Source organism: Xenopus tropicalis, chromosome 9 (assembly GCF_000004195.4).
Source record: "Xenopus tropicalis strain Nigerian chromosome 9, UCB_Xtro_10.0, whole genome shotgun sequence".
NCBI lineage: Eukaryota > Metazoa > Chordata > Amphibia > Anura > Pipidae > Xenopus > Xenopus tropicalis.
Genome location: NC_030685.2, coordinates 400698 through 463867, shown reverse-complemented (window position 1 = coordinate 463867; position 63170 = coordinate 400698). Strand labels below are relative to the sequence as shown.

Here is a 63170-nt window from a genome sequence, read left to right as displayed (position 1 = left end):
CCCCTCTCCTGTATTGCCCTGCCCTATGGGCACTTGTGTATCAGAGCCCGGGGCCCCTCTCCTGTATTGCCCTGCCCTATGGGCACTTGTGTATCAGAGCCCGGGGCCCCTCTCCTGTATTGCCCTGCCCTATGGGCACTTGTGTATCAGAGCCCGGGGCCCCTCTCCTGTATTGCCCTGCCCTATGGGCACTTGTGTATCAGAGCCCGGGGCCCCTCTCCTGTATTGCCCTGCCCTATGGGCACTTGTGTATCAGAGCCCGGGGCCCCTCTCCTGTATTGCCCTGCCCTATGGGCACTTGTGTATCAGAGCCCGGGGCCCCTCTCCTGTATTGCCCTGCCCTATGGGCACTTGTGTATCAGAGCCCGGGGCCCCTCTCCTGTATTGCCCTGCCCTATGGGCACTTGTGTATCAGAGCCCGGGGCCCCTCTCCTGTATTGCCCTGCCCTATGGGCACTTGTGTATCAGAGCCCGGGGCCCCTCTCCTGTATTGCCCTGCCCTATGGGCACTTGTGTATCAGAGCCCGGGGCCCCTCTCCTGTATTGCCCTGCCCTATGGGCACTTGTGTATCAGAGCCCGGGGTCTCTCCTGTATTGCCCTGCCCTATGGGCACTTGTGTATCAGAGCCCGGGGCCCCTCTCCTGTATTGCCCTGCCCTATGGGCACCCTGCGCATCTCCCAGGGCAATATATCAGAGCCTGGGGCAGATATAAAGCTAATGGGCCCTTTGCTTATTAGAGTGCAGGGAAACAGAAGCCCCCACAGGTGAGGGGGGGGGGAGAGAGGGCAGATCTTGGGGGGGGTCACTCAGTGGAAGGGATAGGAACCCTGATACTGTGTGTGTGTGATATTAAAGGGGAAATATCCCTCCCCTGTGGGACATGGGCTCAGTCAGCTGATTCCTCACATTGATAGGATATTTCCCCGCCCCCTTGGGCTCACATGGTCAGGCAGCCCCGCCCAGTAGCGGCCCAATATGGCGCCCAGCGACGCCGCGGGTGTAGAAAGAAACACACTATTTGTAGGTAAGTACTTTTAATCTCGTTAAATAAAACATTTTGTATTCAAAGAAAGAAACCGGTGACTTTCCCTCCATTTTTTTTTTTTACTTTATTGTTTTTTATCTAAAACCAAATCCGACAAATTTTTACAATAAATAATTTAAAGATATATTTTAGGCAAATAGATTTTAAGGTAAATATGGTTTTACAAAGAGAGGAAATAAAGGAGGGGCCTACACTCGATAGGCCAGCTAGAAAAATAAATAATAAACAAAAGGTGAGTGGAGAAATCTCTGTAGTGTCTGCCTGGGGCGGGGCCTGCACACCGATTGGTTCATATACATCCATATTTATATATGTGCGGCCCATGTATATACTAACAATAGAATGCCGGGCAGGTAAGTGCCCCCGATAATGCCATCCTGGCACTACAAGGTCCATGCTCTGCGCAGTACGGTAGCCTCTGCTTTATGGGCTGCCCTGGGGGCAACTGGGCGTGTCTAATGGGGCGGGGCACATTTACGGGGCAGTTACAGACTGAGAATGGTTACAGGGCAGGGACCGGGGCAGTTACAGACTGAGAATGGTTACAGGGCAGGGACCGGGGCAGTTACAGACTGAGAATGGTTACAGGGCAGGGACCGGGGCAGTTACACACTGAGAATGGTTACAGGGCAGGGACCGGGGCAGTTACAGACTGAGAATGGTTACAGGGCAGGGACCGGGGCAGTTACTGACTGAGAATCGTTACAGGGCAGGGACCGGGGCAGTTACAGACTGAGAATGGTTACAGGGCAGGGACCGGGGCAGTTACAGACTGAGAATGGTTACAGGGCAGGGACCGGGGCAGTTACAGACTGAGAATGGTTACAGGGCAGGGACCGGGGCAGTTACAGACTGAGAATGGTTACAGGGCAGGGACCGGGGCAGTTACAGACTGAGAATGGTTACAGGGCAGGGACCGGGGCAGTTACACACTGAGAATGGTTACAGGGCAGGGACCGGGGCAGTTACAGACTGAGAATGGTTACAGGGCAGGGACCGGGGCAGTTACTTGACTGAGAATGGTTACAGTGCAGGGACCGGGGCAGTTACAGACTGAGAATGGTTACAGTGCAGGGACCGGGGCAGTTACACACTGAGAATGGTTACAGGGCAGGGTCCGGGGCAGTTACAGACTGAGAATGGTTACAGGGCAGGGACCGGGGCAGTTACACACTGAGAATGGTTACAGGGCAGGGACCGGGGCAGTTACAGACTGAGAATGGTTACAGGGCAGGGACCGGGGCAGTTACACACTGAGAATGGTTACAGGGCAGGGACCGGGGCAGTTACACACTGAGAATGGTTACAGGGCAGGGACCGGGGCAGTTACAGACTGAGAATGGTTACAGTGCAGGGACCGGGGCAGTTACAGACTGAGAATGGTTACAGTGCAGGGACCGGGGCAGTTACACACTGAGAATGGTTACAGGGCAGGGACCGGGGCAGTTACAGACTGAGAATGGTTACAGGGCAGGGACCGGGGCAGTTACACACTGAGAATGGTTACAGGGCAGGGACCGGGGCAGTTACACACTGAGAATGGTTACAGGGCAGGGACCGGGGCAGTTACACACTGAGAATGGTTACAGGGCAGGGACCGGGGCAGTTACAGACTGAGAATGGTTACAGGGCAGGGACCGGGGCAGTTACTGACTGAGAATGGTTACAGGCAGGGACCGGGGCAGTTACAGACTGAGAATGGTTACAGGGCAGGGACCGGGGCAGTTACAGACTGAGAATGGTTACAGGGCAGGGACCGGGGCAGTTACAGACTGAGAATGGTTACAGGGCAGGGACCGGGGCAGTTACAGACTGAGAATGGTTACAGGGCAGGGACCGGGGCAGTTACAGACTGAGAATGGTTACAGGGCAGGGACCGGGGCAGTTACACACTGAGAATGGTTACAGGGCAGGGACCGGGGCAGTTACAGACTGAGAATGGTTACAGGGCAGGGACCGGGGCAGTTACTGACTGAGAATGGTTACAGTGCAGGGACCGGGGCAGTTACAGACTGAGAATGGTTACAGTTCAGGGACCGGGGCAGTTACACACTGAGAATGGTTACAGGGCAGGGTCCGGGGCAGTTACAGACTGAGATGGTTACAGGGCAGGGACCGGGGCAGTTACACACTGAGAATGGTTACAGGGCAGGGACCGGGGCAGTTACAGACTGAGAATGGTTACAGGGCAGGGACCGGGGCAGTTACACACTGAGAATGGTTACAGGGCAGGGACCGGGGCAGTTACACACTGAGAATGGTTACAGGGCAGGGACCGGGGCAGTTACAGACTGAGAATGGTTACAGTGCAGGGACCGGGGCAGTTACAGACTGAGAATGGTTACAGTGCAGGGACCGGGGCAGTTACACACTGAGAATGGTTACAGGGCAGGGACCGGGGCAGTTACAGACTGAGAATGGTTACAGGGCAGGGACCGGGGCAGTTACACACTGAGAATGGTTACAGGGCAGGGACCGGGGCAGTTACTGACTGAGAATGGTTACAGTGCAGGGACCGGGGCAGTTACAGACTGGGAATGGTTACAGGGCAGGGACCGGGGCAGTTACAGACTGAGAATGGTTACAGGGCAGGGACCGGGGCAGTTACAGACTGTAATGCTTACAGGGCAGGGACCGGGGCAGTTACAGACTGAGAATGGTTACAGGGCAGGGACCGGGGCAGTTACTGACTGAGAATGGTTACAGGGCAGGGACCGGGGCAGTTACAGACTGAGAATGGTTACAGGGCAGGGACCGGGGCAGTACAGACTGAGAATGGTTACAGGCAGGGACCGGGGCAGTTACACACTGAGAATGGTTACAGGGCAGGGACCAGGGCAGTTACAGACTGAGAATGGTTACAGGGCAGGGACCGGGGCAGTTACACACTGAGAATGGTTACAAGGCAGGGACCGGGGCAGTTACACACTGAGAATGGTTACAGGGCAGGGACCGGGGCAGTTACAGACTGAGAATGGTTACAGGGCAGGGACCGGGGCAGTTACAGACTGAGAATGGTTACAGGGCAGGGACCGGGGCAGTTACTGACTGAGAATGGTTACAAGGCAGGGACCGGGGCAGTTACTGACTGAGAATGGTTACAAGGCAGGGACCGGGGCAGTTACAGACTGAGAATGGTTACAGGGCAGGGACCGGGGCAGTTACAGACTGGGAACCCCCTATTAGAATGGGTAACAGCAACTAAAATGTCATATTTAAGGGACCTTTCCTTAGTGGCAGCTGTATCTGCGCAGATTCATTTATTGGGAAATCAGTCAGAGCTCAGGGCCGCGTGTCCCAAGCACCGAACATTAACCAAAAGCCCATAGGGATTCCCCTGTACTAAGCACAATTCAGCAGGAACAGCCCCCTAAGTTTGCCCATAGCCTGTACAGAGAGATACCATAAAACTATGGCACATAGGGATTCCCCTGTACTAAGCACAATTCAGCAGGAACAGCCCCCTAAGTTTGCCCATAGCCTGTACAGAGAGATACCATAAAACTATGGCACATAGGGATTCCCCTGTACTAAGCACAATTCAGCAGGAACAGCCCCCTAAGTTTGCTCATAGCCTGTACAGAGAGATACCATAAAACTATGGCACATAGGGATTCCCCTGTACTAAGCACAATTCAGCAGGAACAGCCCCCTAAGTTTGCTCATAGTCTGTACAGAGAGATACCATAAAGCCATGGCACATAGGGATTCCCCTGTACTAAGCACAATTCAGCAGGAACAGCCCCCTAAGTTTGCTCATAGTCTGTACAGAGAGATACCATAAAACTATGGCACATAGGGATTCCCCTGTACTAAGCACAATTCAGCAGGAACAGCCCCCTAAGTTTGCTCATAGCCTGTACAGAGAGATACCATAAAACTATGGCACATAGGGATTCCCCTGTACTAAGCACAATTCAGCAGGAACAGCCCCCTAAGTTTGCTCATAGTCTGTACAGAGATCCCATAAAGCCATGGCGGTACTGTGAGGCAGGCTTACAGTGTCGTATCATTAATAAAGGCAGGATTACACGGCGGAAAGTGCATATATAGAGGCACAGAGATGTATATGAGCAATGGACCAGCACAGACAGGCAGTTAAGGCGGAGTCAGTGGGACCAAATGAGTTGCTCAACACCAATCAGGATGCAGGTCATAAAGGAATAATAAATCAAGCCAATGAAAAGCTCCTTCTCATACAGTCAGGCAGCCCCGGGTCACTATTGGGATATTTGGATACGTTGGTTCCATTTAATGGGATTCTTTGTGCGAATGGGTAGAAATCTGTTCCAAAGCAGCTTCAACCCCAATTATATTTCATATTTATTGAAAAATACTAGAGGGGCCTCCCCCTCGCCGTACCTCCCCCTGCCGGGGGGCCTCCCCCTCGCCGTGCCTCCCCCTGCCGGGGGGCCTCCCCCTCGCCGTGCCTCCCCCTGCCGGGGGGCCTCCCCCTCGCCGTGCCTCCCCCTGCCGGGGGGCCTCCCCCTCGCCGTGCCTCCCCCTGCCGGGGGGCCTCCCCCTCGCCTCCCCCTGCCGGGGGGCCTCCCCCTCGCCGTGCCTCCCCCTCGCCGTGCCTCCCCCCCTGCCGGGGGCCTCCCCCTCGCCGTGCCTCCCCCTGCCGGGGGGCCTCCCCCTCGCCGTACCTCCCCCTGCCGGGGGGCCTCCCCCTCGCCGTGCCTCCCCCTGCCGGGGGGCCTCCCCTCGCCTCCCCCTCGCCGGGCCTCCCCCTGCTAGAGGTCTGTACCGTACCGTCACACTCAGTACCTTTAATGGAAATGTTCCTAATCCAAGGACATACTCACACGCGTGTGAATCACATGAGCTCTGGGCCTGGAGCCCAAGTGGTACCATGGGGATCTCTCACTCACACGCGTGTGAATCACATGAGCTCTGGGCCTGGAGCCCAAGTGGTACCATGGGGATCTCTCACTCACACGCGTGTGAATCACTTGCTCCGGGCCTGGAGCCCACGTGGTACCATGGGGATCTCTCACTCACACGCGTGTGAATCACATGAGCTCTGGGCCTGGAGCCCAAGTGGTACCATGGGGATCTCTCACTCACACGCGTGTGAATCACGAGCTCCGGGCCTGGAGCCCAAGTGGTACCATGGGGATCTCTCACTCACACGCGTGTGAATCACATGAGCTCCGGGCCTGGAGCCCACGTGGTACCATGGGGATCTCTCACTCACACGCGTGTGAATCACATGAGCTCCGGGCCTGGAGCCCACGTGGTACCATGGGGATCTCTCACTCACACGCGTGTGAATCACATGAGCTCCGGGCCTGGAGCCCACGTGGTACCATGGGGATCTCTCACTCACACGCGTGTGAATCACATGAGCTCTGGGCCTGTGGCCTAGTCAGTAACACGTGATACCACCCATGAGATTTACCCCGATGGGGGCAAACACTCACACAGAGACATGTCAATCAGATGAGTCAGCAGTTCGGATCCCAATCACCTAATCATAAACAAGCTCCGCCCATTGCATGCCCCAAACCAATCCCCTGGGCCCAGAGATACATTAATACTGGGTCCAATCCTGCTCCCCACCCGTGCCCAGTCCAGTTTCCCATTCACCTATAGTGCCAGTGTGGTTGGGTGCCATTCTCGATCTACTCAGAACCTAGCGGGGGCGCAGAGGGCAAAAGCTTGGCACGTGATTGGCTATACTCATGCAGAGGGGGAACATGTGCTGCCATGCTGTACAATGGGGCAAACACTGCACAAGGGGGCAAAGCCAGGGACACATAGGGATCAGCAAGGAAACACTGATGCCAGTACCAATGCCCACAGTGGGTAATGACTACCCCCCTGAGGATGTAGTGTATTATATGCATGGGGGGGGGGGTAAGAGTATAAGTGCCCTCCCCAGAGAGACAGAAAGTTACAGCCCCTGCCCCGGTCACATGACTGGCCAAGAGCTGGGAGAGAGAACCTGATCCACAGTAGTATGTAGTGTATCTGTGTGACCCCGCCGGGCCTTGCCCATGTTAGTGTGTCTATAGGCGGGCACACAGTCGGGCAGCACAGCACCCAATATGTGCAATTGCCCCCCCACCCCCCTGCGCTCACACCCGATATCAGAGGGTTCCGCCGGGCCTTGCCCATGTTAGTGTGTCTATAGGCGGGCACACAGTCGGACAGCACGGGCACCCAATATGTGCAATTGCCCCCCACCCCCCTGCGCTCACACCCGATATCAGAGGGTTCCGCCGGGCCTTTGCCATGTTAGTGTGTCTACAGGCGGGCACACAGTCGGACAGCACGGGCACCCAATATGTGCAATTGCCCCCCACCCCCGTGCGCTCACACCCGATATCAGAGGGTTCCGCCGGGCCTTGCCCATGTTAGTGTGTCTATAGGCGGGCACACAGTCGGGCAGCGCGGGCACCCAATATGCGCAATTGCCCCCCACCCCCCTGCGCTCACACCCAATATCAGAGGGTTCCGCCGGGCCTTGCCCATGTTAGTGTGTCTATAGCGGGGGACACAGTCGGGGCAGTGCGGGCACCCAATTTGCACAAGTGCCCCCAACCCCTGAGCTCACACCCAATATCAGAGGGTTCCGCCGGGCCTTGGCCATGTTAGTGTGTCTATAGGCGGCACACAGTCGGGCAGTGTCGGGCACCCAATTTGCACAAGTGCCCCCCCAACCCCCTGAGCTCACACCCAATATCAGAGGGTTCCGCCGGGCCTTGGCCATGTTAGTGTGTCTATAGGCGGGCACACAGTCGGACAGCACGGGCACCCAATATGCGCAATTGCCCCCCACCCCCCTGCGCTCACACCCAATATCAGAGGGTTCCGCCGGGCCTTGCCCATGTTAGTGTGTCTATAGGCGGGGACACAGTCGGGCAGTGCGGGCACCCAATTTGCACAAGTGCCCCCCCAACCCCCTGAGCTCACACCCAATATCAGAGGGTTCCGCCGGGCCTTGGCCATGTTAGTGTGTCTATAGGCGGGCACAGTCGGGCAGCGCGGGCACCCCACCCCCCTGCGCTCACACCCAATATCAGAGGGTTCCGCCGGGCCTTGGCCATGTTAGTGTCTATAGGCGGGCACACAGTCGGGCAGCGCGGGCACCCCACCCCCCTGCGCTCACACCCAATATCAGAGGGTTCCGCCGGGCCTTGGCCATGTTAGTGTGTCTATAGGCGGGCACACAGTCGGGCAGGCGCGGGGCACCCCACCCCTCTGCGCTCACACCCAATATCAGAGGGTTCCGCCGGGCCTCGGCCATGTTAGTGTGTCTATAGGCGGGCACACAGTCGGGCAGCGCGGGCCACCCCACCCCTCTGCGCTCACACCCAATATCAGAGGGTTCCGCCGGGCCTTGGCCATGTTAGTGTGTCTATAGGCGGGCACACAGTCGGGCAGCGCGGGCACCCCACCCCTCTGCACTCACACCCAATATCAGAGGGTTCCGCCGGGCCTTGGCCATGTTAGTGTGTCTATAGGCGGGCACACAGTCGGGCAGCGCGGGCACCCCACCCCTCTGCGCTCACACCCAATATCAGAGGGTTCCGCCGGGCCTTGGCCATGTTAGTGTGTCTATAGGCACATAGTGGGGCAGCGCGGGCACCCAATATGCGCAAGTGCCCCCCACCCCCCTGCGCTCACACAAAGGAATACTGGTTATTGACTGCTCGTGCCCGGGAGGCGGCACTGCCCGAATCACTCGTGTCCTCTGAGCTCCCCCCTCCTGGGTGCAACTGCTGAAGGTGAACGGCAGCCTCTTCTTGTTCCTCCATAGGGGGCGCTCTCTCCTCCTCGTGCTGAGCAGCGGGCAGTTCAGGAGTGGGGCGGATGCCAAGAGCTTCGTCCGGTGGCGAGGAACTGAGTGGGTACCACGGCGGCTGCACTGCCCCATCAGCACCCCGATGTAGAGACAAAGGGTGAGGAGGGAGCGGGGGTGGGTTACGGCTGCTGCTGCTGGGCACCTCTGCAAAACAAACACAACATCAAATAGTGGCCCCCAACTAGGGCAAATCCGGGCCCCCCGACAAGTGCCCCCCACACATGCCCCGGGCTCTTCCAAAGGCACCAGTGATTTACATCAGAAAGGGATACTGTAAGCAGTCTCACCTCTATTGAGTGCCCCCTGGGGGTGGGTCAGTGGTATTGTAAGGAATCAGTGCCCCCTGGGGGTGGGTCTGTGATACTGTAAGGAGTCAGTGCCCCCTGGGGGTGGGTCAGTGGTATTGTAAGGAATCAGTGCCCCCTGGGGGTGGGTCTGTGATACTGTAAGGAGTCAGTGCCCCCTGGGGGTGGGTCAGTGGTATTGTAAGGAGTCAGTGCCCCCTGGGGGTGGGTCAGTGGTATTGTAAGGAGTCAGTGCCCCCTGGGGGTGGGTCAGTGATACTGTAAGGAGTCAGTGCCCCCTGGGGGTGGGTCAGTGGTATTGTAAGGAGTCAGTGCCCCCTGGGGGTGGGTCAGTGGTACTGTAAGGAGTCAGTGCCCCCTGGGGGTGGGTCAGTGATACTGTAAGGAGTCAGTGCCCCCTGGGGGTGGGTCAGTGATACTGTAAGGAGTCAGTGCCCCCTGGGGGTGGGTCAGTGGTATTGTAAGGAATCAGTGCCCCCTGGGGGTGGATCAGTGATACTGTAAGGAGTCAGTGCCCCCTGGGGGTGGGTCAGTGGTATTGTAAGGAATCAGTGCCCCCTGGGGGTGGATCAGTGATACTGTAAGGAGTCAGTGCCCCCTGGGGGTGGGTCAGTGATACTGTAAGGAGTCAGTGCCCCCTGGGGGTGATGATTGATACTGTAAGGAGTCAGTGCCCCCTGGGGGTGGGTCAGTGATACTATAAGGAGTCAGTGCCCCCTGGGGGTGGGTCAGTGATACTGTAAGGAGTCCGTGCCCCCTGGGGGTGGATGATTGATACTGTAAGGAGTCAGTGCCCCCTGGGGGTGGATGATTGATACTGTAAGGAGTCAGTGCCCCCTGGGGGTGGATGATTGATACTGTAAGGAGTCAGTGCCCCCTGGGGGTGGATGATTGATACTGTAAGGAGTCAGTGCCCCCTGGGGGTGGATGATTGATACTGTAAGGAGTCAGTGCCCCCTGGGGTGGATCAGTGATACTGTAAGGAGTCAGTGCCCCCTGGGGGTGGATGATTGATACTGTAAGGAGTCAGTGCCCCCTGGGGTGGATGATTGATACTGTAAGGAGTCAGTGGTTGCCCCTGGGGTGGGGTCAGTGATACTGTAAAGGAGTCAGTTGCCGCCCCCCCTGGGGGTGGATGATTGATACTGCAAGGAGTCAGTGCCCCCTGGGGTGGATGATTGATACTGTAAGGAGTCAGTGCCCCTGGGGGGTGGATGATTGATACTGGCAAGGAGTCAGTGCCCCCTGGGGGTGGATGATTGATACTGCAAGGAGTCAGTGGCCCCCTGGGGGTGGATGATTGATACTGCAAGGAGTCAGTGCCCCCTGGGGGTGGATGATTGATACTGCAAGGAGTCAGTGCCCCCTGGGGTGGATGATTGATACTGTAAGGAGTCAGTGCCCCCTGTGGGTGGGTCAGTGATACTGTAAGGAGTCAGTGCCCCTGGGGGTTGGGTCAGTGATACTGTAAGGAGTCAGTGCCCCCCTGGGGGTGGATGATGTGATACTGCAAGGAGTCAGTGCCCCCTGGGGGGTGGATGATTGATACTGTAAGGAGTCAGTGCCCCTGGGGGTGGGTCAGTGATACTGTAAGGAGTCAGTCCCCTGGGGGTGGATGATTGATACTGTAAGGAGTCAGTGGCCCCCTGGGGGTGGGATGATGAATACTGTAAGGAGTCAGTGCCCCCTGGGGGGGGATGATTGATACTGTAAGGAGTCAGTGCCCCCGGGGGGGATGATTGATACTGTAAAGGAGTCAGTGCCCCTGGGGGTGGATGATTGATACTGTAAGGAGTCAGTGGCCCCCTGGGGGTGGATGATTGATACTGTAAGGAGTCAGTGCCCCCTGGGGGTGGATGATTGATACTGCAAGGAGTCAGTGCCCCCTGGGGGTGGATGATTGATACTGTAAGGAGTCAGTGCCCCTGGGGGTGGATGATTGATACTGCAAGGAGTCAGTGCCCCCTGGGGGTGGATGATTGATACTGCAAGGAGTCAGTGCCCCTGGGGGGTGGATGATTGATACTGTAAGGAGTCAGTGCCCCCTGGGGGAGGATGATTGATACTGTAAGGATTCAGTGCCCCCTGGGGGTGGATGATTGATACTGCAAGGAGTCAGTGCCCCCTGTGGGGGTGGATGATTGATACTGTAAGGAGTCAGTGCCCCTGGGGGTGGATGATTGATACTGTAAGGAGTCAGTGCCCCCTGGGGGGGGGGGGGTTGGGAAAAAAAAAAAATTGATACTGCAAGGAGTCAGTGCCCCCTGGGGGTGGATGATTGATACTGTAAGGAGTCAGTGCCCCCTGGGGTGGATGATTGATACTGTAAGGAGTCAGTGCCCTGGGGGTGGATGATTGATACTGTAAGGAGTCAGTGACCCCTGGGGTGGATGATTGATACTGTAAGGAGTCAGTGCCCCCTGGGGGTGGATCAGTGATACTGTAAGGAGTCAGTGCCCCCTGGGGGTGGATGATTGATACTGTAAGGAGTCAGTGACCCCTGGGGGTGGATCAGTGATACTGTAAGGAGTCAGTGCCCCCTGGGGGTGGATCAGTGATACTGTAAGGAGTCAGTGCCCCCTGGGGGTGGATCAGTGATACTGTAAGGAGTCAGTGCCCCCTGGGGGTGGATGATTGATACTGTAAGGAGTCAGTGACCCCTGGGGGTGGATGATTGATACTGTAAGGAGTCAGTGCCCCTGGGGGTGGATCAGTGATACTGTAAGGAGTCAGTGCCCCCTGGGGGTGGATCAGTGATACTGTAAGGAGTCAGTGCCCCCTGGGGGTGGATCAGTGATACTGTAAGGAGTCAGTGCCCCCTGGGGGTGGATGATTGATACTGTAAGGAGTCAGTGCCCCCTGGGGGTGGATCAGTGATACTGTAAGGAGTCAGTGCCCCCTGGGGGTGGATGATTGATACTGTAAGGAGTCAGTGCCCCCTGGGGGTGGATGATTGATACTGTAAGGAGTCAGTGCCCCCTGGGGGTGGATCAGTGATACTGTAAGGAGTCAGTGCCCCCTGGGGGTGGATGATTGATACTGTAAGGAGTCAGTGCCCCCTGGGGGTGGATCAGTGATACTGTAAGGAGTCCGTGCCCCCTGGGGGTGGATCAGTGATACTGTAAGGAGTCAGTGCCCCCTGGGGGTGGATGATTGATACTGTAAGGAGCCAGTAACTGTAAGCAGAAGGACAGGCTCTTTCACTGCTCTTCCTGGTATTACAAATTCTAATCTGCCCCCCCGTGTCAGGAGGGGGTGTGGTGTGGGAGGTGCTTATGGGGCATGAGTGGAAAGAGGAGACGGCACTTACATACAGTCATTCGCTCCAATGGAGATGGGATTTGATGGTGAGTCTGGGATGCGGTGGGGAACCTCACACACGGTCGTTCTACTATCAGCCCTGTCCCGGCCTGCAAAGAACAGACGGGCCAATCAGAGAGGAAGATGGGAGGATTAATGCAAGTGATGGGCGTGGCTAGAGGGCTAGGGAAGAAAGCTGCGATGCTACAGGTCCATGCAGTCCCAACTGGATCAAAGCAGTATCCGTAGCGCAAGAAATCCGAAATGTAAAATCCTCACCTGTGTGGGGAACGCTGGGAACACACAGGAACCCCGGAACCCTAAATCCTCTGCCTTGTAGGATACAACATTTGCTCCTGCCTTGTCCCCACAGGAAACGCCACACCCTCGTCCCCACAGGAAACGCCACACCCTCGTCCCCACAGGAAACGCCACACCCTCGTCCCCACAGGAAACGCCACACCCTCGTCCCCACAGGAAACGCCACACCCTCGTCCCCACAGGAAACGCCACACCCTCGTCCCCACAGGAAACGCCACACCCTCGTCCCCACAGGAAACGCCACACCCTCGTCCCCACAGGAAACGCCACACCCTCGTCCCCACAGGAAACGCCACACCCTCGTCCCCACAGGAAACGCCACACCCTCGTCCCACAAGGAACAACACACCCTCGTCCCTACAGGAAACGCCACACCCTCATCCCCACAGGAAACGCCACACCCTCGTCCCCACAGGAAACGCCACACCCTCATCCCCACAGGAAACGCCACACCCTCATCCCCCAGGAAACGCCACACCCTCGTCCCTACAGGAAACGCCACACCCTCATCCCCACAGGAAACGCCACACCCTCGTCCACAGGAAACAACACACCCTCGTCCCACAGGAAACGCCACACCCTCGTCCCCACAGGAAACGCCACAGTCCTCGTCCCCACAGGAAACGCCACACCCTCGTCCCCACAGGAAACGCCACACACTTGTCCCCACAGGAAACGCCACACCCTCATCCCCACATGTAACAACACAACACCTCGTCCACAGGAAACGCCACACCCTCATCCCTACAGGAAACGCCACACCCTCATCCCTACAGGAAACGCCACACCCTCATCCCTACAGGAAACGCCACACCAAACCCATCGAGTCCACAGGAAACGCCACACCCTCATGTCCCACAGGAAACGCCACACCCGCGTCCCTACGGGAAACAACACACACTCTTCCCCGCAGGAAACGGCACACCCTCGTCCCCACAGGAAACGCCACACCCTCATCCCACAGGAAACGCCACACCTCGTCCCCACAGGAAACGCCACACCCTCGTCCCCACAGGAAAACGCCCCACCCTCGTCCCCACAGAAACACGCCACACCCTCGTCCCCAGGAAACGCCACACCCTCGTCCCCACAGGAAACGCCACACCCTCGTCCCCACAGGAAACGCCACACCCTCGTCCCCACAGGAAACGCCACACCCTCATCCCTACATGAAACGCCACACCCTCATCCCTACATGAAACGCCACACCCTCGTCCCCACAGGAAACTCCACACCGCGTCCCTACGGCAAACAACACACACTCTTCCCCGCAGGAAACGTCACACCCTCATCCCCACAGGAAACACCACACCCTTGTTCCTACAGGAAATGCCACACCCTCATCCCCACAGGAAACAACACACCCTCATCCCTACAGGAAACGCCAAACCCTCGTCCCCACAGGAAATGCCACACCCTCGTCCCCACAGGAAATGCCACACCCTCGTCCCTACAGGAAACACCACACCCTCGTCCCCACAGGAAATGCCACACCCTCGTCCCCACAGGAAAAGCCACACCCACATCCCTACACGAAACACCACAACCTCGTCCCCACAGGAAACAACACACCCTCGTCCCTACAGGAAACGCCACAAGAAACAACACACCCTCGTCCCTACAGGAAATGCCACACCCACATCCCTACACGATACGCCACACCCTCATCCCCACAGGACACACCACAAGAAACAACACACCCTCGTCCCTACAGGAAATGCCACACCCACATCCCTACACGATACGCCACAACCTAATCCCCACAGGAAACAACACACCCTTGTCCCTACAGGAAACGCCAAACCCTCGTCCCCACAGGAAACGCCACACCCTTGTTCCTACAGGAAATGCCACACCCTCGTCCCTACAGGAAACAGCAAACCCTCAAACGCCACACCCTCGTCCATACAGGAAATGCTAGACCCTTGTCCCTAGAGGAAACGTCACACCCTCGTTCCCCACAGGACACGCCACACCCTCGTCCCCACAGGAAATGCCACACCCTCGTCCCCACAGGAAATGCCACACCCACATCCCTACACGAAACGCCACAACCTCGTCCCCACAGGAAACAACACACCCTTGTCCCCACAGGAAACACCACTAGAAACAACACACCTTCGTCCCTACAGGAAATGCCACACCCTCATCCCTACACGAAACGCAACAACCTCATCCCCACAGGAAACAACCCACCCTCGTCACTACAGGAAACGCCAAACCCTCGTCCCCACAGGAAACAACACCCTTGTTCCTACAGGAAATTCCACACCTTTGTCCCCACAGGAAATGCCACACCTTTGTCCCCACAGGAAATGCCACACCCTCGTCCCTACAGAAAACAGCAAACCCTCAAACGCCACACCCTCATCCATACAGGAAACGCTACACCCTTGTCCCCACAGGAAACGCCACACCCGCCACATCCTCGACCCATCCTTATGGAGACACTAAATTCACTTTCCTTACAAGAAAGTTGGAAATCCTAACTTTTTCCCTATAGGAAATGAAAAATTCAGTCTGCTTTGGAAGTATTACAGGTTCATGGGTACAGGAAGTGTTACAGGATCATGGGTACAGGAAGTGTTACAGGATCATGGGTACAGGAAGTGTTACAGGATCATGGGTACAGGAAGTGTTACAGGATCATGGGTACAGGAAGTGTTACAGGATCATGGGTACAGGAAGTGTTACAGGATCATGGGTACAGGAAGTGTTACAGGATCATGGGTACAGGAAGTGTTACAGGATCAATGGGTAACTAAAGAAGTGTTACAGGATCATGGGTACAGGAAGTGTTACAGGATCATGGTAACAGGAAGTGTTTACAGGATCATGGGTACAGGAAGTGTTACAGGATCATGGGTACAGGAAGTGTTACGATCATGGGTAGTCAGGAAGTGTTACAGGATCAATGGGTACAGGAAGTGTTACAGGATCATGGGTACAGGAAGTGTTACAGGATCATGGGTACAGGAAGTGTTACAGGATCATGGGTACAGGAAGTGTTACAGGATCATGGGTACAGGAAGTGTTACAGGATCATGGGTACAGGAAGTGTTACTGGATCATGGGTACAGGAAGTGTTACAGGGTCATGGGTACAGGAAGTGTTACTGGATCATGGGTACAGGAAGTGTTACAGGATCATGGGTACAGGAAGTGTTACAGGATCATGGGTACAGGAAGTGTTACAGGATCATGGGTACAGGAAGTGTTACAGGATCATGGTACAGGAAGTGTTACAGGATCAATGGTACAGGAAGTGTTACTGGATCATGGGGTACAGGAAGTGTTACTGGATCATGGGTACAGGAAGTGTTACTGGATCATGGGTACAGGAAGTGTTACAGGATCATGGGTACAGGAAGTGTTACAGGATCATGGGCACAGGAAGTGTTACAGGATCATGGGCACAGGAAGTGTTACTGAGGATCATGGGTACAGGAAGTGTTACAGGATCATGGGTACAGGAATGGTTACAGGATCATGGGTACAGGAAGTGTTACAGGATCATGGGTACAGGAAGTGTTACAGGATCATGGGTACAGGAAGTGTTACAGGATCATGGGTACAGGAAGTGTTACTGGATCATGGGTACAGGAAGTGTTACTGGATCATGGGCACAGGAAGTGTTACAGGATCATGGGTACAGGAAGTGTTACAGGATCATGGGTACAGGAAGTGTTACAGGATCATGGGTACAGGAAGTGTTACAGGATCATGGGTACAGGAAGTGTTACTGGATCATGGGTACAGGAAGTGTTACTGGATCATGCCTAAGAGATTACCCCCACAGAAGTGCAGAGGGGGGGGGGGGAATATAAGGCACACGCGTGTTCCAGCAGACCTCACAGCAGATGTCTCTGATGGCGGCACTATTGGGGAAAGCACTGGGAAGCGCAGGACATTCTCACCGTGCAGCCGCTGAGAAGACACCACATAACTGATGAGCGTGACGTCACTGGAGCCCCCAGACTCTAGCGGGATGGGGTGAACGCGGAAGTGCTCCAGCATGTCAAAGATGGTCTGGAACCAGAGATGCTGGACTCTGCACTGCCCATCTTCATTGAGTGACAGCCGCAGGTGCTGTGGAGAAGACATGGGGGTTAGTGGGTGGCACTAATAACAAAGGGGTGGGGGGGAATGGGTTGGGTGCTATACCCAGATTAAGAACAGACTCACCTTGGCTTTCCCTTGGAAGTTGAACGTCAGCACATACTCCCCCCGGCGCGTTTCACTCTGTCGCACAAGGAATACCCCGTGGCTGCTGGTGCCCCCCGCCAAGACGAGCTGCGCAGCCTTCAGCCGGGATAGGGTGCCATGAAACCACTGATACTCAGAGAGGGGGTGCTCCCCGTCTCCGGGTTCTGCCTCCCCCTGGAAGAGGAATGGCGCTGCACAAAAGATTTGGAAAGATTAATGAGCAAGGATTCCAGTGAGCCAATCACCCCCCTTGCTTCTCCTAAATTAGCCCCTCCCACCCCACACACATCTAAATAAAATAAATAGGGTGCTCACATCTGCCCCGAGGATATGCCCCCTGCCCATACACTGCAGCACACATCTGCCCCGAGGATATGCCCCCTGCCCATACAGTGCAGCACACATCTTGCCCGAGGATATGCCCCCTGCCCATACAGTGCAGCACACATCTGCCCCGAGGATATGCCCCCTGGGCCCATACAGTGCAGCACACATCTGCCCGAGGATATGCCCCCTGCCCATACAGTGCAGCACACATCTGCCCCGAGGATATGCCCCCTGCCCATACACTGCAGCACACATCTGCCCCGAGGATATGCCCCCTGCCCATACAGTGCAGCACACATCTGCCCCGAGGATATGCCCCCTGCCCATACAGTGCAGCACACATCTGCCCCGAGGATATGCCCCCTGCCCATACAGTGGCAGCACACATCTGCCCCGAGGATATGCCCCCTGCCCATACAGTGCAACACACATCTGCCCCGAGGATATGCCCCCTGCCCATACAGTGCAGCACACATCTGCCCCGAGGATATGCCCCCTGCCCATACAGTGCAGCACACATCTGCCCCGAGGATATGCCCCCTGCCCATACAGTGCAGCACACATCTGCCCCGAGGATATGCCCCCTGCCCATACAGTGCAGCACACATCTGCCCCGAGGATATGCCCCCTGCCCATACAGTGCAGCACACATCTGCCCCGAGGATATGCCCCCTGCCCATACAGTGCAGCACACATCTGCCCCGAGGATATGCCCCCTGCCCATACAGTGCAGCACACATCTGCCCCGAGGATATGCCCCCTGCCCATACAGTGCAGCACACATCTGCCCCGAAGATATGCCCCCTGCCCATACAGTGCAGCACACATCTGCCCCTCTAAAGAGAAGAATATGCCCCCTGCCCATACAGTGCAGCACACATCTGCCCCTCTAAAGAGAAGAATATGCCCCCTGCCCATACAGTGCAGCACACATCTGCCCCTCTAAAGAGAAGAATATGCCCCCTGCCCATACAGTGCAGCACACATCTGCCCCAAGGATATGCCCCTGCCCATACAGTGCAGCACACATCTGCCCCTCTAAAGAGAAGAATATGCCCCCTGCCCATACAGTGCAGCACACATCAATATTGCCCCTCTAAAGAGAAGAATATGCCCCCTGCCCATACAGTGCAGCACACATCTGCCCCAAGGATATGCCCCCTGCCCATACAGTGCAGCACACATCTGCCCTCTAAACAGAAGAATATGCCCCCTGCCCATACACTGCAGCACACATCTGCCCCAAGGATATGCCCCCTGCCCATACAGTGCAGCACACATCTGCCCCGAGGATATGCCCCCTGCCCATACAGTGCAGCACACATCTGCCCCGAGGATATGCCCCGCTGCCTCATACAGTGCAGCACACATCTGCCCCGAGGACTTTGCCCCCTACCCATACAGTGCAGCACACATCTGCCCCTCTAAAGAGAAGAATATGGCCCCCTCCCATACACTGCAGCACACATCTGCCCCAAGGATATGCCCCCTGCCCATACAGTGCAGCACACATCTGCCGCGAGGATATGCCCCCTGCCCATACAAATCAGCACACATCTGCCCCTCTAAACAGAAGAATATGCCCCCTGCCCATACACTGCAGCACACATCTGCCCCAAGGATATGCCCCCTGCCCATACACTGCAGCACACATCTGCCCCGAGGATATGCGACCCTGCCCATACAAATCAGCACACATCTGCCCCTCTAAACAGAATATGCCCCGTGCCCATACACTGCAGCACACATCTGCCTGAAGATATGCCCCTGCCCATACACTGCAGCACACATCTGCCCCAAGGATATGCCCCCTGCCCATACAGTGCAGCACAAATCTGCCCCGAGGATATGCCCCCTGCCCATACAGTGCAGCACACATCTGCCCCGAGGATTTGCCCCCTGCCCATACAGTGCAGCACACATCTGCCCCTCTAAAGAGAAGAATATGCCCCCTGCCCATACACTGCAGCACACATCTGCCCCAAGGATATGCCCCCTGCCCATACAGTGCAGCACACATCTGCCCTGAGGATATGCCCCCTGCCCATACAAATCAGCACACATCTGCCCCTCTAAACAGAAGAATATGCCCCCTGCCCATACACTGCAGCACACATCTGCCCCTCTAAACAGAAGAATATGCCCCCTGCCCATACACTGCAGCACACATCTGCCCTGAGGATATGCCCCCTGCCCATACAGTGCAGCACACATCTGCCCCGAGATAATGCCCCCTGCCCATACAGTGCAGCACACATCTGCCCCGAGGATATGCCCCCTGCCCATACAGTGCAGCACACATCTGCCCCGAGGATATGCCCCTGCCCATACAGTGCAGCACACATCTGCCCCGAGGATATGCCCCCTGCCCATCAGTGCAGCACACATCTGCCCCGAGGATTTGCCCCCTGCCCATACAGTGCAGCACACATCTGCCCCTCTAAAGAGAAGAATATGCCCCCTGCCCATACACTGCAGCACACATCTGCCCCAAGGATATGCCCCCTGCCCATACAGTGCAGCACACATCTGCCCGAGGATATGCCCCCTGCCCATACAGTGCAGCACACATCTGCCCCTCTAAAGAGAAGAATATGCCTCCTGCCCATACAGTGCAGCACACATCTGCCCCCTCTAAGGAGGAGGATATGCCCCCTGCCCTATCGACTGCAGCACACATCTGCCCCTCTAAGGAGGAGGATATGCCCCCCTGCCATACACTGCAGCACACATCTGCCCCTCTAAGGAGGAGGATATGCCCCCTGCCCATACAGTGCAGCACACATCTGCCCCTCTAAGGAGGAGGATATGCCCCCTGCCCATACAGTGCAGCACACATCTGCCCCTCTAAGGAGGAGGATATGCCCCCTGCACATACAGTGCAGCACACATCTGCCCCGAGGATATGCCCCCTGCCCATACAGTGCAGCACACATCTGCCCCGAGGATATGCCCCCTGCCCATACAGTGCAGCACACATCTGCCCCGAGGATATGCCCCCTGCCCATACAGTGCAGCACACATCTGCCGAGGATATGCCCTCTGCCCATACAGTGCAGCACACATCTGCCCCTCTAAAGAGAAGAATATGCCTCCTGCCCGTACAGTGCAGCACACATCTGCCCCTCTAAGGAGGAGGATATGCCCTCTGCCCATACACTGCAGCACACATCTGCCCCAGCTCTCCAAATACCCTGAGTACAAAGACCAGTTGTCTCAAAATGCCCCTGCCTCCATCAGTTCAACACTCCCCTTTAACGTGTCTAGGGGTAAGCTCCCCTTCACCACTCAGTACAGCCCAAGACCCTACCTGCATTATCAGGGGTGTCAGGGAAGGGGGCACCCATGGGATTCGGCAGCCTCTCGTTCTCGTCAATAGGTGCCCTCGGTGGCAATTCTGGGGGGAGAAGTTCCATGGAGTCAAAGTGTGAGGGTGTCATGGAAACTGAACTGGGGGAGATGGAAGCTGAGGGGCGATCAGAGAGGCCCCCATAAGCTCCTAGACATGAAGACAAGCAAATTGGATTAGGACCAAACCGGTCAAAGGGTTAAAGGACAAGGAAAGGTTCCTATAAATGAACACTTAGTCTAGAGGCCTTGGTGTAAAGTACTCACTATATAGCTTGATTTCCAGATCCCTGCTGTCTCGGGGCAGCCTACAGCACTCTAAACACTCTCCCCCTCTTCCTGTGGGCTGCCAGCGGCAGTCGCAGTGCCTTGTATTTTGCTGTTGTGTGCATGTGTGTAATGTGCTCTCCCTTCCCTGCTGTGTGTATGCACGCTCACTTAGTAACGCCCCCAACCAATGAGAAACGGAACTGCCGTTGCCATAGCAATGCGCGTCCGCAACTGATTCGTTCATTACTTCTGTGCTACCTAGGCTCAGGGGGGAGGGAATGCTGCACATGCTCAGTATAGACGGTGAGGGAAAGGAAGTGGGCAAACCTTTTCAAAGATGGTGGTGCCATTCACAGAAAGGAGTATGCAGCATGCAGAAAGTGTAACTCTGTAAATCTTTCATTGGGCAAGCCAGAAATATAGCGTTTTTACACAATAACAATAGTAGTACTATTAAATAGTGTGCTTAATAGAATTTCATTCTCCTTTCAACCAACAGTTGGGGCACAGCCAGAGTTGGGGAAACCTGTCCCAGTATCAGTCTACATGCTCCTCTGTACCCCCAAAGTGAAAACTCTCTCCCTTTAGATATCTTACCTTGCCATTTTGCCACCCAAGGTGCCCAGCTGGCCACACAGCCCAATGCTGTGCAGTCCACACAGGTCCCCCACCACTCGCTCCTTTACCCTGTCAATCTCCCCCTTTGTTGCACCTGGCCAGTGGTACCCACGGCACGTCCTTCTAATCCCACTCCTGCTCTACTTGCGTTGAACAGTGCCTTGGGCGCCCCCTAAAGGCAACTCACACATATGCCTTTGATGCTTACTCCTAGTTCCCTTCCTTGGTCCATTCTCTAGTTTCTGTGAATGCTTGGGTCTCCAACAGCATGTATAGAGGGTACCCACCCAAGGGAACCAATATATAGAGGGCACCCACCCAAGGGAACCAATATATAGAGGGCACCCACCCAAGGGAACCAAACCCAGTGAGCATATATAGAGGGCACCCACCCAAGGGAACCAAGCCCACTGAGCATATATAGAGGGCACCCACCCAAGGGAACCAAGACCATTGAGCATATATAGAGGGCACCCACCCAAGGGAACCAAGCCCACTGAGCATATATAGAGGGCACCCACCCAAGGGAACCAAGACCATTGAGCATATATAGAGGGCACCCACCCAAGGGAACCAAGCCCACTGAGCATATATAGAGGGCACCCACCCAAGGGAACCAAGACCATTGAGCATATATAGAGGGCACCCACCCAAGGGAACCAAGACCATTGAGCATATATAGAGGGCACCCACCAAGGCGAACCAAGACCATTGAGCATTATAGAGGGCACCCACCCAAGGGAACCAAGCCCAGTGAGCATATATAGAGGGCACCCACCCAAGGGAACCAAGACCATTGAGCATATATAGAGGGCACCCACCCAAGGGAACCAAGCCCACTGAGCATATATAGAGGGCACCCACCCAAGGGAACCAAGTCCAGTGAGCATATATAGAGGGCACCCACCCAAGGGAACCAAGCCCAGTGAGCATATATAGAGGGCACCCACAAAAGAGAACCAAGCCCAGTGAGCATATATAGAGGGCACCCACTCAAGGGAACCATGCCCATTGAGCATATATAGAGGGCACCCACCCAAGGGAACCAAGCCCAGTGAGCATATATAGAGGGCACCCACCCAAGGGAACCAAGCCCAGTGAGCATATATAGAGGGCACCCACCCAAGGGAACCAAGCCCAGTGAGCATATATAGAGGGCACCCACAAAAGAGAACCAAGCCCAGTGAGCATATATAGAGGGCACCCACCCAAGGGAACCAAGTCCAGTGAGCATATATAGAGGGCACCCACCCAAGGAAACCAAGCCCACTGAGCATATATAGAGGGCACCCACCCAAGGAAACCAAGCCCAGTGAGCATATATTAGAGGGCACCCACAAAGAGAACCAAAGCCAGTGAGCATATATAGAGGGCACCCACTCAAGGGAACCATGCCCATTGAGCATATATAGAGGGCACCCACCCAAGGGAACCAAGCCCACTGAGCATATATAGAGGGCACCCACCCAAGGGAACCAAGCCCAGTGAGCATATATAGAGGGCACCCACCCAAGGGAACCATGCCCAGTGAGCATATATAGAGGGCACCCACAAAAGAGAACCAAGCCCAGTGAGCATATATAGAGGGCACCCACTCAAGGGAACCATGCCCATTGAGCATTGAGCATATATAGAGGGCACCCACCCAAGGGAACCAAGCCCACTGAGCATATATAGAGGGCACCCACCCAAGGGAACCAAGCCCAGTGAGCATATATAGAGGGCACCCACCCAAGAGAACCAAGCCCAGTGAGCATATATAGAGGGCACCCACCCAAGGGAACCAAGCCCAGTGAGCATATATAGAGGGGGAACCCTATATATTGTGAATAGACCCGACATCCTGCAGAACCAGACATACTGTAACACATCTAACCAATTCTGTGCCACCTACCTTGGCAGAGATGCTCGCTGCTCTCACTGGGTATAAGAGGTAGATCCCGGCTGGGCATGCTTTCTGAATGGTTAATGTGAGGAAGGTCAGTGGCTTCAGTCCCGGTCCTACAGGAGGGAAACACCAGTGAGCGGGGGAGCCATGGCATAGGCGCACAGGGGAGCCATGGCACAGGCGCACAGGGGAGCCATGGCACAGGCGCACAGGGGAGCCATGGCACAGGCGCACAGGGGAGCCATGGCACAGGCGCACAGGGGAGCCATGGCACAGGCGCACAGGGGAGCCATGGCACAGGCGCACAGGGGAGCCATGGCACAGGCGCACAGGGGAGCCATGGCACAGGCGCACAGGGGAGCCATGGCACAGGTGCACACAGGGGTGCAATGGAACAGGTGCACAAAAGAGTAAGGGCACAGGCGCACAGGGGAGTAAGGGCACAGGCAAGTAAGGGCACAGGTGCACAGGGGAGTAAGGGCACAGGTGCACAGGGGAGTAAGGGCACAGGCGCACAGGGGAGTAAGGGCACAGGCGCACAGGGGAGTAAGGGCACAGGCGCACAGGGGAGTAAGGGCACAGGCAAGTAAGGGCACAGGTGCAAAGTGGAGTAAGGGCACAGGCGCACAGGGGAGTAAGGGCACAGGCAAGTAAGGGCACAGGTGCACAGGGGAGTAAGGGCACAGGTGCACAGGGGAGTAAGGGCACAGGTGCACAGGGGAGCCATGGCACAGGCGCACAGGGGAGTAAGGGCACAGGTGCACAGGGGAGTAAGGGCACAGGTGCAAAGGGAGTAAGGGCACAGGCGCACAGGGGAGTAAGGGCACAGGTGCAAAGGGGAGTAAGGGCACAGGCGCACAGGGGAGTAAGGGCACAGGCAAGTAAGGGCACAGGTGCACAGGGGAGTAAGGGCACAGGCGCACAGGGGAGTAAGGGCACAGGCAAGTAAGGGCACAGGTGCACAGGGGAGTAAGGGCACAGGCGCACAGGGGAGTAAGGGCACAGGTGCACAGGGGAGTAAGGGCACAGGCAAGTAAGGGCACAGGTGCACAGGGGAGTAAGGGCACAGGCAAGTAAGGGCACAGGTGCAAAGGGGAGTAAGGGCACAGGTGCAAAGTGGAGTAAGGGCACAGGCGCACAGGGATAAGGGCACAGGCAAGTAAGGGCACAGGTGCACAGGGGAGTAAGGGCACGGCGCACAGGGGAGTAAGGGCACAGCGACGCGCACAGGGGAGTAAGGGCACAGGCAAGTAAGGGCACAGGTGCACAGGGGAGTAAGGGCACAGGCGCACAGGGGAGTAAGGGCACAGGCGCACAGGGGAGTAAGGGCACAGGCAAGTAAGGGCACAGGTGCACAGGGGAGTAAGGGCACAGGCAAGTAAGGGCACAGGCGCACAGGGGAGTAAGGGCACAGGCGCACAGGGGAGTAAGGGCACAGGCGCACAGGGAAGCCATGGCACAGGCGCACAGGGGAGCACAAGCAGCTATATGGCTCTTTCCTTACCAGCCAATAAATCTATAGAATCACTCCTATACCCCAGGAGCTGGCAATCTCACCTAGATATCATGCAGTCCTCTATGTCAGACAGCCAGGACTTCATCTGCAGAGAATCCACTGACTCCAGAATGTACTCAGAGGAACTCTCTGTCTGTTCCAAGAGGAAACAGGAGCGTTAGCCCTCACACTGGTACTGATCCACACCCCAACTGAGCCCTCACACTGGTACTGACCCACACCCCAACTGAGCCCTCACCCTGGTACTGACCCACACCCCAACTGAGCCCTCACACTGGTACTGACCCACACCCCAACTGAGCCCTCACACTGGTACTGACCCACACCCCAACTGAGCCCTCACACTGGTACTGACCCACACCCCAACTGAGCCCTCACACTGGTACTGACCCACACCCCAACTGAGCCCTCACACTGGTACTGACCCACACCCCAACTGAGCCCTCACACTGGTACTGACCCACACCCCAACTGAGCCCTCACACTGGTACTGATCCACACCCCAACTGAGCCCTCACACTGGTACTGACCCACACCCCAACTGAGCCCTCACACTTTGGTACTGACCCACACCCCAACTGAGCCCTCACACTGGTACTGATCCACACCCCAACTGAGCCCTCACACTGGTACTGACCCACACCCCAACTGAGCCCTCACACTGGTACTGACCCACACCCCAACTGAGCCCTCACACTGGTACTGATCCACACCCCAACTGAGCCCTCACACTGGTACTGACCCACACCCCAACTGAGCCCTCACACTGGTACTGACCCACACCCCAACTGAGCCCTCACACTGGTACTGACCCACACCCCAACTGAGCCCTCACACTGGTACTGACCCACACCCCAACTGAGCCCTCACACTGGTACTGACCCACACCCCAACTGAGCCCTCACACTGGTACTGACCCACACCCCAACTGAGCCCTCACACTGGTACTGACCCACACCCCAACTGAGCCCTCACAGTGGCACTGACCAACATCCCAACTGAGCCCTCACACTGGTACTGATCCACACCCCAACTGAGCCCTCACACTGGTACTGACCCACACCCCAACTGAGCCCTCACAGTGGTACTGACCCACACCCCAACTGAGCCCTCACACTGGTACTGACCCACACCCCAACGAGCCCTCACACTGGTACTGACCCACACCCCAACTGAGCCCTCACACTGGTACTGACAACATCCCAACTGAGCCCTCACACTGGTACTGATCCACAACCCAACTGAGCCCTCACACTGGTACTGACCCACATCCCAACTGAGCCCTCACACTGCTACTGACCAACACCCCAACTGGTACTGACCCACACCCCATTGAGCCCTCACCCTGGTACTGACCCACACCCCAACTGAGCCCTCACCCTGGTACTGACCCACACCCCAACTGAGCCCTCACAGTGGCACTGACCAACGCCCAACTGGTACTGACTCACACCCCAACTGAGCCCTCACACTGGTACTGACCCACACCCCAACTGAGCCCTCACACTGGTACTGACCCACACCCCAACTGAGCCCTCACACTGGTACTGACCCACACCCCAACTGAGCCCTCACACTGGTACTGACCCACACCCCAACTGAGCCCTCACACTGGTACTGACCCACACCCCAACTGAGCCCTCACACTGCTACTGACCAACACCCAACTGAGCCCTCACACTGGTACTGACCAACACCCCAACTGAGCCCTCACACTGGTACTGACCCACACCCAAACTGAGCCCTCACACTGGTACTGACCAACACCCCAACTGAGCCCTCACACTGCTACTGACCAACACCCCAGCTGAGCCCTCACACTGGTACTGACCCACGCCCCAACTGAGCCCTCACACTGCTACTGACCAACACCCCAACTGAGCCCTCACACTGGTACTGACCCACGCCCCAACTGAGCCCTCACACTGGTACTGACCAACACCCCAACTGAGCCCTCACACTGCTACTGACCAACACCCCAACTGAGCCCTCACACTGGTACTGACCCAGCCCCAACTGAGCCCTCACACTGGTACTGACCCACGCCCCAACTGAGCCCTCACACTGGTACTGACCCACGCCCCAACTGAGCCCTCACACTGGTACTGACCCACCCCCCAACTGAGCCCTCACACTGGTACTGACCCACGCCCCAACTGAGCCCTCACACTGGTACTGACCCACACCCCAACTGAGCCCTCACACTGGTACTGACCCACACCCCAACTGAGCCCTCACACTGGTACTGACCACACCCCAACTGAGCCCTCACACTGGTACTGACCCACGCCCAACTGAGCCCTCACACTGGTACTGACCCACACCCCAACTGAGCCCTCACACTGGTACTGACCCACACCCCAACTGAGCCCTCACACTGGTACTGACCTAAAAATCTAAAGAAATTCTATGTAGCATGCTGAGCCACTCACCTTCAGTACAAACGTGTTCTCTTTATCCGGCATCTCCAGGGGAGTTGTGGTCCGAACATCAACGATAGAGGAACAGAGAATGCTGAGCCGCGGCTTTGTGGCCTGGATTGGCAAATAGGGATAAATACTAAGCTGATACCCTGGCGCTACGGTGACCTATGGTGAGCTCCCTCAGTACAGTGTATATAAGGGCACGGCGCTACGGTGAGCTCCCTCAGTACAGTGTATATAAGGGCACGGCGCTACGGTGAGCTCCCTCAGTACAGTGTATATAAGGGCACGGCGCTACGGTGAGCTCCCTCAGTACAGTGTATATAAGGGCACGGCGCTACGGTGAGCTCCCTCAGTACAGTGTATATAAGGGCCCGGCGCTACGGTGAGCTCCCTCAGTACAGTGTATATAAGGGCACGGCGCTACGGTGACCTATGGTGAGCTCCCTCAGTACAGTGTATGTAAGGGCACGGCGCTATGGTGAGCTCCCTCAGTACAGTGTATATAAGGGCACGGCGCTACGGTGAGCTCCCTCAGTACAGTGTATGTAAGGGCACGGCGCTATGGTGAGCTCCCTCAGTACAGTGTATATAAGGGCACAGCGCTACGGTGAGCTCCCTCAGTACAGTGTATATAAGGCACGGCGCTACGGTGAGCTCCCTCAGTACAGTGTATATAAGGGCACGGCGCTACGGTGAGCTCCCTCAGTACAGTGTATATAAGGGCACGGCGCTACGGTGAGCTCCCTCAGTACAGTGTATACAAGGGCACGGCGCTACGGTGAGCTCCCTCAGCTACAGTGTATGTAAGGGCACGGCGCTATGGTGAGCTCCCTCAGTACAGTGTATATAAGGGCACGGCGCTACGGTGAGCTCCCTCAGTACAGTGTATATAAGGGCACGGCGCTACGGTGAGCTCCCTCAGTACAGTGTATATAAGGGCACGGCGCTACGGTGAGCTCCCTCAGTACAGTGTATACAAGGGCACGGCGCTACGGTGAGCTCCCTCAGTACAGTGTATATAAGGGCACGGCGCTACGGTGAGCTCCCTCAGTACAGTGTATATAAGGGCACGGCGCTACGGTGAGCCCAAGTGTATATAAGGGCCCGGCGCTACGGTGAGCTCCCTCAGTACAGTGTATATAAGGGCACGGCGCTACGGTGACCTATGGTGAGCTCCCTCAGTACAGTGTATGTAAGGGCACGGCGCTATGGTGAGCTCCCTCAGTACAGTGTATATAAGGGCACGGCGCTACGGTGAGCTCCCTCAGTACAGTGTATGTAAGGGCACGGCGCTATGGTGAGCTCCCTCAGTACAGTGTATATAAGGGCACAGCGCTACGGTGAGCTCCCTCAGTACAGTGTATATAAGGGCACGGCGCTACGGTGAGCTCCCTCAGTACAGTGTATATAAGGGCACGGCGCTACGGTGAGCTCCCTCAGTACAGTGTATATAAGGGCATGGCGCTACGGTGAGCTCCCTCAGTACAGTGTATATAAGGGCACGGCGCTATGGTGAGCTCCCACAATACAGTGTATATAAGGGCACGGCGCTATGGTGAGCTCCCACAATACAGTGTATATAAGGGCACGGCCGCTACGGTGAGCTCCCTCAGTACAGTGTATATAAGGGCACGGCGCTACGGTGAGCTCCCTCAGTACAGTGTATATAAGGGCACAGCGCTACGGTGAGCTCCCTCAGTACAGTGTATATAAGGGCACGGCGCTACGGTGAGCTCCCTCAGTACAGTGTATATAAGGGCACGGCGCTACGGTGAGCTCCCTCAGTACAGTGTATATAAGGGCACGGCGCTATAATGAGCTCCCTCAGTACAGTGTATATAAGGGCACAGCGCTACGGTGAGCTCCCTCAGTACAGTGTATATAAGGGCACGGCGCTATAGTGAGCTCCCTCAGTACAGTGTATATAAGGGCCCAGCTCTACGGTGATCTCCCACAATACAGTGTATATAAGGGCACGGCGCTACGGTGAGCTCCCTCAGTACAGTATATAAGGGCCAGCGCTACGGTGAGCTCCCTCAGTACAGTGTATATAAGGCACGGCTCTACGTGAGCTCCCTCAGTACAGTGTATAAGGGCCCAGCGCTACGGTGAGCTCCCTCAGTACAGTGTATATAAGGGCCATGGCGCTACGGTGAGCTCCCTCAGTACAGTGTATATAAGGGCAAGGCGCTACGGTGAGCTCCCTCAGTACAGTGTATATAAGGGCACGGCGCTACGGTGAGCTCCCTCAGTACAGTGTATATAAGGGGGCACGGCGCTACGGTGAGCTCCCTCAGTACAAGTGTATATTAAGGGCACGGGCGCTACGGTGAGCTCCCTCAGTACAGTGTATATAAGGGCACGGCGCTACGGTGAGCTCCCTCAGTACAGTGTATATAAGGGCACGGCGCTTACGCGTGAGCTCCCTCAGTACAGTGTATATAAGGGCACGGCGCTACGGTGAGCTCCCTCAGTACAGTGTATTATAAGGGCACGGCGCTACGGTGAGCTCCCTCAGTACAGTGTATATAAGGGCACGGCGCTACGTGAGCTCCCTCAGTACAGTGTATACAAGGGCACGGCGCTACGGTGAGCTCCCTCAGTACAGTGTATATAAGGGCACGGCGCTACGGTGAGCTCCTCAGTACAGTGTATATAAGGCACGGCGCTACGGTGAGCTCCTCAGTACAGTGTATATAAGGGCCCGGCGCTAACGGTGAGCTCCCTCAGTACAGTGTATATAAGGGCCGGCGCTACGGTGACCTAGGTGGCTCCCTCAGTACATGTATGTAAGGGCACGCGCGCTATGGTGAGCTCCCTCAGTACAGTGTATATAAGGGCACGGCGCTAGGTGAAGCTCCCTCAGTACAGTGTATGTAAGGGCACGGCGCTATGGTGAGCTCCCTCAGTACAGTGTATAAGGGCACAGCGCTACGGTGAGCTCCCTCAGTACAGTGTATATAAGGGCACGGCGCTACGGTGAGCTCCCTCAGTACAGTGTATATAAGGGGCACGGCGCTACGGTGAGCTCCCTCAGTACAGTGTATATAAGGCATGGCGCTACGGTGAGCTCCCTCAGTACAGTGTATATAAGGGCACGGCGCTATGGTGAGCTCCACAATACAGTGTATATAAGGGCACGGCGCTATGGTGAGCTCCCACAATACAGTGTATATAAGGGCACGGCGCTACGGTGAGCTCCCTCAGTACAGTGTATATAAGGGCACGGCGCTACGGTGAGCTCCCTCAGTACAGTGTATATAAGGGCACAGCGCTACGGTGAGCTCCCTCAGTACAGTGTATATAAGGGCACGGCGCTACGGTGAGCTCCCTCAGTACAGTGTATATAAGGGCACGGCGCTACGGTGAGCTCCCTCAGTACAGTGTATATAAGGGCACGGCGCTATAATGAGCTCCCTCAGTACAGTGTATATAAGGGCACAGCGCTACGGTGAGCTCCCTCAGTACAGTGTATATAAGGGCACGGCGCTATAGTGAGCTCCCTCAGTACAGTGTATATAAGCGGCCCAGCTCTACGGTGATCTCCCACAATACAGTGTATATAAGGCACGGCGCTACGGTGAGCTCCCTCAGTACAGTGTATATAAGGCACAGCGCTACGGTGAGCTCCCTCAGTACAGTGTATATAAGGGCACGGCTCTACGGTGAGCTCCCTCAGTACAGTGTATATAAGGGCACGGCGCTACGGTGAGCTCCCTCAGTACAGTGTATATAAGGGCACGGCGCTACGGTGAGCTCCCTCAGTACAGTGTATATAAGGGCACGGCGCTACAGTGAGCTCCCTCAGTACAGTGTATATAAGGGCCCGGCGCTACGGTGACCTATGGTGAGCTCCCTCAGTACAGTGTATATAAGGGCACAGCGCTACGGTGAGCTCCCTCAGTACAGTGTATATAGGGCACAGCCGCTACGGTGAGCCTCCCCCCTCAGTACAGGTGGGCTATAATGGCCCCAAGGTAAGGGCCCAGCTCTACGGTGAGCTCCCTCAGTACAGTGTATATAAGGGCACGGCGCTATAATGAGCTCCCTCAGTACAGTGTATATAAGGGCCCAGCTCTACGGTGATCTCCCACAATACAGTGTATATAAGGGCACGGCGCTACGGTGAGCTCCCTCAGTACAGTGTATATAAGGGCACAGCGCTACGGTGAGCTCCCTCAGTACAGTGTATATAAGGGCACGGCTCTACGGTGAGCTCCCTCAGTACAGTGTATATAAGGGCAAGGCGCTACGGTGAGCTCCCTCAGTACAGTGTATATAAGGGCACGGCGCTACGGTGAGCTCCCTCAGTACAGTGTATGTAAGGGCACGGCGCTACGGTGAGCCTCCCTCAGTACAGTGTATATAAGGGCAAGGCGCTACGGTGAGCTCCCTCAGTACAGTGTATATAAGGGCACGGCGCTACGGTGAGCTCCCTCAGTACAGTGTATATAAGGGCACGGCGCTACGGTCTCCCAGTACAGTGTATATAAGGGCCCGGCGCTACGGTGAGCTCCTCAGTACAGTGTATATAAGGGCCCGGCGCTACGGTGACCTATGGTGAGCTCCCTCAGTACAGTGTATATAAGGGCACAGCGCTACGGTGAGCTCCCTCAGTACAGTGTATATAAGGGCACAGCGCTACGGTGAGCTCCCTCAGTACAGTGTATATAAGGGCACGGCGCTATAATGAGCTCCCTCAGTACAGTGTATATAAGGGCCCAGCTCTACGGTGAGCTCCCTCAGTACAGTGTATATAAGGGCACGGCGCTACGGTGAGCTCCCTCAGTACAGTGTATATAAGGGCACGGCGCTATGGTGAGCTCCCACAATACAGTGTATATAAGGGCACGGCGCTATGGTGAGCTCCCACAATACAGTGTATATAAGGGCACGGCGCTACGGTGAGCTCCCTCAGTACAGTGTATATAAGGGCCCGGCGCTACAGTGAGCTCCCTCAGTACAGTGTGTATAAGGGCACAGCGCTACGGTGAGCTCCCTCAGTACAGTGTATATAAGGGCACGGCGCTACGGTGAGCTCCCTCAGTACAGTGTATATAAGGGCCCGGCGCTACGGTGAGCTCCCTCAGTACAGTGTATATAAGGGCACGGCGCTACAGTGAGCTCCCTCAGTACAGTGTATATAAGGGCCCGGCGCTACGGTGAGCTCCCTCAGTACAGTGTATATAAGGGCAAGGCGCTACGGTGAGCTCCCTCAGTACAGTGTATGTAAGGGCACAGCGCTACGGTGAGCTCCCTCAGTACAGTGTATATAAGGGCATGGCGCTACGGTGAGCTCCCTCAGTACAGTGTATATAAGGGCACGGCGCTACGGTGAGCTCCCTCAGTACAGTGTATATAAGGGCACGGCGCTACGGTGAGCTCCCTCAGTACAGTGTATATAAGGGCACGGCGCTATAATGAGCTCCCTCAGTACAGTGTATATAAGGGCCCAGCTCTACGGTGAGCTCCCTCAGTACAGTGTATATAAGGGCACGGCGCTACGGTGAGCTCCCTCAGTACAGTGTATATAAGGGCACGGCGCTATGGTGAGCTCCCACAATACAGTGTATATAAGGGCCACGGCGCTATGGTGAGCTCCCACAATACAGTGTATATAAGGGCACGGCGCTACGGTGAGCTCCCTCAGTACAGTGTATATAAGGGCCCGGCGCTACGGTGAGCTCCCTCAGTACAGTGTATATAAGGGCAAGGCGCTATGGTGAGCTCCCTCAGTACAGTGTATGTAAGGGCACAGCGCTACAGTGAGCTCCCTCAGTACAGTGTATATAAGGGCATGGCGCTACGGTGAGCTCCCTCAGTACAGTGTATATAAGGGCACGGCGCTACGGTGAGCTCCCTCAGTACAGTGTATATAAGGGCACGGCGCTACGGTGAGCTCCCTCAGTACAGTGTATATAAGGGCCCGGCGCTACGGTGAGCTCCCTCAGTACAGTGTATATAAGGGCACGGCGCTACGGTGAGCTCCCTCAGTACAGTGTATATAAGGGCACGGCGCTACGGTGAGCTCCCTCAGTACAGTGTATATAAGGGCATGGCGCTACGGTGAGCTCCCTCAGTACAGTGTATATAAGGGCACGGCGCTACGGTGAGCTCCCTCAGTACAGTGTATATAAGGGCATGGCGCTACGGTGAGCTCCCTCAGTACAGTGTATATAAGGGCACGGCGCTACGGTGAGCTCCCTCAGTACAGTGTATATAAGGGCACGGCGCTACGGTGAGCTCCCTCAGTACAGTGTATATAAGGGCAAGGCGCTACGGTGAGCTCCCTCAGTACAGTGTATGTAAGGGCACAGCGCTACGGTGAGCTCCCTCAGTACAGTGTATATAAGGGCATGGCGCTACGGTGAGCTCCCTCAGTACAGTGTATATAAGGGCCCAGCGCTACGGTGAGCTCCCTCAGTACAGTGTATATAAGGGCCCAGCGCTACGGTGAGCTCCCTCAGTACAGTGTATATAAGGGCACGGCGCTACGGTGAAGGGCCAAGCGGCTAACAGGTTACTTTGTTACTAGCCCGAGTACATTGCGCTTAACAGCAGAGTAAGTGCCTGCTCACCTTGGGAGGAATGTAAAACTCCAGCAGGTACCCTTCCGTCTGATCACCCCCAGACTTGCGCAGAAGCAGTCGGCACTTCTGCCACCTGGCCCGGCTACTGTTCACTTCCTCGGCCATCACAAAGTTCAGGACCCCTTCCCGCCTGACATCTCTCAGCTCCGTTCTATGGGGGGGTGGCCGGCTCAGCCGCAGTTTCTCAAACCTATGAGTCCACCTTTCGCCCCCGGCCCTGCTGGCGGAAGAATTGCAGTTGCTGTTGGCTCCACTCGTCTCCTCGGTAGGAGACTCTGCCGAGCTCTTCCATTGCAGGATCCCCCTGACGCTGCCCCGGACGCTCCGACTGACATTGCGCAGAGAGAACCTTTTCTTGAGGCGGGGCTTGGCTGTCGCCGAAGAGGTGGAGACATCCTCGGAGCTGTGGGATTGGCTGCTGGAGAGTCCGGAGGTAATACCGGAGGAGTCCTGCCTCGGTTGTGTCTCTACTGGGGAAGCCAGAGAAGAGTCACTGCAAGTCTCCGACAGGTCCCGGTTAGAGGATTGGACTCCGGTAAAAGGGGCGATACTGCAGCGGTTTGGAGAAGGGCCGTCACCAACCTGGCTCTTGTTCACTTCTGTCTCAAAGTGCTCCACAAAATGCTCGGCAAACCTTCGGGAGAAGTTGCTCTCCGCTCCCGGCGTGGCATACTGCGGGTTCTCACTGAGAAAGGTCCGAAAGCGCCGGGCAAAGTCCAAAGCGGCAGCGTGGGCGTGGATCTCACAGAACTCCTTCCAGTTGGGCGAGGGGGAACAGGAGGAGCCCTCGGGGGGGATGCTGCCATTCATCATGGGGGCACAGGTCAGCTGCTGGGAGAGGAACCACAAGAGATGGGTCAGTAGGGTTTGGGCCTCTCATTTGTGGGACACAGAATTAAAGGGCAAGTCAGCTGCCAGGAGAGGAACCACAAGAGATGGGTCAGTAGGGTTTGGGCCTCTCATTTGTGGGACACAGAATTAAAGGGCAAGTCAGCTGCCGGGAGAGGAACCACAAGAGATGGGTCAGTAGGGTTTGGGCCTCTCATTTGTGGGACACAGAATTAAAGGGCAAGTCAGCTGCCGGGAGAGGAACCACAAGAGATGGGTCAGTAGGGTTTGGGCCTCTCATTTGTGGGACACAGAATTAAAGGGCAAGTCAGCTGCCGGGAGAGGAACCACAAGAGATGGGCCAGTAGGGTTTGGGCCTCTCATTTGTGGGACACAGTGACCAGCCTGAGCCTCATTGGCTGAACAGATCAGCTAATCCCCTATATCACTCCCACCCCCTCAGCCCAGGCAGATAATGGATACAGGACATGTATCTACAAAGCATGTTATACAATAGGAACACTGAGCATACAAATACTAATGGGTATGGGAGCTAGAGCGTCCTGCTCTGTGGAGCTTACAATCTAAAGCTAGGGGGGCAGGAAGCATAAGATCCCATAGAACCCTTTAGAGTAACGCCTGCAGCTAGGGGCAATACAGCATTATCTGGGTTAGTCACCTATCATTCACTGGGGCAAGACCTTTCCACACATAGAAACAGACATGGATGTTACTGCCCGCTGAATGGCAATAAATAGAGGCAAACCCTATATGTTTCATTTAATACAATTACGATTTAGGGTGGATAAAGTCCACAATGCCTTGTGTTACAGTGTTTCAGGGGTCGGTCTCCCCCAGCGAGTCAGGTCTGTCAGGCTGCTGCCTTGTGTTACACTGTTTCAGGGGTCAGTCTCCCCCAGCGAGTCAGGTCTGTCAGGCTGCTGCCTTGTGTTACAGTGTTTCAGGGGTCAGTCTCCCCCAGTGAGTCAGGTCTGTCAGGCTGCTGCCTTGTGTTACACTGTTTCAGGGGTCAGTCTCCCCCAGTGAGTCAGGTCTGTCAGGCTGCTGCCTTGTGTTTCAGGGGTCAGTCTCCCCCAGCGAGTCAGGTCTGTCAGGCTGCTGCCTTGTGTTACAGTGTTTCAGGGGTCAGTCTCCCCCAGTGAGTCAGGTCTGTCAGGCTGCTGCCTTGTGTTACACTGTTTCAGGGGTCAGTCTCCCCCAGTGAGTCAGGTCTGTCAGGCTGCTGCCTTGTGTTACACTGTTTCAGGGGTCAGTCTCCCCCAGTGAGTCAGGTCTGTCAGGCTGCTGCCTTGTGTTACACTGTTTCAGGGGTCAGTCTCCCCCAGTGAGTCAGGTCTGTCAGGCTGCTGCCTTGTGTTACAGTGTTTCAGGAGACAGTCTCCCCCAGCGAGTCAGGTCTGTCAGGCTGCTGCCTTGTGTTACACTGTTTCAGGGGTCAGTCTCCCCCAGTGAGTCAGGTCTGTCAGGCTGCTGCCTTGTGTTACAGTGTTTCAGGGGTCAGTCTCCCCCAGTGAGTCAGGTCTGTCAGGCTGCTGCCTTGTGTTACAGTGTTTCAGGGGTCAGTCTCCCCCAGCGAGTCAGGTCTGTCAGGCTGCTGCTTGTGTTACACTGTTTCAGGGGTCGGTCTCCCCCAGTGAGTCAGGTCTGTCAGCTGCTGCCTTGTGTTACAGTGTTTCAGGGGTCGGTCTCCCCCAGTGAGTCAGGTCTGTCAGGCTGCTGCCTTGTGTTACAGTGTTTCAGGGGTCAGTCTCCCCCAGTGAGTCAGGTCTGTCAGGCTGCTGCCTTGTGTTACAGTGTTTCAGGGGTCAGTCTCCCCCAGCGAGTCAGGTCTGTCAGGCTGCTGCCTTGTGTTACAGTGTTTTCAGGGGTCAGTCTCCCCCAGTGAGTCAGGTCTGTCAGGCTGCTGCCTTGTGTTACAGTGTTTCAGGGGTCAGTCTCCCCCAGCGAGTCAGGTCTGTCAGGCTGCTGCCTTGTGTTACACTGTTTCAGGGGTCGGTCTCCCCCAGTGAGTCAGGTCTGTCAGGCTGCTGCCTTGTGTTACAGTGTTTCAGGGGTCGGTCTCCCCCAGTGAGTCAGGTCTGTCAGGCTGCTGCCTTGTGTTACAGTGTTTCAGGGGTCAGTCTCCCCCAGTGAGTCAGGTCTGTCAGGCTGCTGCCTTGTGTTACAGTGTTTCAGGGGTCAGTCTCCCCCAGCGAGTCAGGTCTGTCAGGCTGCTGCCTTGTGTTACAGTGTTTCAGGGGTCAGTCTCCCCCAGTGAGTCAGGTCTGTCAGGCTGCTGCCTTGTGTTACAGTGTTTCAGGGGTCAGTCTCCCCCAGTGAGTCAGGTCTGTCAGGCTGCTGCCTTACTGTGTTACAGTGTTTCAGAGCCAAGGGGGTAAATTTGCTGAGAATTATATTTCCTTTTATTGGGCAAACAAAGTATATACTGGGTTGACTTGTCCTTTAAACACATTTTCTATGCACCTAGACTGATGTTGCTGAATGAATTGAGAGTGGGTAACCCTGTACATGGGAGACACGGCAGTAGGAAGGTTAGTAGCACGTGCCGGGTATCTCGCCCCGAGAACTTGCCTTAGCCAGCAGGCTACATACCCCAAGCCCCCTACTAATAGTAATGCCAGGGATACCCAATCAGCGTGCCAGCTTGTGTCCCTGCAGCACCGGGGGTGGGGGGAGTGTCACTATCTGCTGCATGGAGTCTGTATGTTCTGGAGGGGGTCACTATCTGCATGGAGTCTGTATGTTCTGGAGGGGGTCACTATCTGCATGGAGTCTGTATGTTGCTGTGGGGGGCACATCTGCATGGAGTCTGTATGTTTGCGAGGGGGTCACTATCTGCATGGAGTCTGTATTGTTCTGGAGTGGGGTCACTATCTGCATGGAGTCTGTATGTTCTGGAGGGGGTCCACTATCTGCATGGAGTCGTATGTTCTGGGGGGGTCACTATCTTGCATGGAGTCCGTTATGTTTGCTGTGGGGGGTCCACTTCTGGCATGGAGTCCTGTATTTCTGGAGGGGGTCACTATCTGCATGGAGTCTGTATGTTCTGGAGGGGGTCACTATCTGCATGGAGTCTGTATGTTGCTGTGGGGGGTCACTATCTGCATGGAGTCTGTATGTTCTGGAGGGGGTCACTATCTGCATGGAGTCTGTATGTTCTGGAGGGGGTCACTATCTGCATGGAGTCTGTATGTTCTGGGTCACTATCTGCATGGAGTCTGTATGTTGCTGAGGGGGGTCACTATCTGCATGGAGTCTGTATGTTCTGGGGGGGGGTCACTATCTGCATGGAGTCTGTATGTTCTGGTGGGGGCACTATCTGCATGGAGTCTGGATGTTCAGGTGGGGGGGGTTCACTATCTGCATGGAGTCTGTATGTTCTGGTGGGGGGGTCACTATCTGCATGGAGTCTGTATGTTCTGGAGGGGGTCACTATCTGCATGGAGTCTGTATGTTCTGGTGGGGGTCACTATCTGCATGGAGTCTGTATGTTCAGGTGGGGGGGGTCACTATCTGCATGGAGTCTGTATGTTCTGGTGGGGGGTCACTATCTGCATGGAGTCTGTATGTTGCTGAGGGGGGTCACTATCTGCATGGAGTCTGTATGTTTGGCAGGGGTCACTATCTGCATGGAGTCTGGATGTTCAGGGGGGGGGGGTCACTATCTGCATGGAGTCTGTATGTTCTGGTGGGGGGGTCACTATCTGCATGGAGTCTGTATGTTCTGGAGGGGGTCACTATCTGCATGGAGTCTGTATGTTCTGGGGGGGGTCACTATCTGCATGGAGTCTGTATGTTGCTGAGGTGGGGTCACTATCTGCATGGAGTCTGTATGTTCTGGAGGGGTCACTATCTGCATGGAGTCTGTATGTTGCTGAGGGGGGTCACTATCTGCATGGAGTCTGTATGTTCTGGAGGGGTCACTATCTGCATGGAGTCTGGATGTTCAGGTGGGGGGGGTCACTATCTGCATGGAGTCTGTATGTTCTGGTGGGGGGTCACTATCTGCATGGAGTCTGTATGTTCTGGAGGGGGTCACTATCTGCATGGAGTCTGTATGTTCTGGTGGGGGGTGTCACTATCTGCATGGAGTCTGTATGTTCAGGTGGGGGGGGTCACTATCTGCATGGAGTCTGTATGTTCTGGTGGGGGGGTCACTATCTGCATGGAGTCTGTATGTTGCTAGAGTGGGGGTCACTATCTGCATGGAGTCTGTATGTTCTGGAGGGGGTCACTATCTGCATGGAGTCTGGATGTTCGAGTGGGGGGGTCACTATCTGCATGGAGTCTGTATGTTCTGTGGGGGGGTCACTATCTGCATGGAGTCTGTTATGTTCTGGAGGGGGTCACTATCTGCATGGAGTCTGTATGTTCTGGTGGGGGGGTCACTATCTGCATGGAGTCTGTATGTTAGGTGGGGGGGGGTCACTATCTGCATGGAGTCTGTATGTTCTGGTGGGGGGGGTCACTATTGCATGGAGTCTGTATGTTCAGTGGGGGGGGTCACTATCTGCATGGAGTCTGTATGTTCAGGTGGGGGGTGTCACTATCTGCATTGGAGTCTGTATGTTCTGGTGGGGGGGTCACTATCTGCATGGAGTCTGTATGTTCTGGTGGGGGGGTCACTATCTGCATGGAGTCTGTATGTTCAGGTGGGGGGTGTCACTATCTGCATGGAGTCTGTATGTTCTGGTGGGGGGGTCACTATCTGCATGGAGTCTGTATGTTCTGGTGGGGGGGTCACTATCTGCATGGAGTCTGTATGTTCTGGTGGGGGGTCACTATCTGCATGGAGTCTGTATGTTCAGGTGGGGGGGTCACTATCTGCATGGGAGTCTGTATGTTTCTGGTGGGGGGTCACTATCTGCATGGAGTCTGTATGTATCTGGAGGGGGTCACTATCTGCATGGAGTCTGTATGTTCTGGTGGAGGGGTCACTATCTGCATGGAGTCTGTATGTTCAGGTTGGGGGGGGTCACTATCTGCATGGAGTCTGTATGTTCAGGTGGGGGGGTCACTATCTGCATGGAGTCTGTATGTTGCTGAGGGGTGTCACTATCTGCATGGAGTCTGTATGTTCAGGTGGGGGGGGGTCACTATCTGCATGGAGTCTGTATGTTCTGGAGGGGGTCACTATCTGCATGGAGTCTGTATGTTCTAGAGGGGGTCACTATCTGCATGGAGTCTGTATGTTCTGGAGGGGGTCACTATCTGCATGGAGTCTGTATGTTCAGGTGGGGGGGGTCACTATCTGCATGGAGTCTGTATGTTCTGGTGGGGGGTTCCCTATCTGCATGGAGTCTGTATGTTCAGGTGGGGGGGTCACTATCTGCATGGAGTCTGTATGTTCAGTGGGGGGGGTCACTATCTGCATGGAGTCTGTATGTTCTGGGGGGGCGCACTATCTGCATGGAGTCTGTATGTTCTGGTGGCGGTGTCACTATCTGCATGGAGTCTGTATGTTCAGGTGGGGGGGTCAACTATCTGCATGGAGTCTGTATGTTCTGGGGGGGGGCGGTCACTATCTGCATGGAGTCTGTATGTTTCTGGTGGGGTGTCACTATCTACATGGAGTAAGTATGTTCCTGGAGGAGGGGGTCACTATCGCATGGAGTCTGTATGTTCTGGGGGGGGGGTCACTATCTGCATGGAGTAAGTATGTTCTGGTGGGGTGTCACTATCTGCATGGAGTAAGTATGTTCCTGGAGGAGGGGGTCACTATCTGCATGGAGTCTGTATGTTCTGGGGGGGGGTCACTATCTGCATGGAGTCTTTATGTTCTGGTGGGGTGTCACTATCTGCATGGAGTAAGTATGTTCCTGGAGGAGGGGGTCACTATCTGCATGGAGTCTGTATGTTCTGGGGGGGGTCACTATCTGCATGAGTCTGTATGTTCTGGTGGGGGGGTCACTATCTGCATGGAGTAAGTATGTTCTGGTGGGGGTGTCACTATCTGCATGGAGTCTGTATGTTCTGGGGGGGTGGGTCACTATCTACATGGAGTCTGTATGTTCTGGTGGGGGGGTCACTATCTGCATGGAGTCTGTATGTTCTGGTGGGGGGGTCACTTATCTGCATGGAGTCTGTATGTTGCTGAGGTGTCACTATCTGCATGGAGTCTGTATGTTCTGGGGGGGGGTCACTATCTGCATGGAGTCTGTATGTTCAGGTGGGGGGGTCACTATCTGCATGGAGTCATGTATGTTCAGGTGGGGGTCACTATCTGCATGGAGTCTGTATGTTGCTGAGGGGTGTCACTATCTGCATGGAGTCTGTATGTTCTGGTGGGGTGTCACTATCTGCATGGAGTAAGTATGTTCCTGGAGGAGGGGGTCACTATCTGCATGGAGTCTGTATGTTCTGGTGGGGTGTCACTATCTGCATGGAGTAAGTATGTTCAGGTGGGGGGTCACTATCTGCATGGAGTCTGTATGTTCTGGGGGGGGGGGTCACTATCTGCATGGAGTCTGTATGTTCAGGTGGGGGGGTCACTATCTGCATGGAGTCTGTATGTTCTGGTGGGGGGGTCACTATCTGCATGGAGTCTGTATGTTCTGGTGGGGGGGTCACTATCTACATGGAGTCTGTATGTTCAGGTGGGGGGGTCACTATCTGCATGGAGTCTGTATGTTCAGGTGGGGGGGGTCACTATCTGCATGGAGTCTGTATGTTCAGGTGGGGGGGTCACTATCTGCATGGAGTCTGTATGTTCTGGTGGGGGGGTCACTATCTGCATGGAGTCTGTATGTTCTGGTGGGGGGTCACTATCTACATGGAGTCTGTATGTTCTGGTGAGGGGTCACTATCTACATGGAGTCTGTATGTTCTGGTGGGGGGGTCATATCTGCATGGAGTAAGTATGTTCCTGGAGGAGGGGGTCATGTATGTTCTGCCTGTGTTTCTCCGGGTCCTTCTGTCCCATTCGGCCCACTATCCCCAATACACAAGAACAGACAGAGGGCTACAGAGTTACTACAGCCACATTACCCACCCAGTAGCCACCGGCCACCACTCTGCGGCAATCGCTCCCGGCAACTGATATGATACAAACATCCCATAATGTCAATTCCAATGAAACCCCATAAAAGAAGAACATATTTACCTCCTTGTATCCTCGTGCCTTCTGCCCATCCTGTAGCAAATTCTTCTTGCCCAAGCCCCCCAGTATTTGGTCCCTGGCTGTGTGGGGTGCCCCTAGGCTGTGGCCCCAGTTCTTCCGCTAGTCACAACAATACCTGCCCCCGATTCTGTAGTTCTGCCCCTTCCAGAAGCCCCAGGCGCAGTCAGCTCAAGTTCTACTGAAGGGAGTTTGGGGGCTACAAAGGCTACTACAGCAGGAAGTGACCCCCACTTTGAATACTGGGGTACCCTTATATAATTCTGTTTAGTAAGCTCCACCCCAGACCAAGACTGATAGCCACAATCCTTACTGAATGACTGGAGTATAATGGGGCCGCCCGTCATGTGACTTTTAGGTTTCTAGGGGGGACACAGGAAGGAAACCCTGCATTATTGGGGTTCATATGGTAACACTGCTGGAAAGCACCAGTACCCCACAAACCAAGGGTGCAGCACCCCTCAGTCCCAAGATCTGTACACACTGAGCCCTATAAGGAAGGGGTATGGGCTGTAACCCCACCAGTTGTACAGCGCAGGATCCTGGGTCACAGGGCTAATACCCCAGTATGGGGCACAGCAAGGAAACAATTGCCCCTAAGTAGAGTTAATTTGTATGGATGTCCCCCTGGGGTACAGGCAGCGCTGGGGGTTAAGTCTCGGATTTCCGGGTTCAGACACCCCATAAATGAAACACCTGGTCAGTGTCTCCCTATATGTTGGGGGCTACATTTCTGGGGCCCACCTGTGGGGGTAGAAGCGACTGTCACTAGGTGCCCAGGTATCGGGGGTGCCAGTAAGAATAGGTTCGTCCCAGCGAGTATGTACTTGGGCCCTACAGGGAGGTGCCCGGGCTCCTGGGGAGCCCTTCCTCAGAGGCGTCAAGGTTCCTGTGGGACCCTATAAGGAAGTGGCTCCTGGGGCCCTACAGGGGAGGTGCCCGGGCTCCTGGGGAGCCCTCTGAAGGTTCCTGTGGGACCCTATAAGGAAGTGGCTCCTGGGGCCCTACAGGGAGGTGCCCGGGCTCCTGGGGAGCCCTCTGAAGGTTCCTGTGGGACCCTATAAGGAAGTGGCTCCTGGGGCCCTACAGGGAGGTGCCTGAAGGTTCCTGGGGAGCCCTCTGAAGGTTCCTGGGGAGCCCTCTGAAGGTTCCTGGGGAGCCCTCTGAAGGTTCCTGGGGAGCCCTCTGAAGGTTCCTGGGGAGCCCTCTGAAGGTTCCTGGGGAGCCCTCTGAAGGTTCCTGTGGGACCCTATAAGGAAGTGGCTCCTGGGGCCCTACTGGGGAGCCCTCTGAAGGTTCCTGTGGGACCCTATAAGGAAGTGGCTCCTGGGGCCCTACTGGGGAGCCCTCTGAAGGTTCCTGTGGACCCTATAAGGAAGTGGCTCCTGGGCCCTACTGGGGAGCCCTCTGAAGGTTCCTGTGGGACCCTATAGGAAGTGGCTCCTGGGGCCCTACTGGGGAGCCCTCTGAAGGTTCCTGTGGGACCCTATAAGGAAGTGGCTCCTGGGGCCCTACTGGGGAGCCCTCTGAAGGTTCCTGTGGGACCCTATAAGGAAGTGGCTCCTGGGGCCCTAGTGGGAGGTGCCCGGGCTCCTGGGGGCCACCGCTGGCAGATATGCGGGAAGAGATAAAGGGTAGCGCCCCCCCCAGGCAGACTCTCGGCCCCCCCAGGCAGACTCTCGGCCCCCCCAGGCAGACTCTCGGCCCCCCACACTCCCAGCCTTGTTGACTGACACGGTCCTGTCGCGTTCGTTGGGCTGCGGCCTGGGTACAACCGCGCCTGCGCACTCCGTGTGGCGTCACCACGGGCACCAGCGAGTTCGCATGTAAACACGGCCGGAGCGGCTCCTGCGCACCATAGAGTTCGGCACAGAGCGGCTCCTCGGCAGTTGTGTAGCTTGGGGTTTCCCTATGGGGCCATTAGGGTTCGGGGAGTGCGCTGTAGGAATGGAGGGGGAGGAATAAAAGCGTTTGGGAGAGGGGAGCTGAGGGGAGCTCGGTGTTATTATCACGGCAGTGGGTACAGTGGGTACAGTGGGTACAATATAGGGACAATAAGCGCCACATAACTGGGACCTTGCAGGAACTTATCACTTCCGGGTTAGTGCCGAAACCACAAGCCTCTGCCCCCCATGGAACTGTTTCTCCCAATCAGTGTCCTGTAATAAAGTACTACTTCCCCATATACCCTCCCCTATACATTATTTATATACCCTCCCCTATACATTGCCCATATACCCTCCCCTATACATTGCCCATATACCCTCCCCTATACATTATTTATATACCCTCCCCTATACATTCCCCATATACCCTCCCCTATACATTATTTATATACCCTCCCCTATACATTGCCCATATACCCTCCCCTATACATTGCCCATATACCTTCCCCTATACATTGCCCATATACCCTCCCCTATACATTATTTATATACCCTCCCCTATACATTATTTATATACCCTCCCCTATACATTCCCCATATACCCTCCCCTATACATTCCCCATATACCCTCCCCTATACATTATTTATATACCCTCCCCTATACATTCCCCATATTACCTCCCTATACATTGCCCATATACCCTCCCTTACATTCCCCATATACCCTCCCCTATACATTGCCCATATACCTCCCCTATACATTGCCCATATACCCTCCCCTATACATTGCCCATATACCCTCCCCTATACATTGCCCATATACCCTCCCCTATACATTGCCCATATACCCTCCCCTATACATTGCCCATATACCCTCCCCTATACATTGCCCATATACCCTCCCCTATACATTGCCCATATACCCTCCCCTATACATTATTTATATACCCTCCCCTATACATTGCCCATATACCCTCCCCTATACATTATTTATATACCCTCCCCTATACATTATTTATATACCCTCCCCTATACATTATTTATATACCCTCCCCTATACATTGCCCATATACCCTCCCCTATACATTATTTATATACCCTCCCCTATACATTATTTATATACCCTCCCCTATACATTGCCCATATACCCTCCCCTATACATTGCCCATATACCCTCCCCTATACATTGCCCATATACCCTCCCCTATACATTATTTACATACCCTCCCCTATACATTGCCCACATACCCTCCCCTATACCTTACTTATATACCCTCCCTATACATTCCCCATATACCCTCCCCTATACATTGCCCATATACCCTCCTCTATACATTGCCCATATACCTTCCCCTATACATTGCCCATATACCCTCCCCTATACATTGCCCATATACCCTCCCCATATACCTTCCCCTATACATTGCCCATATACCCTCCCCATATACCCTCCCCTATACATTGCCCATATACCCTCCCCATATACCCTCCCCTATACATTGCCCATTACCCTCCCCATATACCCTCCCCTATACATTGCCCGTATACCCTCCCCATATACCTTCCCCTATACATTGCCCATATACTCTCCCCTATACATTGCCCATATACTCTCCCCTATACATTGCCCGTATACCCTCCCCATATACCTTCCCCTATACATTGCCCATATACTCTCCCCTATACATTGCCCATATACCTTCCCCTATACATTGCCCATATACTCTCCCCTATACATTGCCCATATACTCTCCCCTATACATTGCCCGTATACCCTCCCCATATACCCTCCCCTATACATTGCCCATATACTCTCCCCTATACATTGCCCATATACTCTCCCCTATACATTGCCCGTATACCCTCCCCTATACATTGCCCATATACCCTCCCCTATACATTACTTATATACCCTCCCCTATACATTGCCCATATAAAAACTGGCTGTGCAACAATGTGGGTCCCCATGTAATTGCTCAGTACTGATTAGTGGCAGCACCTAATTGGTTGGAACTTCATAGGCAGGTGTGTCCAATCATGGGAAAAGGGGCTTTCAGAGTTCTGGTGTGTGGGCATATTCTTCTATTCTCCTGGGGGTAGTGTGTACTGTTTGGGACTGGGATTGGTAGCTAGCTGCGTGCCTCAAATGTAAATATCTAAATAACAATGTGTTGGGCAGTGAGTATTGTTCTTTGAGGGCTTGGAACTGCATAAGTTTGGCCTCCACATACACGTCATTGATGTACTTGATGTCATAGTTGGCCCAAGCCAATCAGGGACAGTGCTGAAGTGATTCCGTTTTGGATTGTGCCATAGAGGGGAATGTTTGAAGCAGCGGGGGGGGGGGCTAGGAAAGAGATTAAGTGCTACTTGCCATGCTCTCACCATTGTGGACATTAGTGGAGTGGCTTTCTTAGTATAGTTTGTGCCTCTATAGTGCATACCCCCCAACTGTCCCGCTTTCTATAGCTCATCCCGCTGTCCCGGATAGTTCCCTGAATGTCGTAATAGATTACAGAAATGCGAGACATTCATAGAAGGATCCGTGACAGCGGGACGAGCGCTCCGACTCCTTCCGCTGCTTCTCTTCTGTGGCTCCTTCGCCGGCGGTCCCTGGCCCTTTTATAAGGTTGCGCCCATGCGTAATGACGTCACACGTACACACGGGGCGCAACCTTATAAAAGGGCCAGGGACCACCGGCGAAGGAGCCACAGGAGAGAAGCAGCGGAAGGAGTCGGAGCGCGTATGGGGGCTCTGTGTTTGGGGGGCTCTGTGTATGGGGGGCTCTGTGTATGGGGGCCTCTGTGTATGGGGCCTCTGTGTTTGGGGGGCCTCTGTGTTTGGGGGGCTCTGTGTATGGGGGGCTCTGTGTTTGGGGGCCTCTGTGTTTGGGGGGCCTCTGTGTTTGGGGGCTCTGTGTATGGGGGGCTCTGTGTATGGGGGGCCTCTGTGTATGGGGGCCTCTGTGTTTGGGGGGGCCTCTGTGTTTGGGGGCTCTGTGTATGGGGGCTCTGTGTTTGGGGGGCCTCTGGGTTTGGGGGGGCCTCTGTGTTTGGGGGGCCTCTGTGTTTGGGGGGCTCTGTGTATGGGGGCTCTGTGTTTGGGGGGCTCTGTGTATGGGGGCCTCTGTGTATGGGGGGCCTCTGTGTTTGGGGGGCTCTGTGTTTGGGGGGCCTCTGTGTTTGGGGGCTCTGTGTATGGGGGGCCTCTGTGTTTGGGGGGCCTCTGTGTATGGGGGGCACTGTGTATGGGGGGGCACTGTGTATAAAGGGTACTGTATATAAAGGGTACTGTGTATGGGGGGGCTCTGTGTATGGGGGGCTCTGTGTATGGGGGGCCTCTGTGTTTGGGGGGCCTCTGTGTATGGGGGGGCACTGTGTATGGGGGGGCACTGTGTATGGGGGGGCACTGTGTATAAAGGGTACTGTATATAAAGGGTACTGTGTATGGGGGGGCTCTGTGTATGAAGGGCACTGTGTATGGGGGGGCTCTGTGGGCTTCCTTAGGTAGTACAGTATGAGGGTATAGCACATTTGCATCTGATCCCACCATTTCAACTATATAAAAGGAGTATTTTTAGAAAAAAATGGGGTGTGTTAATTGGGGCGTGGTCACAAAAGTGGGCGTGGCCAAAAAAATTGCCGCACTGCGCGCGTCAAATCTTTTTGTCCCTCTTTTTGTTTTTCAAATGTTGGGAGGTATGATAGAGTAAGTTCTTGAGCTCCTCAAGGGAGCCAATTACTTTTAAGATTGTGGAGGCATTTTGTGAAGAGGGGGAGACCCAGCGCCACACAGCTACCAATTGGGCTGCCAGCAAGTACAAAAATTGGGCTGCCAGCCGGTCCACTAGTTCCTTAAAGGAACAGTAACACCAAAAAATGAAAGTGTATAAAAGTAACTAAAATATAATGTGCTGCTGCCCTGCACTGGTAAAAGTTGTGTGTTTACTTCAGAAAGTCTACTATAATTTATATAAATAAGCTGCTATGTAGCCATGGAGGCAGCCATTCGAAGGAGAAAAGGCACAGGCACATAGCAGATAACAGATAAAACACTATTGTATTCTACAGAACTTATCTGTTATCTGCTATGTAACCTGTGCCTTTTCTCCTTTTTTCCAGCTTGAAAGGCTGCCCCCGGGGCTACACAGCGGGGTATTTATATAAACTATAGTAGGGTTTCTGTAGCAAACACCCCAGCTGTACCAGTGCAGGAATGGCTGCCCCCGGGGCTACACAGCGGGGTATTTATATAAACTATAGTAGGGTTTCTGTAGCAAACACCCCAGCTGTACCAGTGCAGGAATGGCTGCCCCCGGGGCTACACAGCGGGGTATTTATATAAACTATAGTAGGGTTTCTGTAGCAAACACCCCAGCTGTACCAGTGCAGGAACGGCTGCCCCCGGGGCTACACAGCGGGGTATTTATATAAACTATAGTAGGGTTCTGTAGCAAACACCCCAGCTGTACCAGTGCAGGAATGGCTGCCCCCGGGGCTACACAGCGGGGTATTTATATAAACTATAGTAGGGTTTCTGTAGCAAAAACCCCAGCTGTACCAGTGCAGGAATGGCTGCCCCGGGGCTTACACAGCGGGTGTTATTTATATAAACTATAGTAGGGTTTCTGTAGCAAACACCCCAGCTGTACCGGTGCAGGAACGGCTGCCCCGGGGGCTACACAGCGGGGTATTTATATAAACTATAGTAGGGTTTCTGTAGCAAACACCCCAGCTGTACCGGTGCAGGAACGGCTCCCCCGGGGCTACACAGCGGGGTATTTATATAAACTATAGTAGGGTTTCTGTAGCAAACACCCCAGCCTTGTACCCGGATTGACAGATCGACATAGGATTGCCCCTCCATGGGTGGCGCTACATACCTCAGCGGACGACATCCTACTCTCAATCTGTAGTATAGCTATCCGTCCGCGAGCGTGAACCCCTCACACCCCTTACTGCCCTCCCCCACTACTACAAAGGCTCTGCTATTAACAGCCGAATCTTATTCTCGTCAAGCTCGACCAAAACAGCTTACTATAGATAGGCATCAGCTCGCTGGCCGGTCGTGCCACGTGTTAGCATAAACACCTCCACATGCCTCGTTAGGTACTCCGGTCTTCACTAACTATCCGTCATCGAGTCGCCATACCACGCGCTACTCCGTCCTCTGGTAAGGCAGGGCTAACCATCAGCGGAACCGGATCGTGGATATCGACACTCCTACATACATCCCCTCCATGCCGTCGAGCATTATCCCTAAATACCCATGCAGTCCAAACACATATTTCACTCACGTTGCCATAACGCCACATATCTTCACCTCCCTCCGAACCACACCCAATTCACTGACATGACCCACAATGCCACAGCCTCTACCTCCATCGAAATCAATGAAACACACCTCTCTCCCATACATTCACTCCGATTCCCCAGCCGATTCGTAATTCCTCTTTATCTACACGATTGCGCACACTTACGTACGATCCATCGATGCCTACAAGTCGAAAGTCATGGTCGCCAGACCGGGTTATTTCTAATATAAATCCGCAATCATAGTAAGCGGCTTCGATCCTCGTAATCCTACCCTCGCATGATAGCTCTCCCAACACCCCCATTCATCGTACGCCCGACTTGATGTCCTCTAACTGTCAAAGGTAGAAAATCGGCTAGTCCCCTACTGTGGTGCAATCCACGATCCTGCATGCTGTCACTGCACTCACAGACACGTGGTCTCGCTTCACTCCTCGCTGAGTCTCACGACACCATCTCGCGGCACATATAAAACGTTCTCTCAGATAAGTACTATGCATCTCACATAACCGCTGTCAGACCTCCTATAAATCCAGTAGCGGGTACTTCATCGTAACGTCCACCAACAACCCTCACGACTACATCCAGTACCATCCACGCGTAGTAAGCCTGATCGCCCGGAGTCATGGCTAGTATCATGGGATAGCCCATTCTCGGCACCTGCTTCGTTGTCAACCCATCACTGACCTCAGTCGGCCACTGCCATTTATTTATCTTCTAATATCATCTCACTAGCCCACCAGCACTCGCTGACTCTTTGCCCCTCAACTGCAGTCACAGGCATAGTTCCACCCAGTATCCTACAACTTCTAACATTATCATCATGGTTCTGTTATCTTATTCATCTACACCCTTAACCTCAACCGACTCAGTTAAGGGTTCATCTGTACAAATCTCACCCCATGCCATCCTCACCTCAGTGCAGGTGAACATGGCTGCCCGGCAGGGTGCTCTCCCTATCCACAGGCGGCATAACTTCGCTACACGTACTCCTGTCCATCGCTTCATCATCACTAGTGTACCTCAGGACAGGCAGCTGCATTCCTCACGTTCAATCCGCAATCTCCACATCGTTTAGACATTGAGACTACCATTATAGGCCACGCCACCAACCTATATTTACTTATTAAACTCACTCAGTATAAGTCGCTATTCTGATCACCAAACACCCAGCCAGAACCTTCTCGTTGATATCTCCTCTCTCGTTTATGTCTCTCAGGTAATGGCTCAATTCGCCTCGCCATGAGGGATTATCCACACATACTCTAGTGACGCTTCACGACTCGATATGCGATTCATCATTCTCTATCTCTCTCTATGTGTCGAAATGTCTCATCTGTAACTTCAAGAACTACGCACTCTAATCTGCCCATCCCCTCTCAGCTTAGTCTGGTCTCAGTGCTATTATGACATGTGTACTTAAAGGCTCTCTCATATCTTTATGTTACAGTGTTACTGATTCACTTTTAAACGTGGAAGGGCACTTGTAATCCAAAACGTTGTTCAAAAAAGTGTCCTTCACAAGCTTTGATTGCGATGCCTTCTCTAACAGTTCTGTTACTGGCTCCTCTCCTGTTTCTCCACAGGTAAACTGGATTGAAGGAGCACAAGAAGTTTTTTTAGGAGAAAAAGGTGGAATGAAATCAACAAACAGACAGCGGCCTCGAAGAAGAACAAACAGAACTCTGAATAGAAAAACCAGTCAAGAGGAAGTGGGAGAATTCAAGGAGAGAAGAGAGGGATCCGCCCTACGGAGGAACCATAGAGAAATCTAAATGGCGCTAAACGAGGGTTTATCCTTCTCGCCCAATAGGGATTTAGATATTTTTGAAACAGTTTTGGATGTGAATCAATGTTTGAAAAGTTGTACTTAAGAAGTATTTTGTGCAAAGCCCCACAGAAACGATAAAACCTGCAGTGAATATGTTGGTACCACCAGATTCAAAAATCCTCACCCACTCATTTTAGGGACCCCTTGGTGGATATTTACCAACAAAGAGTTGAAGAAGTTCTTTGGCAGCTCCCACCAAGGTGCCCCCAATCTGACTAGGGATGAAATGCTGGCTCTTAAAGAACTACAGGAGGAGAAATCAATAGACAATTAGGTGACAAGGACTCATATTTGCTATTGACCCCACTAAGCCATGTTTGAGAGACCTGACTGTACTGGTAGATAAAACGGTGTAACTTAATGGTGTCATTAGTTTAACAAGAGAATTCCGTATCCCTAAGACACCCCAAGATTCCAACATTTTACCATTTACCTAAGGTACATAAAGAACAACGGCCACCAACAGGTAGACCTATTATCTAGGAGATAGACTCATTAAACGAACATTTATCGGAATGGGTAGGTGCTCATCTCCAGTCACTCGGGCTGAGACTCGATAGTTATGTTAGAGACACTGCCCATGTACAGATTTGGTATAGTTGGGCGTCACTGTACTCATCAATAACACATGATAAGGGCCTGGCAGCAGTGGGTTACCATCTTATTTTATTTTTCATTCCGATTTGTATCTTCAAAGATGTGGTACATCGATGGGGAGGAATTTGCTCCCTCCTTTGCCAACCTGTATATGGGTTGGTGGGAGGAAACTCATCTCTGTATGGAGCCAATGACTTGTTTAAAATTATATATCTGCTATATCCATGAGTTGCTGTGCATTTGGGGTGGAAGAGAAAAGGAATGTAGGGCCTTTGTGACTAACATCAACAATAATGAATTAAATCTCCGTTTTACCGACAAATATACACCCATCGAGATTGAGTTTCTGGATATTAGGCAGAGGCTGGTTTCATTCATTCAACCATTTACCGTAAACCTTGTAGTGGTAATACACTGGTCCATGCCTAATCATGGCATCCTAGGAGCCAAACTGGGGGTGTACCTGTGGGGGACAGTTTCTCCGGTTAAGGACGAGCTGCTCCATGGAACTTGAATTTCAAACCAAGTCTGATGAAATGAAGAAAAGATTCCAAGCAAGAGGCTATAATATATATATATATTATATAATAAGATGAATACAGACAGGGCCCCTAGGAGAGCTAGGAGTACATCTAGGGACAGTCTGCTGGTACCGAAGGCAAAGGAACGGACACGGATCAGTGGAGAAAAATCACGCAAATAATATAAAGGGCTCATACCCTTGGGGATAAACGATCACCGACACTGTTAGGGACAGGACATGCAGAGAAATTCATTGCGGCTGAAAGTAGGAAAGAGAGGGGCTGATATTCTCAATATTTGACATAAATGTCAAATGACTGTTGGATATTTTATTTACAAACACGAATACCTTTAGGCGTGAATTATACCTTTGATGTTACTTGTTACACGTGACTTATTAGTAGGCACTTGCTATTTTATGTATTGCTTTGCTTTTATACGAATGTGATATATGTAACCCCATAATATGTATTTTGTATAACCCTTTTTGGAATTTTTGTGGAATGGGTTAATGGTGATTTACATTCTTGATTGTTTTTAATTAAGGGTGGGAGGGGCTGGCTCTCTGTATATTTACCCTTTGGATGTGTTTCCGCTTTGGAGCCCATGATTAAGTGCTGGGTAAGCATGAAACGCGTTAGGCCATGTCTGTAGGGAGTTACTTATGGTTTTAATGGATTAAAATAAACTTCCAGTGGTAATTGAGACTATTGGTTGAGAGTTTTTCCTGAATAACGTTATTTCTAGGCCCACGGCCTAATCATTAGGGGGGTTTGCCTAAAAAAGTATGTCAGTTTTGACATTTTAAAAAGATTTATTCTACCATAGAGGGAGAGAGGATTTTGATTCTGGACTCGGTAAGTTCAAGAGCCGGGGCAAGGTTTAAGTGCACAAATTTCTTAAGGTCTCTATGGATTCAGATCCCCAACTATTTGAAGGTATCAGACCAGGTTAAACCCTGAGTTTGCGGGGGCGCACTAGGGGGCCTAGGGTCTATAGTGAATAGTATGGGTTTGCTCCAGTTTATCTAAAGGCCGGAATAGGCCTTATGAGTGTTAATGTGGGTTAGTGCAGCTCTGAGCGCTTTATCTGGAGGAGGGAATCATCAGCATACATAGAGTTTAGCTCTGTAGTAACCCCTAGTTCTAGTCCCTCCACCTCATTATCTGATCTCATCCGACATGCCAGGGGTTCCATGGCGAGGGAGAAGAGGGGAAAGTGGCTAGGGCTGTGAAATCTTGAAATTAGTTCTAACTCTAAAACAACTGGACTTTTCTGAGTTTTTCTTGAAAACGTTTCACCACTCATCCGAGTGGCTTCTTCAGTTCAAATGACTGGTAGGGAATTCCCCGGTATTTAAACTCTTGATGGTAGTAGAGTCACAGACATCCAATCACAATGGTTCCATTGAACTTGTTCAGTTAGGTGTTAGCTGAAACTGACAGGTGTAAGAAGGTATGATCCAATCACAATGGTACCAAGATTCTCATTGATGAAGGTGTTAATCCTTCAAAGTACATGACTGGAAGTGTGAACTGTTGTGAAACTGCCGGGGTAAGGATGTCACCGCGCCATTGTATGTTGGTGACAAGCGGTGTCTCAGGCCCCCTCCTCTGTTCAGGGATGGTTTTTCCAGGTTGGCATAAATGGCCTCTTTCACACCTCTTTCAAACCATCTGTCCTCTCGGTCCAAAATATGCACAACATGCCAAGGGCAAGGAGAGGCAAATAAACAAATTCACCAATTTATTATCCCATACCAACAACACCCAGCGAAAAGACAAATCAACAGGGAGGAAGGAAGATGAAAACAAGACATGCCAGAACATCAAGGATCTGTGGGTAAAGAATTTATCAGACAGGGAACTCACAGAACCAGAGAAGGATGTCTTAGCCAAGGGACTGAACTTTGCAGTGGCCCCACGGTATGTACCAGTGGTAGACTTCATCACAGCCACAGAATCATCCATCCACAACAATAAGATACCAGTGGATGAGGCTGAAAACATCCGGTTAAAAGTATCAGCAGCCCTAGCTAATGCTAAAGCTCCCCCTTCCAATCTAAGTCTGCAAGAGAGGAGGGCTCTGACATCACTTGCCAAGGACTCAAGTGTCACCATCCTGCCAGCAGATAAAGGAAGGTGTACAGTGGTACTGAATACATCAGACTACCATGCCAAAGTGTCCACACTGCTCAACGATTCAGACACATATGAGCAACTCAAGAGAGATCCAACAAGCAACTACAAGAAGAAGGTTATAGACTGCTTGCAGCACCTTGAGAAGGAAAAGGTCATCAGTCCAGCTTTGTACCGTCGCCTTTACCCAGGCGAAGCCACTCCATGCCTATATGGACTCCCAAAAATACACAAAGAAGGAGCCCCTTTGAGGCCAATTGTCAGCAGCATTAACTGTGTGACTTATAACATTGCTAAATACGTGGCCAACATCTTAGCCCCCTTAGTTGGAAACACAGTACACCACATTCAGAACTCCATGGACTTTGTCAAAAAAGTGAAGGAGTTAAAGCTGGAGATCGATGATACAATGGTGTCCTATGACGTAACATCTCTGTTCACATGCATACCCACTGCCGAGGCAATTGATACAGTGAGGAAACGGCTGAAACAAGACACCACCCTCAGCAGCAGAACAAAGCTGACCCCAGAACAAGTTTGTTCCTTACTGGACCTATGTCTCAATACCACTTACTTCAAGCACAAGGACGTTTTCTATAGACAAAAACATGGCTGTGCCATGGGTTCGCCTGTGTCTCCAATTGTAGCGAACCTTTACATGGAAGAAGTGGAAAAGAAAGCCCTGGACACCTTCAAGGGAACAACACCAAGTCATTGGTTCAGATATGTGGATGACACCTGGGTCAAAATTAAAGAACGCGAGGTTCCAGCCTTCACCAAACACATAAACTCGGTGGACAAAAACATCACGTTCACAAGGGAAGATGTGAAAGACAGCAAACTGGCTTTTTTGGACTGTGCTATAGTTATCAAAGAGGGGAGGGACCTGGATATTGAAGTATACAGGAAACCCACCCACACAGACCAGTACTTGCTGTTTGATTCCCACCACCCTTTGGAACATAAACTGGGTGTAATTAGGACTCTACATCATCGGGCTGAAACTGTGGCATCCAATGCAGAGGCCAAGGAGAAAGAATATAAACATCTAAAAGGAGCTCTGAAAACTTGTGGGTACCCAGACTGGGCCTTCATCAAAACCAAATCAAAGACCAACAGAAAGACCAGACCTACAAACAGAAGGGAGGAACACAGCAGGCGAAACAACATAGTCATTCCATATGTTGCTGGAACATCAGAAAAACTTAGGAGAATTTTCAACAAACATCGCATTCCTGTGTTTTTCAAACCCAGCAACACCCTGAGACAGAAGCTGGTGCACCCTAAAGACCCAACACCCAAGCACATGAAAAGTAATGTGGTCTATGCTGTCCAGTGTAGTGAAGAGTGCTCAGACTTATACATTGGGGAGACAAAACAACCTCTCTGTAAGAGAATGGCCCAACATAGGCGGGCAAACTCCTCAGGACAAGACTCAGCGGTCTATCTACACCTCAAAGAAAAAGGTCACTCTTTTGAGGACAGTAACGTGCATATTTTGGACCGAGAGGACAGATGGTTTGAAAGAGGTGTGAAAGAGGCCATTTATGCCAACCTGGAAAAACCATCCCTGAACAGAGGAGGGGGCCTGAGACACCGCTTGTCACCAACATACAATGGCGCGTTGACATCCTTACCCCGGCAGTTTCACAACAGTTCACACTTCCAGTCATGTACTTTGAAGGATTAACACCTTCATCAATGAGAATCTTGGTACCATTGTGATTGGATCATACCTTCTTACACCTGTCAGTTTCAGCTAACACCTAACTGAACAAGTTCAATGGAACCATTGTGATTGGATGTCTGTGACTCTACTACCATCAAGAGTTTAAATACCGGGGAATTCCCTACCAGTCATTTGAACTGAAGAAGCCACTCGGATGAGTGGTGAAACGTTTTCAAGAAAAACTCAGAAAAGTCCAGTTGTTTTAGACTTAATTCTACTAGATACTGTATATCATGACCTGGATGAATGAGAATCTTCATAGACAGTTCTAACTCTGGCTAGCAGGTTTGCCTATAGTGCCCTGACCCACTGGATGAAGGTTGATGGAATACCAACTCTTTTCATTGTGCCCCATAGATATGGCCATTCGACAGAGTCAAAGGCCTTTTCGGTGTCGAGTGAGGCCACGAGTGATGGTCAGATTGGGATACTGTCTCCTGATGTTTATATCTGTCGACTTGCCCGGCATAAAGCCTGTCTAGTCTGGGGCAACTACTTTGTGCAATATGGGGGCTAAGTGGGAGGCCAAAATTTTGATCTTGGCATGAGAGTTGATGAAAGAATTGGGTCTATATGATGCACGTTCTGTTGGGTCTGTATGAGATTAGAGCGGTACACATAGATGTGGGAGAGGGGTACCCGCCAGAGCAGCATTAAATAGATTGGCTAGATGAGGGGCAACCCAAACTTTATATATTCCACAGTATACCATTCAATGGGTATGCCAGTGCCCGCAGGTATATATATATTTATAGAGCAAAACGCATCACACAGGACTTATAACATAATCCGTGATTTATTAGGTGTGAAACAAAAGAACTGACATTTCGGCCACAACTGCAGCCTTTCTCAAAGTTGCCAAAAAAACAATAAAGCCATACCTCCCAACATTTGAAAAGTAGAAAGAGGGACAAAAATATCTGCCTAATTTTTAGGCCACGCCCACTTTATGGCCATGCCCCCCCAACAGGCCCATTTTACAAAACCACACATGAAAAGTATAAAATACACAAAAACGCACCAGAAGACAGACACAGTAGCCCCAATCATTTTATGACATATTGTGGCCCTAAGGATTTCATTATGCACTTTGGCACCTGTATATCATGACTCATGACAGACATAGCTAGCCAGGGCCCCCTAAAACATTGGTCGTCAGGGCCCCCCTAAAACATTGGTCGTCAGGGCCCCCCTAAAACATTGGTCATCAGGGCCCCCCTAAAACATTGGTAGCCAGGTGTTATGTTTTGCATTGGTGCCAGAGCAGGGACCCCCTAAAACACTGCTAGCCAAGAAAGCCCAGGGCCCCCTAAAACATTGCTGGTCCTCCCCCAGTATCCCCATACTATGGGCCACTCCCCACTGCAGCATCCTCCCCAACATCCTACAGTTCCCCCCAGCATCCTCCAGCTCCCCCCAGCATCCTCCCAACATCCTCCAGCTCCCCCCAGCATCCTCTAGACCCCCCAGCATCCACCCAACATCCTCCAGCTCCCAACAGCATGCACCCAACATCCTCCAGCTCCCTCCAGCATCCACCCAATATCCTCCAGCTCCCCCCAGTTTCCTCCCCAACATCCTTCAGCTCCCCCCTAGCATCCACCCAAAATCCTCCAGCTCCCCCCAGCATCCTCCCCAACATCCTTCAGCTCCCCCCAGCATCCACCCAAAATCCTCCAGCTCCCCCTGTGTCCTCCCCAACATCCTTCAGCTCCCCCAGTGTCCTCCCCAACATCCTTCAGCTCCCCCAGTGTCCTCCCCAACATCCTTCAGCTCCCCCCAGCATCCACCCAAAATCCTCCAGCTCGCCCAGTGTCCTCCCCAACATCCTTCAGCTCCCCCCCAGCATCCACCCAAAATCCTCCAGCTCCCCCTGCGTCCTCCCCAACATCATTCAGCTCCCCCCAGCATCCACCCAAAATCCTCCAGCTCCCCCCAGCGTCCTCCCCAGCGTCCCCCAGCTCCCCCCTAGCATCCACCCAAAATCCTCCAGCTCCCCCCAGCATCCTCCCCAACATCCTTCAGCTCCCCCCAGCATCCACCCAAAATCCTCCAGCTCCCCCTGTGTCCTCCCCAACATCCTTCAGCTCCCCCAGTGTCCTCCCCAACATCCTTCAGCTCCCCCCAGCATCCACCCAAAATCCTCCAGCTCGCCCAGCGTCCTCCCCAACATCCTTCAGCTCCCCCCCAGCATCCACCCAAAATCCTCCAGCTCCCCCTGCGTCCTCCCCAACATCCTTCAGCTCCCCCCAGCATCCACCCAAAATCCTCCAGCTCCCCCCAGCGTCCTCCCCAACATCCTTCAGCTCCCCCCAGCATCCACCCAAAATCCTCCAGCTCCCCCGAAACGTCCTCCCCAGCGTCCCCCAGCTGCCCCCAGCATCCACCCAAAATCCTCCAGCTCCCCCGAAACGTCCTCCCCAGCGTCCCCCAGCTGCCCCTTACCTTCCTCCAGCATCCTCCCCAGCGTCCCCCTGCATTCAGAGGCTCCCCCTGCTCGTACCACCCCCTGCCCGCTTCCTCCGGCTGCGCCCCCGGCTCTTCCTCTCCTCCCCGTGACGTCACATGCATGTCTCTAGTTAGCGCCGCAGCTTCTGCACAGTGAATCCATAAAATGTTAGAACTGAACTGAGCGGCGCAGAAGCGGCTGTGCTAACGAAAGACGTGTGTGACGTCACGGGAGAAGAGAATTTTAAAAGCGGGACAAATTGGTGGCTATCCGGGACTGCGGGACAGAGAAAAAATCGGGACTGTCCCACGTAAAGCGAGACAGTTGGGAGGTATGTAAAGCTAACCTTAAATACCCAGTGTGGCGAGAGAGTGAAGCACACTGGGTAATTAAGGTTAGTGTTTTTGTTTTTTGGCAACTTTGAGAAAGGCTGCAGTTGTGGCCGAAATGTCAGTTCTTTTGTCCTGTGTGATGCGTTTTTGCTCTATTTCTACGCTGTGGAGGACTGCACCCAGGCACCCAGGCACCGATTGACTGGTTTTTCGTGAGTGCTGACCGCTTTGAACTTTTATATATATATATATTTATTTCCTGTTCCCCCTTCTGTATTCTTGTACTATATAAATCTGCTTAGAAGGCCCTAAAGGCCCTCTCCCAAGTCAGCTGTAATTCCCCCTGAGGGCTTTTATCCCACAGGTATAGCGGACTGTGCAAACTCATCTCTTGCTAAAAAGGAGAGTAATCTGCCATTTTTGTCCCCTTGTTCAGACATATTGACTTGTTGGTAGAAGATATACTTGTGCAAGGGTGAGGGAGTTTTGGGCGTTGAGCCAGTCCTGCCTTTTTTGTTCTGAAGGAGCGGTAACATGGGCGGCCTCCGGCTCTTAGCGAGGTGGTTAGGGCCTTTATGTTGCTTATATATTCCCCTCTTACACAGGCTTTCAGGGCATCCCATACTATTTCTGGGGTGGAGGAGTCCTGATTGGTTATATTGTTACAAATGAGTTTAATCAAGTCCAGATGAGTAAGCCAGTAGGGTATTAGCCTCCATACTCTATCACTGGGGTCTGTGGATGCCCTCAAAGTAAATGTGATGGGGGAATGGTGTGATATCCTTCTGGTAAGAATGTTGGCATCAGTTACCAGTTTGGCTAAGTCAGGGCTTCCGAAGGCTAGGCCAATCCTAGACAGGCAGTTATGGCTCGGAGAGTAACAGGTGTATTGTTTTGGGCTTGGGTTGGGGGCACGACATTGGTCAATCAGGCCATACATGGAGACCCAGCTGGAAAAGTTTGGATTGTGAGCTCCAATTTGATTGGCTGTTGTTGGCCTTCCAACTTTGGGTCATCCAACAAATGGCGCCGTTTCATTCGGGGTGACCCCATGATTATGTTATTCAAGATTGGGGGTGTAGCTTCAAAGCTGTAACAGTGGCAGCAGTTTCTCTGTCAAAGTCAATGGGAAAATTGGGGTGTTCGAAGCGGTGCCACAAAAAGGCGGGGGGCAGGATCGCTTAAAAAAGCACAAGCAACCTGCTCCGCTATAGGGCAAATTGTCATATTAAACTTACGATAAACAAGGAATCCCCCACTTCTTCCACTCCGGAAATGTAGCAGCTCTTCAGTTTGGAATTTCAGCAGCTGGTTGCTACGGTCCAGATTACCCTAACAACCAGGCACTGATTTGAATAAGAGGCTGGAATATTAATAGATGAGGGGCTGAATACAAAGGTAAGTAATAAATACTAGCAGTAACAAAAAAATTGTAGCCACACAGTTTCTTGGTTGCCGGGGTCAGTGACCCCCATCTAAAAGCTGGAAAGAGGCAGAGGAAGAAGGCAAATAATTCAAAAACTATAAAAGAAAAAGAAAAAATGAAGACCAATTGAAAAGTCAGGCCTAGCCAAACCTAGCGTACAGTTAAAGGGGTTGTTCACCTTTCAGTATGTTATAGAATAGACAATTCTAAGAAACTTTGCAATCGCTCTTCATTTTTTTCTTTTTTTTATAGTTTTTGAATTATTTGCCTTCTTCTTCTGCCTCTTTCCAGCTTTTAGATGGGGGTCACTGACCCCAGCAACCAAAAAACTATTGCTCTGTGTAGCTACAATTTTATTGTTATTGTTGGTTTTTATTACAGGTATAGAACCCCCTATCCAGAATGCTCGGGACCGAGGGTATTCCGGATAAGGGGTCTTTCCGTAATTTGGATTTCCATACCTTGTCTACTAAAAAATCAATAAAACATTAAATAAACCCAATAGGGCTGTTCTGCCCCAATAAGGGGTAATTATATCTTAGTTGGGATCAAGTACAGGTACTGTTTTATTATTACAGAGAAAAGGGAATCATTTAACCATTAAATAAACCCAATAGGGCTGTTCTGCCCCCAATAAGGGGTAATTATATCTTAGTTGGGATCAAGTACAGGTACTGTTTTATTATTACAGAGAAAAGGGAATCATTTAACCATTAAATAAACCCAATAGGGCTGTTCTGCCCCAATAAGGGGTAATTATATCTTAGTTGGGATCAAGTACAGGTACTGTTTTATTATTACAGAGAAAAGGGAATCATTTAACCATGAAATAAACCCAATAGGGCTGTTCTGCCCCAATAAGGGGTAATTATATCTTAGTTGGGATCAAGTACAGGTACTGTTTTATTATTACAGAGAAAAGGGAATCATTTAACCATGAAATAAACCCAATAGGGCTGTTCTGCCCCAATAAGGGGTAATTATATCTTAGTTGGGATCAAGTACAGGTACTGTTTTATTATTACAGAGAAAAGGGAATCATTTAACCATGAAATAAACCCAATAGGGCTGTTCTGCCCCAATAAGGGGTAATTATATCTTAGTTGGGATCAAGTACAGGTACTGTTTTATTATTACAGAGAAAAGGGAATCATTTAACCATGAAATAAACCCAATAGGGCTGTTCTGCCCCAATAAGGGGTAATTATATCTTAGTTGGGATCAAGTACAGGTACTGTTTTATTATTACAGAGAAAAGGGAATCATTTAACCATGAAATAAACCCAATAGGGCTGTTCTGCCCCAATAAGGGGTAATTATATCTTAGTTGGGATCAAGTACAGGTACTGTTTTATTATTACAGAGAAAAGGGAATCATTTAACCATGAAATAAACCCAATAGGGCTGTTCTGCCCCCAATAAGGGGTAATTATATCTTAGTTGGGATCAAGTACAGGTACTGTTTTATTATTACAGAGAAAAGGGAATCATTTAACCATTAAATAAACCCAATAGGGCTGTTCTGCCCCAATAAGGGGTAATTATATCTTAGTTGGGATCAAGTACAGGTACTGTTTTATTATTACAGAGAAAAGGGAATCATTTAACCATTAAATAAACCCAATTGGGCTGTTCTGCCCCCAATAAGGGGTAATTATATCTTAGTTGGGATCAAGTACAGGTACTGTTTTATTATTACAGAGAAAAGGGAATCATTTAACCATTAAATAAACCCAATAGGGCTGTTCTGCCCCAATAAGGGGTAATTATATCTTAGTTGGGATCAAGTACAGGTACTGTTTTATTATTACAGAGAAAAGGGAATCATTTAACCATTAAATAAACCCAATAGGGCTGTTCTGCCCCCAATAAGGGGTAATTATATCTTAGTTGGGATCAAGTACAGGTACTGTTTTATTATTATAGAGAAAAGGGAATCATTTAACCATGAAATAAACCCAATAGGGCTGTTCTGCCCCCAATAAGGGGTAATTATATCTTAGTTGGGATCAAGTACAGGTACTGTTTTATTATTATAGAGAAAAGGGAATCATTTAACCATTAAATAAACCCAATAGGGCTGTTCTGCCCCCAATAAGGGGTAATTATATCTTAGTTGGGATCAAGTACAGGTACTGTTTTATTATTATAGAGAAAAGGGAATCATTTAACCATGAAATAAACCCAATAGGGCTGTTCTGCCCCAATAAGGGGTAATTATATCTTAGTTGGGATCAAGTACAGGTACTGTTTTATTATTACAGAGAGAGAAGGGAATCATTTAACCATTAAATAAACCCAATAGGGCTGTTCTGCCCCAATAAGGGGTAATTATATCTTAGTTGGGATCAAGTACAGGTACTGTTTTATTATTATAGAGAAAAGGGAATCATTTAACCATTAAATAAACCCAATAGGGCTGTTCTGCCCCCAATAAGGGGTAATTATATCTTAGTTGGGATCAAGTACAGGTACTGTTTTATTATTATAGAGAAAAGGGAATCATTTAACCATGAAATAAACCCAATAGGGCTGTTCTGCCCCAATAAGGGGTAATTATATCTTAGTTGGGATCAAGTACAGGTACTGTTTTATTATTACAGAGAGAGAAGGGAATCATTTAACCATTAAATAAACCCAATAGGGCTGTTCTGCCCCAATAAGGGGTAATTATATCTTAGTTGGGATCAAGTACAGGTACTGTTTTATTATTACAGAGAAAAGGGAATCATTTAACCAAGAAATAAACCCAATAGGGCTGTTCTGCCCCAATAAGGGGTAATTATATCTTAGTTGGGATCAAGTACAGGTACTGTTTTATTATTACAGAGAAAAGGGAATCATTTAACCATGAAATAAACCCAATAGGGCTGTTCTGCCCCAATAAGGGGTAATTATATCTTAGTTGGGATCAAGTACAGGTACTGTTTTATTATTACAGAGAAAAGGGAATCATTTAACCATTAAATAAACCCAATTGGGCTGTTCTGCCCCCAATAAGGGGTAATTA

The 63170-nt window shown here is 52.7% G+C and overlaps 1 protein-coding gene across 5 annotated transcripts; it reads right to left on the bottom strand.

Moving 5' to 3' along the window:
- Window positions 1-8397: 8397 nt before the first annotated feature.
- Window positions 8398-43065, bottom strand: sh2b1 (SH2B adaptor protein 1). 5 transcript variants are annotated; one of them, XM_031892955.1, is made up of 10 exons: window positions 41923-43063; window positions 33960-34802; window positions 27388-27489; window positions 24997-25088; window positions 23446-23552; window positions 20626-20814; window positions 16968-17179; window positions 16700-16871; window positions 12473-12572; window positions 8877-9001 (listed from the first exon to the last, which is right to left on the bottom strand). In XM_031892955.1, exons 2-10 carry the CDS (start codon window positions 34782-34784, stop codon window positions 8977-8979), a joined length of 1824 nt encoding a protein of 607 aa, XP_031748815.1. In that variant the 5' UTR covers window positions 34785-34802; window positions 41923-43063; the 3' UTR covers window positions 8877-8976. The 5 variants fall into 5 exon arrangements, with proteins under 5 accessions (XP_031748813.1, XP_031748811.1, XP_031748812.1 ...); XM_031892953.1 differs by lacking the exon at window positions 12473-12572 and having other exon boundaries at window positions 8398-9001; window positions 20626-20712; window positions 41923-43065; XM_031892951.1 differs by lacking the exon at window positions 12473-12572 and having other exon boundaries at window positions 8398-9001; window positions 41923-43064.
- Window positions 43066-63170: the final 20105 nt, after the last annotated feature.

What these genes read in the sequence shown, in the direction of transcription:
- sh2b1 (XM_031892951.1), bottom strand. Translation starts at nt 34,784, where the DNA reads ATGATGAATGGCAGCATCCCCCCCGAGGGCTCCTCCTGTTCCCCCTCG. An exon ending in AGAACACGTTTGTACTGAAG is followed by an intron (nt 25,089 to 27,387) that starts GTGAGTGGCTCA and finishes CTCTTGGAACAG; the next exon opens with ACAGAGAGTTCCTCTGAGTA. An exon ending in CAGCGAGCATCTCTGCCAAG is followed by an intron (nt 20,815 to 23,445) that starts GTAGGTGGCACA and finishes CTTCATGTCTAG; the next exon opens with GAGCTTATGGGGGCCTCTCT.